General features: G+C 37.3%; 1 protein-coding gene across 4 annotated transcripts; it reads left to right on the top strand.

Moving 5' to 3' along the window:
• The first annotated feature begins 29819 nt into the window (after positions 1 to 29819).
• LOC129779786 (ELAV-like protein 3) lies at positions 29820 to 64668 on the top strand. Of its 4 annotated transcripts, none has more exons than XM_055787486.1 (8): positions 29820 to 30453; positions 49293 to 49888; positions 49951 to 50054; positions 50117 to 50270; positions 62174 to 62212; positions 62740 to 62968; positions 63143 to 63308; positions 63371 to 64668. In XM_055787486.1, the coding sequence occupies exons 2-8, from the start codon at positions 49714 to 49716 to the stop codon at positions 63530 to 63532; spliced, it is 1029 nt and encodes a 342-aa protein (XP_055643461.1). In that variant the 5' UTR covers positions 29820 to 30453; positions 49293 to 49713; the 3' UTR covers positions 63533 to 64668. The 4 variants fall into 4 exon arrangements, with proteins under 4 accessions (XP_055643461.1, XP_055643460.1, XP_055643463.1 ...); XM_055787485.1 differs by having other exon boundaries at positions 63125 to 63308; XM_055787488.1 differs by lacking the exon at positions 62174 to 62212.
• Positions 64669 to 72089: the final 7421 nt, after the last annotated feature.

Here is a 72089-nt window from a genome sequence, read left to right as displayed (position 1 = left end):
TCCTGCTAGCGTACATTAGTACGTGTTATTTTTGTCAGTAATTTTCTTTTTTATTGCTATACTATAACAAACTTTCTATACAATATGTTAAAGCTGAAATGTCTTGCAAAACAATAATGATTTTTTTTATATTACAGATTTGGATTGACATGAGGTGAAAGGTAAAGAAAACACTAGCACACAACAAGCGAAAATTTAGGGCCAAAGGTGGTGGCCCAATACAATAAAGCTATTGACGCCGCTACAACGAGAAATCGACGCTAAAAGAAAATTACATGCAAAAAAATTGTTTTGCTAAAAAAAAGTGGAATTCATGCGTGACTCCTTACGGAATTCATTTCATTTTCTAATAATTATATTTTTTGTAAAGCAAATTGTTCCATGAAGTCGTTTTTATTACACATCCATGCATGCATTACACCCATTAAGCTTCATTCATAGAGGGAATATCAGTTTTCTTCAAAACATAACCATATTAACCCGTTTTATGCCAAGCGTTCGAAAAATCGAACAGTAACTTCGATAATTGTTCATGGCTTTGGAAAGCAACTCTATGGTAAGGCTTTGGCATCAAATGATAGCTTAATATTAGCTACCACTTACTATCAATTTCATTCAAATTTGTATCACTTTATTGGGCATAAAAATCGATTCAAAGCAACTATGTGCGGAAAGTACATAACCTCACATAACCTAACAAAAAACAAAGCCTTACCAAATATGAAAATATGTAAACTTTTCTAGAATATTACTTTAATAAAAGATCACACATTGTGATGTAGGAATAAAAGCATTGGATTGAACCTCATACAGGAACAAAAACGTAGGTATTGGCCAATGTTTTTGTTTGGCGCTTTTTTGATTTTTTGTCATTTTCCGGGAAACGGAAGAACGGAAAAAAATAATTCTTGAAGATTAGGGTTTCTGTAACGTCAATAATCAAAATTACACCAATGGCTCTCGTTAAAAAAATAATGTTTACAGCTTGGTCGCTAATGGGTTAACACTTTTGGAAATATAGATATTTATAATTTTCATAGCCGATGTCTCAAAAAAAGATTTGGCATCCTTTCTATAGTGCTTTGTGAAACATTTCAAACTCGTTTCAAAATATTTCATTACTGCCACTGACATTCGAGCAGAGTAACGAATCGAGCTGTTTTCCTCGATTTCTATAATTCCAGATTTTACTCGGTGTGATAGTGATAGTGATTGTTTCGAATCCTCGATTCGATTTCTATAATAGGGCCCCATATTAACACTTTTGGAAATACATTTTCATAGCAGATGCCTCAAAAAAGATTTGGCATCCTTTCTATAGTGCTTCGTGAAACATTTCAAGCTCGTTTCAAAATATTTCATCACCACCGCTGACATTCAAGCTTGCTAACAAATCGAGCAGTTTTCCTCGATTTCTATAATTCCAGATTTTACTCGGTGTGATAGTGATAGTGATTGTATCGAATCCTCGATTCGATTTCTATAATAGGGCCCATTATTTCTCTAAAAGCATTATTCAAATTTACTCGTGTTCATGGAAGTGAAAATTCCAGTGAATCCTGGATCGGCCAGTCAAAGCCAAGCTACAATCAGAACATGTTGGAAAAGTTACATTTGATTTGGCCTTTGTATTTTTCTTTTATTGTACTCAAGAATGACACTAACTAGTAGAAAATATTATTAGGGGAAATGAGGTTAAAATGAACAGGGTTGGTAAAATGAACCGGTGCTCAAACTCCGATAATTCAACTAAAAACCAATTGATACTTCTTGATTATCCTATTCTTAGAACATATGAAGCTATTTAAGACACCTTTTTATGCATGAAACTGTCAAATGTAGAAAAGAAAAAAATTAAACAGAAATTTCTTTAACAGTAGCCATTCGGATGTAATTTTGAGCGCATCGTATTTAAGAAATTTCCCGTGAAATTTAAGTTATTCGACTGATATCTTCGACAAATTATCAGTTTGAATGACTGTTAATATATTCGATTAGAGGTAAAAAGATATTTTGTTTGATTTCAGCGAATAATTCGCATTCTAAATTACTTTGTTGTTTGGGGTGAAATGAGCCACCACCGGATAATGGCATACTATGTTATGTTGTCTGGAGCTGGTATATCTTTCCCATGTTGCCCTTCGAGGTGTTCCTTTTATGGCTTTGACCCTGGGAAAATATGCCACCCCAAACAAAACTAAACCTCAATATGCGAAGCGTTATGTGTTTCTTACTACGTTTTTGTACGTATGAGAAAATTCTAATTACTACTCTAGGTGAATAGGCCCAGATTATTTCATACATATACCTACATTCTCAATAATGATTCAAACAAATATGGGCATGAAACAACGTATAAATCTAACCCATTTAGCATAATATGTACAGGCAGAGTTGCCAACTATTATTTGAAAAATCAGGGAGAATGAAAATAAAAATCAGGAGAAATCAGGATAGCTCATATTGTGTTGCTCTGATGGAACACGACAGCTATCACATTGACTAATCTTGGAAGTTCCTTTAGTTTGTTGCGAGCAGTAGTAGTGGGAATTCATCGACTGTTTGATTAGTAGAAGCTCATAATGGGGCTTCGAGAATAATGAATAAGTTCAGCTTCGAGATCGATTTCGAAAGAGTATGCTAATGATGATGGGTTTTCATGGAATATAAGGAAATGTATAGACAAAGTTTTAAAGTAAGTATTGGGACTACGTGTTGTAAGTATTCAAAAAAACAACAAGTAATTATTTTCATTCAAAATATAACGATTTGAAACTGCCTTTGGGCGTGTAGGCTATTATGAAAATTCTCATCTTCAACCAGGAAAGCATCGTACATTGATTACGGATAATTTTCATTCTAATTAAATAAAAAGTACCTTCGATTTTCGATTTTCCACCTTAATAACCATACAGCTAAGAAAATTGTTTATATATAGAATTTAATAAAAAAAGGTAAAAAATACAAAATCAGGAAAAATCAGGATCATTTCAGAAAAATCTGGGAAAATTGAGTGTTTGTCAGGATATCAGGGAACGTGTTAAAAAGTCTGTCTGGGAAATCCTGCAGAATCAGGAAGGTTGGCATCTCTGTGTACAGGTGTTAATTTTACCACCACCAAGTGATCATTTTAACCGCACACAAAAAAAAAGTTTAATTTTACAACTATTTTTCTTTTGAAGAAATATGTACTTTTTTATTTAATATAATAAAAACCGTTTGATATCTTAAGCAACAATTAGTTAAGCTATAATATTCTTCGAAGAACGTAGTAGTGGTATGTGGACGTATTGTAGTGGTATGTGGACGCAGTGAATGAACATATTCCTTAGGGTGTTCATTTTAACCGCATTTCCCCTATATAGTCAGGACAAACCTTCCCTCTATTTACAACTGAAATGTATTCTAATAAAATTTCCAAGCCCAAGTCTTCCAAAATTCGTTCAAAATTTAATTTCAGCAGTCGTGTTTCAACGTGTTTGTATTTCGCCATCAGATAGTAAGGACCAAAGGAAGAAAACAATCGAATAAACAAGATGGAAGCGATATAGGAAAGCGCTGCCAAAACGGAGCACAACAAATGAATAGGTTTTATGTCGGATCGAGTGGCGTCAATGTTAACTATCTTGAAGCCAACAAAATATGTTGCCAATAGAAAAAGTATATCAAAACAAAGTCCCATATCCTGACGATCAGTCATTAGAAACGCAGAATCGAATTTAATGCTGTTATGATAATTCAATTGATGAGAAATTACGTAGTTCATGGTTAGAAATGGTTAGTTCATGGTTTAGAAATGAATATGTTTTCATTTCGAAAGGGAATAATTCAAATAAAAAAAAATCCAATTGAATAATCGAAGTGTAAAATATAAGCTAAGCCGAGAGATAGCTGTTTTACGTCTTGTTCGACATCATTATACAATCGAGGAATTCTTCCGTCTCGCAAATTTTCCCCCAGTTCGTTTCTTTCCCGATAGCATCTGCGAAGAATACCGAGAGGAAATCCTATGAGTTTATAATTCTTTCATATCCCAGTGGATTATAGTTTGTCTTGATTTCCTTTTTCACTGTTTTTCGGGAGTGCAGCGTAATTTTTTATTTTCATTAGATATAATCGTCCGTTTCTGTGATTCTATGAGCTTTTCCAGTTGAAGGTATGTTCAAATTCCCGTTCAGCAAAGTCATAAAAAGCCGCGCTGTAAAGTGGGGTTCCGGTATCGACATATTCCCTTCATCAACAATCCTCCTTTAGAACTTTTATCCCCCTGTCCAAAATTGATACACAGTAAGTATCAGATGCAAAGTTGGTCTTTTTGATTCTATTTACATCGGAGCTTTCGCTTCCGTATCTTCAGAAGTTTGCCCACTTTCGGATCGCCGCCCATGTTGATGCAGAATATAATTGATCTGTAAAGCTTTTCCTAATCTCTTTAAGCTGCAGGTTGTATTGGATATGTGAACAGGGGATCGAATGCACGAAAAACGACTTACTTATCTGGATAGTAATGTTTCAGTGGTTCCGGAGTCATCTCACATTGAAATTTCAACCTAATCAGAATGACACAAATGATTGTGAGATGTTTATGTAAAAAGATATTTTGTATATACGCGTTGATGCCATCGAGTTTCGTATTCCGTCATTGTGAAACAAAACCGATAATCCAAAACTTCCAGTACCGTTCTAGATACGAAGCAATGAACATCACTTTTTCTTCCTTATTTTGTGTCACCACATGTCTTTGTTTCGAATTGAGCTGTGGACGCTACCAACCTACGTACTCGTTGATGTCTCTGGCATTGCAATCATTATATTAAACTGACACCATTCCATTAATTCCATTAGGTTCTTGTTCCATTAAGGTTTGTGTGCGCACGTTAGTGCTTCATAACCCGTATGTACAAATAGCACATCTTCGCTACGCTGAAACCCAATTTGCATCTGCTCCCGTGTGCATTGGTCCTGTCGCGATGCAACAATCACCTAATATTTTGATGCTATGATGGACGATTGTTTGGTGGTGCAAATTATGCAGCCGCGATAATAAATATAAACAAAGAGAGAGGTAGCGGAAGGGAAACATTTGCGCTAGGGTATGAATAATGGTTCTCTGTTGAGGCAAATATTAAGACTTTTCTTTATTCATAAGAGCTTCATTGGTGCCTTTGACATTGCATCAATGCATCGAACTGGCGCTATGGCGAAGCAGATGGTAAGGTTGTGTGCCAAAATTTTTTTGAGAAATATCAAGCTAAACCATAGTGAATACCGTGCTGCGATATTGTGAATTATTTGGGCTCGAAAACTGCGAAACTGCCTGCAACAAGGATGACATTTGATCACAATGAAGCAAGGCAACTCTTTTCGAGGTATCGCCTGTAGCCAAGTATATGTCCATTGCGAAAAAGACCATCGGAATAGCGTTCGAGGTAAAGTTTCAATGCATTTACATGAATCATCAATTAATTATCGTCAACTAATTCTACAATAAAAAACCATTTCAAGGCATTTCTAAAACTTCGCAGCATCCTAAAATAATATCCGAAGTTATTAACAAGCGACTTGAACAAAACACCAGCGTAGTTCTACGTCAAAAATGTGTTCGTGTTTCATTTTTACTGCATTATTTCACATTAATTTATTCTTCCAGTTAACGCTATATTTAAAATTATATTGGAAATTAGATTTTTTCATGATTAGTGAAGCATTGATTATTTCTCTAAAGTGGATTGAAGAGAGAATTAAAGTGACCCCGGTGAGATTATGGAAAATCGACGATTTAATTTTATGTGCCTTTTCGGATCAGATGATATTACTCCGAGGATTGAAAGTTCAACTTTTTGATATTGGGAGTCATTATGTCGTCAATCAGAAAGTCGAATATTTTTATCACTCAGTCGCGTAGCCCGAAGAATACCGATTCTTCGAATCGTTGTTACCGCGCGCGAATAGAAAATTTATACATTTTTTCATTTGCAAGTTAGAAACCGAAATTGATTATTGAGATAATTAACCGTGCAATGAATAAGAGGTATTAAATTCAATTTAATTCGAAAAGCGTTTCATTCCTTTTATTATCAATTGCGAATGTAGGAGAAAAAAATTGGAGAGGAACCAGAAACAAAATATCAATTTTGCGCGGACGAAGTTCTCTGTGTCTGCTAGTCTTTATATATAAAAGAAGATTTTTCCCACGTATGTATAAAATATCATCATAGGAGAACGGTTGATCAGTTCTGCGTCGTCAGTATATCGTTGCGTTTGTCTCCACCCAAATTAGAAGGATAGTATACTTTGGAGGACATTTGAGATGATTAGAAAAATTCGAAAAAAATTACTATGCATATCTTATATATAAAACAGTGAGCTTCATCTTCTTCTTAAATGGCACTAATGCTCCTAGGTGAACTTTACCGTCTCAACGTAGTATTACTTGCGCCCTTTTTATTAGTAACCCGGCAAACTTCGTCCCGCCCAAAATTTATTTTTCGTTATCACATCTACGTTTTCTCACTAAGCGCACGTTCATGGGTCCAATCGCAGAGCTGTTCATTGAATGATCTTCTAATCTACCCTTTAAAATATTTTTTTACTATAAAATCTCAGTACTTCTACCAAAACTCGACATTTTTAATATCAGATTATTTTCAGAGATTTTTTCAGATATAAGATTTTTTCATGCAAGATTTTTCATTCACTTGCATATAACATGTTTCTCCATTAGGGGAGATGGGGGTAAGACGGACATGTTAAGGAAAACTTCAATTGTATGTTTGGAAACTCATGTTTTCAAAAATTTAAAAACAGTTTCTTACAGTTCAATATACTGGTTTTCGAAATAACTGGCCAAATGAATCATAAAAATGTGTTTTTCCATGTTTTTTACTGAAATTAAAACAAGCCGAAAAGTAGAGAATTTTTATATCGGTGCGGGTATAATGGATATGTAGAGGGGAGAATATGGACAGGTTCATAATATGCGAAGCGTAGAGGTTTATCGCTCGCGAGAGGAATAATTTCACTCTCACTCAGTGTTTTTGCGTCTAGTAACAGATAAGAGAAAGCAATATAAAGCAATATAAAAAAGAGTTCAATATTCTCCCCTTCACTTTCCATCGTGCATTGGATGTGACCGTCCATTTCAAACTCTTTTTTTTTAGTTCTCGAGTAATACAGAAATTTGTGTTTTATTTGTATGGCAGCAAAATTTTCTTTAGAAATAAATTATATGGCAGAACAGCGTTTGCCGGGTCAGCTAGTTGCCTATAAAAGAAGCCATTCGCGATTTCTATTACATAGAGGCGAATGAACTGAAAAGTTTAAAGCCTCTTTAATCCAGCATCATCATCATTCTATTACACCATTCTTTGTGTGGACACCGACTGGACAACATCGTTGCAGGACGAGCTGGACGGCGAGGGATCGAGTGCCTTTCTCAAGGCAAGAGGGCGGAGGTGGTAGCGCTGGAGTAGAGTAATAGAGTAGAGTAGAGTTTTCAAAGGGCCTTTCTCAAGGCTAGAGACGAATGAACTGCAAAAGTTTAAAGTCTCTATAATACAAGACCTTCCTTCCTTCTATTACACAGTCTCGCTTCAGTATTTTTTGAATCATATGCACAAATTGTTGTTTTGATTTAAGTGGTTGAGACATGTAGAATGATGGTGGCTAGGGATTGCATTACCGTACCAAAATTTCAAGAACCGGTTATTCGGTAATGAAAATTCCAATACCGATAAAACCGGTGAATTACCGGTGAAAAACATACTTTAAAATTAACCCATTTTCTTGAAAAAACGGCTTTTTGAAAACGATTAGTTTACAAAAAACCATTTTGCAAGTTTTTGCTGGTTAACGTAATACTTAAGGGCACAGAGAATGTTAGGAAGGAAGGGAAGGTATTGAATTAGAGAGACTTTAAACTCTGAGAGTTCATTCGTCTCTAGAGAATGTTAATTTTATCGTCTTCTATTCTAGATCAGATCTTATTAACAAAGTTTCCAGAAGAGAAAAACGCCCGTTCAGAGTCCAATTATGTTGGGCGTACAGTACGAGGAGTATCGAATACCATTGTCATGATGTGTCTCTGATGCCATCTGTACGAAAACTCTTGTCCGAGGGTTTTCATCAATCCGTTTATAGACGTTGAGCTTGGGCTGGACGTTGATACCTTTGATTGTTGCAATCTTCGTTCAAGTTTTTCCTTGATGCCCAATTTTTCTGCAGATTTCGCATCGTCCAGTGGATTTTTTTTCTCCTGTTGTCCAGCTACTGAATTAATATCAACATCGTCAAATTTGATCAAGTCAGGGACAGTTTAAATGTCTGCTTGACCAATGCAATGTGTGACGTGACATAATTGAACTCTGCAGGGCGTTTTCCTCTTCTGGAAACTTTGTTAATGAGATTCGATATAGATTAGAAGACGTCAAAGTCATCACTAATTGTGTCACGATAGCTATTCTAGCTTAAATTGAAATCTGACGTCAATTTCATAAAGGGTGCATTTCTTCCGCAATAGCAGTTGAATACCTCAATAGCAGTTGAATAACATGTTCGAGGGCATCAACCAATTCCTTTATCGCTGCCAATTCATCATCGCTGAAGCTCATCTTGTGTTTCGTTTTCTGATCGAGCAGCGATTTTTGAACTGAGGTTCGGAGGCCGTAGAATCGGCGCAACACTGCCAGTTGTGTTTTTTCGATCTTCTTTAATTTTCGAGCAATATTCCAAAACGGCATGAAGACAAATATTATTTATGGTGTAAAAACAAAAATTACGGTAACGGTAAAACCGGTTGACAATCCCTAATGGTGGCGATGAAACAAATATATAATAGCCTGTGACCGAGTGTGTTTAATACGGAAAAAACTGCTTCGATAGTTGCTTAGCCATTTAGCGTGTTTCGGCATAACGAAACAAATTGCGACATATGACCGGCTTGTGTATTGTTCTTGTGAGATTTATCGGAGCTTCTAAAGTGAAATCGCTTCAGTCAGAATGGCCGGGAATGAAAATGATGAGGATGCTTCTGAGATAAACTACTGAATGATTTAAATGTGTCTGTAGAAAATTTTGAAACATATTTAGAGAATTCGTCAGCTTTCAGAAAAATTCAAATTACACTGGCGCAGGCATTTATGGTTTGTGAAAAAATCATCGACAGCCTTTCGCACGTTCAACATGTCAGTACTGCCAACCGCATAATGATTAACCAAAATAGTCATGTTTTACGGTTCCACCGGTAACAATGGAACCAAAAATAGCTACCTCATAAATGTTCTGCCGGATCATGTCTTCATTTGATATCAATTTTGGAATTCAGCCAACAGCATCCGCCACCGGAAGCCATACGCCTGCAGAGTGGTGAAAGCGGTGGAAATGAATCAACGGCGGCGGGATGCTATTAGGGAGAAGGCAAAGGTGACAACAGCCACAATGAAAAAATAAATAATAAACTAGAAGCTCAAAACCGGGACAATCTGTTGATGGTGTGGCACCGAGTATATCGATGCTGCTCCAGGTTTCTCCGCTTCACAATCACAGACAGATATATGGGCCGAATCTCTATAATGCTGATTGATACCGGCGTGAAATTGTGAACAGGTGCATTTTGAATATCGATTCCAACGGAGGTTCGTTTGCGCTGTGTGTAAGAGGCCAGAAGTTCAATGAATTATGTACGAACTGAAAGTACACTTTCAGCAATATCGAGTTAATCGTATGCCACTGCATTCGAGATGCGATTAATGGAAGGTTCTACAGATTTGACGATTTTCTGCTTCAACATGTGTTCAATTTTTAATCCATCTTTGAATGCATTCCTCATAACACGGTAATATCCAGTTGATGGCTTCAATTTTGATGTGATCGAATTGGTTTAGAAATAGATTGAGTTCTGAGTTTCAACTTTATTACAATTTTATATAATTTTTTTTTCAATGGCGCTAATGTTCCTTGTATTGGGCTGGAAAACGCGTATGCTCGTTAAGTCGAAAGAAAATTATTCAACTAAAAATCAAATCGAATTGTACATCGAGTCCATATCCCACACATTTTCACAGTTCGATGGGTGATCGATTCAGCCCCGAAGGCTAGGGAAAATGCAATTTCTCAGTCAGGAAAATACATTAGTGGCATTAGCGACGTTATTGCCAATTCAATTCTGATAAAGTGGGAATACGGCGAGGAGACATTTCCTCGCAACTCACGTTCGACTTTATCGCTGGCAAAACAATTGCTATCGAAAAAGGGTTAATTTGAAATGGTAATCGTGGTGATGAGGTTTTCGTGTTCGGAAAAATAAAACAGAGGGAGACAAGACTAATATCGTGTGCGGTTTTTTGGGTGACTCTTGCCACAACTTTATGGATACAGTCGTTTGCTTGGAGAAGAACGGACGAGCCTCGCTGTGCCATGTTGAAATACCGAAAATATACGGCTCTTTGAAACAAGTTGATTTTGGATTTATTCCCCAATTTCCCACATAAGCACCCGCACCTTCTTTATTGGCTAGTTTTCCCTTCTCTAACCGAGTATGTATGTGGAGTATGCGAATGGGAAAAGCGACGGATTTAGGATAATTCCGATAGGCGAAATATAACCGTTGTACACCCAGGTCTTTTTACGCGGTTTTTTTGCGCGGGTTTTTTTACGAGGTTTTTTTTATTTTTTTATTGCGGATTTTCCAATTAACGCAGTTTTTTACGCGGTACCCGCGTAAAAAAAGACCAGTGCAATATCACATCTCCCCCTCAGCTAACATTTTTCTCTCATGTTCCCTCAGAGCAAATTACGGTAATTAGTGCTTGTAACGGAGTTTAGCGCTTAGTGCCGCACCTTATCACGATTCTTACGTGGATTTTAGGTGTTGATTAACGGGGAACTCACCGGGTGGTACAACGAGACAGGGTTTTTACGGGCAGCTATTCGTGAATGTCTTTCCCTGTCTACTTAGCTCTGGACGGTCCAACAGTGGTACTGCACGTGCATCGGCAGAAGAGTGTACAAATTGCTAGGGAATCTTCTAGCAACAGCAGATGACCTCATTCGTGAGGAAAACCGAACTATAGCTACCAGTAACCAACGAAATTCCAGGAAAAAACTACGGGTTTTCAGAAGCGAGCAACACTCAACTTTTTACTTCCGTCCTACGTAAAGATAGTCCCATTTGATATCTATCATTAGGTGACATGGTTTTTCAACGCGGATTTTCCAATTAACGCGTTTTTTGCGCGGATTTTCCAATTAACGCGGTTTTTTTCTACGAGATACGTATACCCCGCGTAAAAAAACCTGGGTGTATCATTATTTTATGAATCAAAAGGCATTTCAAATGATCCGAATCAATACTTTTATGTTCCATCAGCGTCTCAGAAAAGAACGAACGTAACGTTCGTATTAATTCTTACTTGTGTGTTTGTTTGTTAATGCATCGAGACTCGTTGAATAAAATGAATACTATATTGTTTGATATTTTGATATCATATGGCTACTTAATGTACTAAATCCGATATGTGGCTCCACAGATGCAAAAAATGCATCAAGTAATGAATGATTGACATTAGTTTCATATATTATTCGGATTCTAATATAATACAGTTAATAATATGTTTTTTCTTTGATTTCAGATGTAAGCATCAAATGGATACCAAACCAATTTCATTTCGATTACAGGAAATGTGGTCAAGGTATGTGTCCGTTTAACCCTTTATAGCGGCGTAGAAACTAGGCAAGGAATCGACTCTAACTTCAGAAAACATAATCCTTACTTGAGGAAGGACACATGTTAATCTTTGATAAAAAATAAAGTATTGAAACAGTTGACAAATGGAAGACAATATAGTTGCCGCTGCTCGTTAACCCCAAAATCACTGTTTGACGCTGCCTTGTAAGCTAACTTAATTGCGCCTTTGGTTATGCAAAACTTAACACAATATTTCTAGAAGAAAAAAAAAATTTCACTAAATTTATAAAGGGAAAATTTAAAACATGGATTTTTCATCAAAAATTAAAACAATAATTTCTAGCAGAAACAAAATATTTTTATATAGATTTACAAAGGGAAAATTGAAAACATGGATTTTTCATCAAACACACCATTTATTTTATTAATAAAACCGTATGATCTTACATAGTAGATCCTAAATAATACGATTGCAGTGAAAAGCTTATCAACTTGTTACATTTTCAACGAACTTCAACAGAATATTCCGCCGGCGCTCTAAAATATCGTTTTTTTCACATAAAAATTACTCCCAAATTAATATTATACATTTTAAGCAGCCCTAAGAAAATTGATTTTAGCCATATATCTTTAGAAGACTTCAACCCTCGCGTGCAAAATCATAACACGTATACTCGCGCACGGTGTCACAGACCGAAAATTGAACTTCTCTGTAATGTTGCCATTGTGTATTTTTCAGGCTCTATTGGCATTTCTTTAAAGAAGAGGATATGATTGTATGAAAAAACTCCGAAACATATGTTTTCTTCGTCTTTATTATGTTTTAATAGTCCTCAAAATAGAGTAACTTTTGATACTCCAACACAAATAACGAAATTCGAATTTTTCACTGTTATTAATTGAAAGTAAGCAACTGAATATAATTCATGGAAGTTTAAAGACCTATAAAATAACATAAAAACGTATTAATCGATTGTGGTTTCACTGGAGTAAGAATCAGAACACAGCATAACTGCATGCTCGAAACAAACATATTTTTTACATTTCATGCAGTTGTTGCGTGTTTTTCGGGTTTTTTTTTATCGAAAAGAAGAATGTATAACGACTTTCTAGATAATTACTCGATGATAAAGGTTCTGGGATATAAAGTTTGCATATTCCTAATATTGCTTGTCTCTGTTTTCTTGGTAAACTAAGAATTAATGCCTTTTTTTAGATGTGGCATAAAAAGATGATGTAAAAGGATTTCTAGGAACTTTCTTTTTTTTTTTTCTTGTTTTCTTGTCGATATTGTCCATTACAAAAAATATCCCCGAAACTGTAACTGTTAAAAATTACCAGAAGCTACCGATTAGGTTATAGTTTACTGTTCAAAATTCTTCCCCAAGTGAAATTCTTTCACAAGTGTGTATATGTATGACCATTATATTTAGCGAATAACTATACGAAAGTCAATCATTTATATTTTTCTTTTGAACGTATGAATCTAACGACGAATATATCGACGAATAGTTAATATATGGATCCGTTCAATCCAGTTACAAAAGGGACTGAAATCAAATAAGATTAGTTCGGTAATGATCTTATGCATTATATTTCATAAATATTCCACGCCACTAACATTAATTTATACATTTAATTCAACAATATTCTAGAATATAAAAAAGGCAATTGTCCAAAAAAGTTACTCCTATACTCGCGTCGGTGTGTCAGACCGAAAGTGTTAAAAAAGTGACACACGTCCCCTTTGTACCAACACATGCGATACGCTAAACGATGACGAACGACGAATAACGAAGCTAGAGAGAATCGCAAAGTCGTAGTGTTGATATTTTCTGAGAAATGAACGAATTATTGATTTCTCGGTCTGACAGACCAATGCGCGAGTATAGGAGTGTTGATTGAGCAAAATATTGAAATAATATTCCAAGTGCAGCGAAAAAAATTATTTTTGTGGGTGGCAATATAGTTGCCAAGGCCTTATAAAGGGTTAAGCGCGTTGACCTTGAATCCAAGAATCCAAGAATCCAAGAATCCAAGAATCCAAGAATCCAAGAATCCAAGAATCCAAGAATCCAAGAATCCAAGAATCCAAGAATCCAAAAATCCAAGAATCCAAGAATCCAAGAATCCAAGAATCCAAGAATCCAAGAATCCAAGAATCCAAGAATCCAAGAATCCAAGAATCCAAGAATTCAAGAATCCAAGAATCCAAGAATCCAAGAATCCATGAATCCAAGAATCCAAGAATTCAAGAATCGAAGAATCGAAGAATCCAAGAATCCAAGAATCCAAGAATCTAAGAATCTAAGAATCTAAGAATCTAAGAATCTAAGAATCTAAGAATCTAAGAATCTAAGAATCTAAGAATCTAAGAATCTAAGAATCTAAGAATCTAAGAATCTAAGAATCTAAGAATCTAAGAATCTAAGAATCTAAGAATCTAAGAATCTAAGAATCTAAGAATCTAAGAATCTAAGAATCTAAGAATCTAAGAATCTAAGAATCTAAGAATCTAAGAATCTAAGAATCTAAGAATCTAAGAATCTAAGAATCTAAGAATCTAAGAATCTAAGAATCTAAGAATCTAAGAATCTAAGAATCTAAGAATCTAAGAATCTAAGAATCTAAGAAGCTAAGAATCTAAGAATCTAAGAATCTAAGAATCTAAGAATCTAAGAATCTAAGAATCTAAGAATCTAAGAATCTAAGAATCTAAGAATCTAAGAATCTAAGAATCTAAGAATCTAAGAATCTAAGAATCTAAGAATCCAAGAAACCAATAAACCAAGAATCCAAGAATCCAACCATCCAAGCATCCAAGCATCCAATGATCTAACAACTCAAGAATCTAAAAATGCAAAAATCCATGAATACAAGAAGAATCAAAGAATTGAAGAGTTGAAGCGTTGAAAAGAAAGTGAAAATATAGAACTTTTTTTTGTTAAATGCAACACGAACATAACAGAAAGAAATTTGTTTCGCAATTATCCGAAGGATCTTTCATTCTGAGATCTGAACTGAGTGAACGAAAGTTCAACATCGGCAGCAATATTTGTGCGCCGTTGGACTGTGTCCAATTCTCAGGCCCTCGATTCGCAGGATATGGATTATTCGTCGTACGGATATCATATTGAGATGAAATTGAATCAACCGAGCTGACTGGTTGGCTGGCGACTCAGATATATAGCTAAGTGCATTGCCTAGCAATTCCTTTCGAATCTCGGCTCCGGAAGCTAAGGGATAGAGTTCACGTAGGTCGAAGAGCTCTGTCAGAGGAGAGGCCGGACCAGTATGAACGTTATAGTCCGAAAGCTGACGGCCATATATTGTGTACGGTGTGGTGAGCGCTACATAATTTTCCGATTGTCTCCACCCGTTACGCTCTGGATGTTGCTGGCTGGCTGGTTGTTCGTCCACACCGAAATCGAATTTGCCATATCAATGAGTGCTCAATTATTGGTTTAAGAATTTAATAAAAGGGAATACACGGAGCTTCGTGTTAACAATGCTTTCTACGTTTCTGATTTTCCAAATCGAGTTTGCTTCAAAATTTGTCGTTCCATGTTTGTGTCATTCGGTTAAATTCGCGTGCATGATACTAAGGACCGTATCGTTAATTATGGGTACGCTCAAAACACAGCTTTATTTCAAATATTGCATTTATTTTTCAGTTCTGATATCAAAATATTGTATCTTATGAATGAAAGAAAGGAGTAACAGTAAAAAATAATCAAGATTCTGATTTTCGCGCCAATGATCGCACCTGCTTCTTGATGTCCCTCATTAGGTTCTGGACAACCGTCTCATCGACTTGTTTGCTCACATTTATCCAATCCTTTTTGAACTGCTCAAGGTCATCGGCTGCCTTGTCCTTCTTCCGCAGTCGTCCCTTCATCAAAGCCCAAAATTTTTCAATAGGTCTTATTTGCGGACAATTTGGAGGATTCATCTCCTTTTCCACAAAATCGACATTATTCTCGCGATACCAATCCAAGGTCAAACGTGCATAGTGGCATGATGCCAAATCAGGCCAAAATAGTGTCGGACCAGTGTGCTTTCGGATGAGCGGTAACACACGCTTTTGGAGACATTCTTTCCGGTAAATTTCACCATTCATATTCCCGAGAGTGAAGAAAGGAGATGATTTCATGCCACATTGACAAACAGCTTGCCAAACCAGCACTTTCTTACCGAATTTTTCGCAAAAAATTGACTTCTCCGCGTTCGGGACATCTGTTCCTTGCTTTACAGTGTAAAACTGTGCCCCAGGAAGAGTTTTGTAGTCCAGTTTGACGTAGGTTTCATCATCCATGACGATGCACAGTTCGCGTTTGCTTAAAATCCCATCGTAAAGCTTACGGGCACGGGTTTTCACGGAACTTGCCTGAATTTGGCTGCGTTTGGGACATTTTTGCTTTCTATATGCCTTCAGTGAGTTACGTTCTTTGGCACGTTGAACCATACCGATTGATGTTCCACACTTTTTTGCGCAATCCCGTATCGATAATTCCTTTTTTCTTTAAAATTGCCTGCAAATCTTTTTATCCAAGTTTGGCTTGGATGGCCCAGGTTTTCTGCCGCGACCGGGTAGATCCTTCAATGTATTATACATACCAAATCGCTTGATAGCGTTTTGGACCGCATGGACGCTTACTCCTTCCGCCTTCGCCAATTTTCTCATTGATATTCCTGTTTCGGAGCAGTATCTGGTCACAATGGATTTTCGTTTTTCTTCTGTTAGCCCTCTCATGATTGCACTTTTAGGAAAAAACGATCTTTTAACAATGCTAACTGAACGCTAACTGTGTCAACAACAGGAGAAAAATAAACAGCTGTCAAAACAAGCTATAGTCTTTTTCAGACGGAGACTCTAAGGCGTACCCATAAATAACGATACGGTCCTTATGTCCGTTCCAGAAAATGCATCAACGTTTGCCCAGCGGTAGTAATCTATTCCTATTTCAAATGATTCTTTGGAATTGTATTCAAAATCATAATGATTCTAATATTGCTATGAGTAATTATATGATGATAAAAAAATGAAATGGCACACTTAACAAAGGGGCTGATTCTGATGTGCGAATGAGAAGTGACAGCTCGGAAAAATTACCTCACTCAATTCCCGAAGGCGACTGTGGTGAGATTTTTACCTTAAATGAACTTTCATGAACACTCACTCAATTCTTGTTGGCGATTGCAGTGGAAAAACATGCCATTTTGTGACTTTTGAAGTCGTATCCTCATTTATTTAGTGTTGACTATTGTTGACTAATACCAGCAATGGTAGCCAACTATAGGATTAGCCATTTCCAAAGGATTTGAACGATTTCTAATAATTCGCCGTTCCAAACGGGCAATTGCTACTCCAGATTCAAAGATGAATTCATCATCTACTTCATGAACATTTTCGGATAAAATAGGCAATTTCGAATGCAATCCAGTTAAACTGTGAATTTTGAAATAATTTATATTTATTATCAACATGTAGTCAGTTCAAGTATTTGGTATGCTATTACTAATGACAAGAATATACATCTTCTGCAGTCGCTATAACGAGGTACAAAATTAAAATGTAAGTTTACAATAGTTGACCCTAACTGATACGAGAAACTTAATTCAGCATATCGTTTCCTTTCTCCAAAAACACAAATCAGACTTTCAAAAATTACGAAAAGCTACTTAAGTAGTTAAAAACCGTATATGTTTGATCAACTTCTTTCATGTGTGAGGCATCCTCGGTGTCATCCACTAGTGGAGGAGCATTTTCTTTAGTAGTTGTGGTGGGAGTATCATCTGTGCTCATAGCTTCGTCCTTATCGATTCCAAGGTCCAGCTTGACCATAAGGTAGATGCGAGATGCGTGCACACCGGGCTCATCCAGACGATAACAGCGCATTTTCGGACAGTTGAATTACAAGATCCTTGACAGCTCTATCATTTTTATCGGCTCATTGTCTATGGATAAAATTTAGCTTTTAAATTTATTTATAAAATTTATAAATAAAAATTTATGCCAGTGCGCGTAGAACGGGAATTCCTTCTTAGGATTCATTGCACCTCTAATAAATTGCTAAGAAAGACGTGGTCTTACATTGATCGCACTTGATTGAAAGATCACAAAACCAAATGTATTTGGTCGCAGTATTATATGGATAGAAAACATAATAAACTTTTTCGCTTAAATGTAATTTTCAATTCCAAGGGAATGAATGAATGCGTTTCAGGTCAAGTCAGGCCAGGTAATGATTCCCTCGATCCCTCGCCGTTCAGCTCGTCCAGCTCGTTCAGTAACGATGTTGTCTTGTCGATGTCCTCACGAAAAATGAATGCGTTTCACCACCAGAATATCGCTTAAGTATCCTTTTTTACGTCATTGAATCGAGAGAAGGTGTGGTTTACGATGGCAATTTGGAAGGCAAACTAGAGGGGAATGAACTCTCTGAATTTGAAACTTTCAGCGACTGAGCAATCGATTGAAAATTATATAATTTTCGCGATACGAAACATTTTCCGTTGCGCGCGCATACAATATTGGATACGGAAATTTTCTACTGATGGGGAAGAATAATTTTCAGAAGCTTTCCTGTTAATTCAGATTGATTGAAAAATCACAAAACCAAATGTATTTGGTTGCAGTGTTATATGGATAGAAAACATTAAAATAAACTCTTTCGCATCAATGTATTTTTCAATTCCCAGGGAACTGACAGATAATTTTCAGCAACGATTAGTTCTTTCCCGATTTTCCTCGATACTCGAAGCCCACCAGTGGTTAATACTAACTCGATAACCATCTGTTAATAGCACTTGATTGAAAAATATTTGGTCACAGTGTTACATGGATAGAAAACATTAAAATAAACTCTTTCACATGAATGTATTTTTCAATTCCCAGGGGAACTGGCAGATTATTTTTCAGCAACGATTAGTTCCTTCCAGATTTTCCTCGATACTCGAAGCCCACCAGTGGTTAATGCTATCTCGATAACCACCTGTTAATAGCACATGATTGAAAAATATTTGGTCCCTTACCACCGAAAGACTAACGAGCTGTCTGCTTGGTCCCTCAACAAACAAGTCCTCACGGTGCGAGAGTAGAGTAAGAAATGAACGAAAGCGTGATATTATAAACCATAAAAGTATGAAATGTGAACCCCATCGTATCCGAGGAGAGCGTATAACCAACGGCCCTTTTCAGGGCTTCACATTTGATGGATTAGAGATCAGAAAAGTTTTTTGCACGCCGAACTGAAATGAGCATTTAGCGAAAATCGTGATGTCGATGATAATTCGATACCGATAGGGTCCATATGGATATGGATATGATAGTGAAGAGTATGAAATACATGACATGGTGTAGTGAATATTTCCCCATATCGAAAGAATCACTTTGATGAAACTGCATTAAAAAATTATTTGTTTACGAATGCCGCAATCGATAGTCGACTCTAATTTGCGCTGGGCAATTTCCTCGGAGGACTCGATTCCTCCTTTGAGCATTAATAATCTCTTTCTGACAAAACGAAGTGGTATGAATCACATTAGTCGAAAGATAAAATGAAGATGTTTTCTGTCAATTTCCTTCAACCTCCAAACATCTCTTTCTCCCGTTTGTCGTTATTGCGTTCGCTAATCCTTTCTCACAACACACATTTCTCTTTTGAGAAATTGTTGAGTAAACATCGTTTGCCAGTGCGCGTAGAGCGGAAATTCCTTAAGATTCATTGCACCTCCAATAAATTGCCGAAAAACGTGGTCTTACTTTGATCGCACTTGATTGAAAAATCCAAAACGAAATGTATTTGGTCGCAGCATTATATGAGTAGGAAGTAAATAATCGCTCGAAAATTACATGATTTTCGCGATGTGAAAATTTTTCCGTTTTTCATGTTATGCATCCAATATTGGATACGAAAATTATCTACTGATGGGGAAAAATAATATTCAGAAGCTTTCCTGTCAATTTCGATTGATTGAAAAATCACAAAACCAAATGTATTTGGTTGCAGTGTTGTATGGATAGAAAACATTAAAATAAACTCTTTCGCATGAATGTATTTTTCAATTCCCAGGGGAACTGGTAGATTATTTTTCAGCAACGATGATAACAACGAGGGTTCCGCGCGTGTATGTTTGTGTGGCGGCTGCTCCGATGTTTCAAGCGGAACCGTGGCATCACTCTCCTCCTGATGGATTCTCTTCTGGCCTAAGATAAACAAACAGGCTCTTGGTGACACCGTTCATCAGCGCTTTCGTGATAAACGAAGTTAGCTTCACCACAACAGCGACAACATGCTCCAGTCGCTGTTCAATTATAACTGAGTGGGTTTACGAGCGGCGCTCGCTTATATACCGATTGGTGATTTCAATAGCCTGTTTTGAAAGCAATTTTAAAGCTATTGAAACAAGTTTTTGGATGAAAAAGTAACAAGTATATAACGCGTAGACATTTTATTTTTCGAATGAAGTGTTTATCATACCATTTCGTTCAGTTGTTTAGGAGCTATTAACGCTCAAAATCTCGGTCTCCGGCGTAACGCTTTCGTTTTCGAAGCTTTGATTTTACACCCCGGTATAGAAATGAAAGACGTAGTCCTACGTCAAAACACATGGTTTGAAATATATTTCAATGGACACTGCACCAATTGTCATTCATTGGGTATTTTACTACAAAATGAACCTTCGACGATACGGTGACCTGGGTCATGTGACTTTGAGGAGTTCATTTCTGTCACATTCCATTCGCGCAGGAGAATCAGGCCCAAAATGAATGGGTTGCGAATTAACTACTGAAAATACGAGTACCTACATTATGTAGAGGGGTTTGTAACGTACACAATTTCGAGCAGGAACGAGGTCCACAGATTGGTGCATTATGAACGGAAACAATTACGTCAGATTTAAAAAAAAAAATTTCCTTGGATCTATATTTTTCATGAACAATTCCTGGCCATTCTAGTGAAAGCTATAATTTTCAACTAGTGATTTCAACCTTGGGGATTGTAGATAAGTTTCATACACAATTCAGTTAGAAAAGGATATACCTGTGAAAGAATTTTTTAAATGAAAGATTTTAAAAAAATTTCGACCGCTTTTAAAATGTTTTAAATTGAATTGATCTTATTTTATATTCGGAATAATTTCATCATGAAATGCTTTGACTAAATTTCCGTCTGAGATTATTTTACGGCTGAGATAATATAACTCAACATTAAGTATGTCTTCCATAATTCTCCATTACTGCCACGACTCGTTGGGCATACTATCGACCAAATTATGCAACATTTGATGAGGAATCGCATCACACGCTGTTCGCATACCCGTTATTCACGAGCATCGCTTTTTGTATTGTTTACTTTTTTATTTTCAAAGTTGAATCATTGATATGAGAAACAAAAATAAATTGGAATAATATAAGTTTGAAAATAAATACAAACAATTGCTTGTTCACGTTCTTCCCATTGCAGTGAATATTAAAAAAGACTTAGAACATGAAAAAGTATTTTGCGTAATACTGTTCACACTGTATACTGGTAAACGCTCGAAAATTAATTTGGTTTGTCGGAAAACCAGTAACGAAAATCATAAACAAGCGGAAATACGAAGGAACCATGGAAAATCTTCCGGTAGAGAACGTAAACGGATCCTATCTTCTGATAATGAACGGGTAATTGTTCGAACATTGCGAAAGAACCGTAAACCGAACATTCGTAGATTGACTACCGAAGTAGCCGGCATCATTGGGAGACCTGTCTGCGTAGACACTGTCCGGAGAGCAGCATACAGGAACAATCTGAGAGGTCGTGTTGGTCATGAAAAGTATTTCATCTCAAAAGTGAATATGAAAAAACCACTACAGTTTGCTAAGGCATATGTAAACAGACCTAAGGCGTTCTGGAACAAGGTCTTTTATACGGATGAGCCAAAAACCAATATCTTTGAATCGAATGGAAGACAGATGGTGTGGAGGAAACCAGGATCGGTGCTTCAGATTCAGCATTTGGTTATCACAGTAAAATACGTCGGCGGTAGTCAGTTGATGTATGGTACATTGGCGGCCTTTGAAACTGGAACCATGGAGTTTATCGATGCGGCGATGGACAAGATGGCTTAATTGATCTTCCTGAAACGTAACCTGCAGTCTCCCGTTCGAAAATTCGGTCTCCCTCGTGATTATTACTTTCAACAGAATAATGACCCGAAGCAAACTGACTTCGTAGTGCGGGGATGCCTGCTCTATAATGACCCAATCAACTCAAAACACCTCCGAAATCACCGAACTTGAACGCTATTGAGTATCTATGGTAGGAAATCAAGAACCATCCATGCGTCAAAATCCAGTGAACGATGCGGAACTCAAAACGACGATTACGGAGATCTGGGAGGTACGTCCATCTACAGTACAGTCATCTCGAATTTCAAAAAGTTACCCCATAAAAATGTTTACCACCACGAAATCACTCAAGGTAGTAAAGTAAAAATCGGGGTTTTCGAAAAAAAAATGTTGATGCCAAATATCTTAAAAATGCATGAAACGTCGAGATCTAGTGTCATCTCGAAATTTTTATTTGTGTCAAAAATCGGCATTCTAGGACTTTTTCGGAATGCGAAACGAAAAGTATGGTTTTGGGTGCCAATAAAAATACTTATCTCGATTTTTCATTCGGAACTTGCTACGAAATGTTGATTTGTACGATAATACACCCTATGCAAAATATTAGCTCATTCAGACCTTATTTACTGGTGTCACAAACGTTCAAATTTGAGTTTTTTTTTGAAAAACGAAAAATCATCGAAAATCGAGGTTTTTTTAAAAAAAGTTTGATGCACCTCAATTTTTAATAATAATCGATCGGGAAAATCAGATAAACATTTGACGTTATTTATGGCGAAACTTAACAGTTGCGCGTTGAGTCAGTTTGGAATAAGTTCGTGTAAAATAAGTTTGAACTGAACTCTAACTTAACTCGTCACCCATTAAATTTTCATTTACCGACTTGCATTGAATTAATGTCGCATCAAAAATTAGTTCGTCAACGGTAGTCGCGATCACTTGAAAACAAGGCGTCCTAATAGCTGTAAATTATATAAGTGACACAGCTGTACCATTAAAAATATATGCATTATCCAACTTTGAAATACTTCCCAATTTTACTTCTTTAATCTCTGTTGAATGGTTCAAAGAATTCAATAGTAAGAATTCTTTGAACCATTCAACTTTGATAAGGATTTTTTGTAACTTTTTTTTAAGTTTGCTGATTGGCATTATGTTCAAAGTAACTCGTTCCCATTATAGATGTCTGTGATTCATAGATAGATCTGTGAATGAATTACTACATTAAAATTTCAATCAATTAATTGATTAATGTTCTTGGCAAACACCACAGCAAACAGAAACACAAATTGACCATGTTTTGATCGACGGTCGGCACTTCTCGGATATCATCGACGTCAGAACCTATCGTGGCGCTAACATCGATTCAGACCACTACCTGGTGATGGTCAAACTGTGTTCTAAACTGTCAGTCGTCAATAACATAAGACACCAGCGCTCACCACGGTACCACCTACGACGACTACAGGAGCCGAACGTTGCTGCAACATATTCGCAGCGTCTTGAAGCTGCGTTACCGTTACCCTCGATGAATGCTGGAACTCCTTAAAATCAGCAATTAGCAGCACAGCAGAGACCGTCATCGGGTATGAACAACGAGGACAACGGAACGAATGGTTTGACGACGAGTGCCGAGCGCTCCTGAACGAGAAGGATGCAGCACGCGCAGCCATGCTGCAACGGGCGACTCGACAAAACGTGGAACGATACAGACTGAAACGAAGGCAGCAAACATATCTCTTTCGGGAAAAAAGCGCCGCCTGGCAGAGAAAGAGTGTGAGGATGATGGAGCTGCTTTATCGTTCTCGAGAATCGCGGAAGTTCTTCAAGAAACTAAACGCCTCGCACAAAGGCTTTGTGCCGCGGGCCGAAATGTGCAGAAACAAGGAAGGAGGCATCTTGACGAACGAACGCGAGGTGATCGAAAGGTGGAGGCAGCACTACGATGAACACCTGAACAGCGCGCAGACAGGAGACCTAGACGGCGTTGAGGAGGACTACACCGGTGCAATGAACAACGACGACGTACCACCCCCGACGATGGGTGAAGTTAAGGTTAATTAATTAATCAGCTCAAGAACCACAAAGCAGCTGGTAAGGATGGCCTCGTAGCGGAGCTCTTCAAGGGAGGTCCGAGAAAACTTGTAGAGTGTATGCACCGGTTGATAGTCAGGATCTGGGACACAGAACAGCTACCGGAGGAGGGGAAGGACGGGGTAATCTGCCCCATCTATAAAAAAGGCGACAAGTTGGATTGTGGGAACTATCGTGCCATCACAATCCTGAATGGTGCCTACAAAATTTTGTCTCAGATCCTTTTCCGCCGCCTATCGCCAATAGTAAGTAGATTTGTGGGAAGTTATCAGGCCGGATTCATGCCCGGTTGCTCGACGACGGACCAGATTTTTACACTGCGGCAGATCCTCCAAAAGTGCCGCGAGTATCAGGTCCCTACACACCACATCTTCGTCGACTTCAAGGCCGCATATGATACAATCGACCGACGACAGCTATGGAGGATCATGGACGAACACGGCTTTCCCCGAAAGCTGACAAGACTGATTCAGGCAACGATGAACGGTGTGCGGTGCAGTGTGCGGATCTCAGGTGAGCTGTCGGAATCATTTGAGACTCACAGGGGACTTCGACAAGGCGATGGAATCTCCTGTCTGCTCTTCAACGTGGCGCTGGAAGGTGTTATGCGGAGAGCGGGCTTCAACAGGTGGGGCACGATTTTCAACAAGTCTAGTCAGTTTATCTGCTTCGCCGACGACGTGGACATAATCGGAAGAACACATGCGACGGTAGCCGACTTGTATACCCGACTGAAACACGAAGCAGGGCTGATTGGGCTTGGGATCAATGCGTCTAAGTCTAAATACATGCTAGCTGGAGGGACTGATCGCAACAGAGTTCTTCTTGGTAGTAGTGTTGTGATCGACGGCGACGAGCTCGAGGTGGTAGAGGAATTTGTCTACCTTGGCTCGTTGATAACAACTGACAACAACAACAGCCGTGAAATTCGAAGACGCATTGTCAATGGAAGTCGTGCCTACTATGGGCTCCGCAAATCCTTGAGGTCCAACAAACTCCGACCCCGTACGAAGTGTACCATGTACAAATCCCTAATTCGACCGGTTGTTCTCTATGGGCACGGAGCATGGACGATGCTTGAAGAGGACTCACAAGCGCTTGGAGTTTTCGAACGCCGAGTGCTCAGAACAATATACGGTGGTGTACAGGAAAGCGGAGTATGGAGAAGGAGAATGAACCACGAACTGGCGCAACTCTACGGCGAACCCAGCATTCAGAAAGTCGCCAAGGCTGGACGAGTGCGATGGGCAGGGCATGTTGCAAGATTGCCGGACAGCAGCCCTGCAAAGATGGTGTTCGCATCGAATCCGGTAGGAGAGGAGAGGAGCCCAGCGAGCGAGGTGGTTGGACCAGGTGGAGCAGGACTTGGGAAGAATCGGTGCAGCCGGGAGTTGGAGAACTGCAGCCATGGATCGGGACTATTGGCGAAAAATTGTGAAGAAGATCTAATCTCTCAATGGGATGTAGTATCATTATAAATAAATAAATAAAAAATGTTCTTGGAATGTTTAAAGCACACTTACTAAATTGTCATTAAATGATACCTAAAATAAATAATGTTTATAATTTTTTTATCAGACACTTTCTTCGTTCAAGATTATTATTTTTTTTTTAATTTCACTCATATATACAACCATTCCATGCCAAACTGATATAGTGATTCTCAGATTTTCGTGAAAAGTGGTAGTTTTGTTCTTTATCGCAATACATTAGACCCGTATTTTTTTTATTTTTTCAGTATGGTGACCGTTTCCATTTTATGGTTGTCCGAAAAATCAATTTTTTACTCTTTTTTCCAAAAATGACTTTTGTCAAAAATTCATAACTACTAGACCCGTTCAGATGATCGAAATATCAAATTAAAGCTAGTCTTTTTTGAAAATATACTACACCCGCAGAAAATTTGAATTTTGTTCTCGTTGTTATTGATTGTATTCGTTTTTTGTTGTATTCATAGTCTCGGGAAAAAGGCGTTATATTATTTTTATACTTTTTTTCTGAAAAGCTGAGGATTTTTCACATCACATATGTCGAAAGCAGAGAGGTTTTTTTTTCTTTTTTGAGTTATGATTTTTCAAAGTTAACCGATGGTCCCAAAAAATAATATTTTTTTTTTCCAAAAATGACTGTTCAAAATTGTATTACTTTTGAACTACTAGACTGATTCAGATGATCGATATATCAAATTAATTGCCAATTGATTGAATTCTAATCGCACAAATCCAGTCTAGTCGCATATTGAACGCAGACTGAAAACATGTTAACTTTGAAAAATCATAACTTATAAACGAAAAATAACACATCTCTGATTTGGAAATTTTATGTAAAAACCTCTGCTTTCAAAAAAAATATTAAAAAAAATATTGCATCCTTGGTCCCAAAACCATGTAAACTATAAAAAACTAATACAATAAATTATTACGAAACCGAAATTCATTTTTTTCGCAAGTCTAATATTTTTCAAAAAAGACTATCTAATTGGCTTTCATTTTATGTGTCGATCATCCGAATCGGTCAAGTAGATCAAAAGGCATGAATTTTTGTGTTGGAAAAAAGAGGAAAAAATGGATTTTTCGAACCATCGGTTAACTTTGAAAAATCATAACTCAAAAACGAAAAAAACGCCTCTCTGGTTTCGACATATGTTATGTGAAAAATCCTCAGCTTTCCAGAAAAAATATAAAAAAAATATCGCGCCCTTGGTCCCTAGACTACGAAAACAATAAAAAACGAATACGATCAATAATAACGAGAGCAGAATTCGAATTCTCTGCAGGTATGGTATTTTTTCAAAAAAGGCCAGGTAAGGTTGGCTTTAGTTTGATATATCGATCATCTGAATCGGTTCAGTAATTCAAAAGTTATGATTTTTTGAAAAAAGTTATTTCTGGAAAAAAGAGGAAATTGATTTGATTTTTGGGACAACCCTAAAATGGAAATGGTCACCCTAATGATAAAATAAAAAAATACGGGTCAAATGTTTTGCGATAAAGAACAAAACAACCAATTTTCACGAAAATTTAAGAACCTCTATGTCGGTATGGCATGGAATGGCTGCATACCTATTCGAAAGGTTAACCTTGTTCACCTGAGAGTATGGTGTGATACGAGCCGATCATAAAATCAGTCGAACCATGTTTGTTGATCTACCTCCCATGAGCCTGTATCCTAGATAAACAATGATGATTTCTTAAAGAACAACTCTCATACTACAGTCTGATGTTTACTTTCATACGCGTCGACTCCCTGTACGTAACCTTTTATAGTTTATTTTAATACTTACTTTTCTATAGTTTTATATAGTTTTAAGTCCTACGGAGTGCCTCAATTGTTTATCAATCTAATTTTTACACAAATTGTCAGCGATAAATTATCTTTGCTGGTAGAACTAATGCATCATATTGTCTCATTTCCGTTGACATTGAAAAAATGTCATGTATAAAAAAGAGGACTCTATTGCTTCTGTGGGACTTTGTGTTTGGTCGTTGGTCATTGTTTAAAAACTAGTGATGAACGGATAGTAGCACAATACCGGATATCCGGCAAACTTCGAGGCCGGATAGCCGGATATTCGGCTTTTTATTTGCGAATACGAAACTGGGAGAAACTGCATGTGCGTATGAAGCAAATAAAGGTTTACATTTTAAGGAGTAATGAACGCATTTTTACATAAAAATAATGAACTATGATTAAATTTTCTATATAGAATAAATATTCCCTAAGGAATATTGAACAGATTTTTTTTCTGTTAAGGATTTTCTAAAACATTGATGAAATTTTTGTGGATATATTGAAATAATGTTAATATTAGTCGATAAACAGTATGTACTGCGAATTCAAATAAACAAACAACATAAATCAATTATTTTCATTCAAGATTAAGAAACTTGGAATTGTCTTCAGGGATGCTGATCTGAGAGGTACACTTACTGAAATGCAAATCAAATTAAACGAAGCAAAAAAGACGAAACTGTATTAAATCCTACTGAAAGACTGTTCTCAGAAGCTGGTCTTGTGTAATGAATCAATGTTATGAGTTAATACTAATTTAATTTTAAAATAAAAAAATGTAAGGGAGAAAAATTTTTGAAATGAAAAAAAATTGTAAGGAACGATTGCACATTCTACGTAGAACTACTGGATTATATTATTTATTTGGCATTGAGATTTTTTTTTGAAAAAACCTCGATTTCCGGCGATTTTTCGGTTTTCAAAAAAACTTGAATTTTAACGTATGTGACACTAGTAAATAAAGTCCGATTGAGCTAATATTTTGAATTAGGTATTCTATCGTGTAGATCAACATTTCGCACGAAGTTCCATATGGAAAATCGAAATAATTTTCATTGGCGTCCTGAATCATACGTTTTACCTCGTATTTCGAAAAAATGACTAGGTTCCGGAGGGTCTTTTTTAGAAAATTTTAAGATATTTGTCATCAAAACCAAATTCTTAAACACCATTTTCATGTAGCGACCGTTTTTCGATTTTCAAAAAACCCAGACTTTGACCGCTTTGCACCACTCTGCCCTAAGCCCCATTGAGCTGAAATTTTGCGTAGGGTGACAATTTTTGATGGAGTAACATTTTGAAATTCGAGATGACCGTTTTCATTGGCCCCCTCATCTACATATTAGATATAGAATATATTAGATATATAACATATCAGATTTTAGATATAGAAAAATTATTTTTATTTTCTTATTTTCATCTCGAAAGTGTGTTCATTCCCTGGAAATCAATTAAACCATTGTCGTTTCCCAAACTCGTGATAGAAAGCTCGATATCGTCCACGCGAATCAATAACTTCTCGAGGGTGTGTAGTGAATGTAAGCGAAAATGCGCTGCTGTTTCGCAATATTTTCCACTCTTGTATCGAGCTGGATGTGTGTATGTTTGTGAAATCAACATTAGGCATAAATGATGTCCGCTCGTTGTGTTGTGCTTGTCAGCTCGTTTGCAACTGTGATTCATTCCATTCCATACATATTTGGTTTTGAACTTCTTCAGATCACTCGCCTCTAGCCCTGAGAAGGCCCTTATAGAAAGAAACTCTACTCCATATTCCTGCTTATGTTAGCAATGCAATTATTGGCATTATCCTTAAAGTATTGTTCAAAATTGTGTTATATTTGTTGTGAATTCTAGAAATCGATTTATCTCTGGTTGCCACTATCAACAACATCGCCAGATTTCTATAATCGGATTCTCTGAAAACGGGGTTCAATATACCAATGCATCAAACCAAGCGAAACGCGTGTGTCACTACCATAAACGACTCAGTCTGTCATAGTTCGGAAATCAATGAGATATCTAACATTTTACGGCATCCCTCTACCGCACGCACGTAGACACGATATAGTGTATACATTGTCGGCTATATTTACATCCAACCCATCCAAGTGCAGAGTATCATTCGCCCAAGCCACGACCTGCAGTGTGTTTTCCCTCCAAAAATGGACACCTTCGCCAGGTGTGTAGCAGACACCCACACAATCTTTTTCGATTACATACTACATATTCCTTATTGTACACAAAAAACTTGCATAAACTTACAACAGTCGGTGGTGCTTGGATGGAAAAACACACGAAGAGAGACGCCTCATGAAATCCCCCGTATGCGTGTCTGGGCAACGTGTTTTTCCGAAAGGGATCAACGGCTGAAGTATGTTTTGCACAATTCGGAATTTGTTTAAAAAGTAGACGATGTTAGTGCGGGGTGGAGGGAGGTACGCACGAGGATTTACCTACGCTGGGTGGTGGTTACTATTCACCCTATGGTATCATAGTGGAAACCGGTCCAATTATACCACACATACGGCCGCTATGTGTTCTATCTCTTTTCCTTGCGCGGCTAGCCAACCGCCTCAAATCGCCTCGGCCTGTTTGACTGTTCATGCCATGGGGTGGGGAAAATTATACTTTTCGACTCAATATCATTCTGTTCTCCGCCAAGTGAACAAGTCGCGTCTGACGGTCTCACGGTTGTTTTTCCTTTCAGTTTCGTTTTTTATTTCGGTTTTTTGGGTTTTTCCTTTGAGTTTTGGTTTTTCGCTATTTTTTCGTGTGCTTGTTTGGAAAACTCCTCCCGAATTGCAGCGGCCACATTGCGGAAGGTGTCCGAATTGAGTGCTATGAGAATTTGGTGACATCGACGGAGATTCCGGGCCAATCCACGAGATCCACGCTTAGATCAAATTTTCATCGATCCGTGAGCTGAAACTGGATTCGGGAATAAAACAAGTGGAAGCTTTACTAGTGTTGCCGCTGATTCTATTTAGGTTTCAATAATTTCGCCTACGCGAGTGAACGCGAGAAAGTAGTTTAAAAATAACGAATAAAAATTTCAAGGCGTGATCCGTGCTTTGAGTTTTCCACTTAAATCGTATTCTTTTCCAATCGCTGCCGCGCTGGGTCTGCTGGCCAAACAATGATACTTAACAGGAGCTGAAGTGGAGTCGCGGTGCAAAGTGCATATATAATCTACTGGTGGATTACTGTATCCGGCTAAAAATAGCATTACTTATTACTTTTGTTTGCAACTTGTTTATTGTTGTAGGTGAGTTTTATTTTTAATCGTGTGTATATGTTCGCGCTCACACCAAAGAATTTTGGGCGGAAAATCGTTGGGAACCGTTACGGTGCAAGTTTTGGTTATTATTTATAAATATGTGAGGACGCGCTGCTACGTAGTGGTTGACGAAGTAACAGCTGTTTTCTGAAATCAACCTGTAAATCTCCTATGTTCATTCGGCGTTTCATATTAGCTGCAGTGGTTAGCTTCTTCAGAAATGGTTTTTTAGAAGTTTTGCTGTAATCGTAAGTTAAATTTTCTTTTGTAGATCGTGGAGTAAACAAATATGATCATCTTATTTTTTTAAAATTTGCTTTATATTTAATATTCTATAAATAATTTCTAAATTCCTTGATCCTACTCCTATAGAAGATCATTTACTCTTCCTTTCGAATAAGTCGCCGATTCAATCTTGTCTATGCGAGCTTGGGTCTGTTGATCGAATTCGTTTTGCTGCTGTTTAGGTTACTCGATCACATGTGATCTCTTTAAGCGATTCGGTTGCCCTTTTTGAATGGCAAATTGTGGTGGTTTGGGTTAAATATAATGATGTCGATGTTTTTTTCTCATGTTAAAATGTTAATCTATATATACAAATGGATTTCTGTCTGTCTGTCTGATTCTTATGAACTCGAAATCTACTGAACCGATTGACATGAAAATTGGTGTGTAGGGGTTTTTGGGGTCAGAGAAGGTCTAGGGCTTGTCTAAGGGGGAGGCTGCCATACCAATGAAACACAAATTTCTGCATTACTCGAGAATTAACCAAGCAAATGAATCCAAATTTGGCATGTGGAGGTTTTAGGATGCAATAAATGCTTTATGGTGGTTAGACACTCCACCCCTTCTCTAAGGGGGGGCTGCCATACAAATGAAGTACAAATTTCTACATTACTTGAGAATTTATCGAGCAAATGAAACGAAATTTGGCATGTGGAGGTTTGAGAGTGCAATAAATTATTCTATGGTGGTTAGACACTCCACCCCTTCTCTAAGGGGGGGCTGCCATACAAATGAAATATAAATTTCTACATTACTTGAGAATTAATCAAGCAAATGAAACGAAATTTGGCATGGGGAGGTTCTAGGAGACACGAAACGTTTCTATGGTGAATAGACACTTCTCCCCTTTTTCTGAGGGGGAGGGGGGAGTACCATACAAATGAAGCACACATTTCTGCATCATTCAAGAACTAATCAAGCAAACGGAACCAAATTTGGCATGTGGAGGTATTAGAGAGCAATAAATGTTTTTATGGTGGTTTGACACTCCTTTTCACTCTCTAAAGAGGGGCGGGGGGAGGTTGCTGAACAATTCGAGAACTAATCAAACAAATGGAATCAAACTTAGCATATAGAGGTTTTAGGGATCGATAAACGTTTCTATGGTAGTTCGACACGCCTTCTCTGAGGGGAGGCTCCCTTACAAATGAAACACAAATATCTGCATAACTCGAGAACTAATCAAGCAAATTGAGCCATATTTGGGATTTTTAAGGGAGCCCCCCTTTAGAGAAGGGGAGGAGTGTCGAACTACCATAGAAACGTTTATCGATCCCTAAAACCTCTATATGCTATTAGTTCTCGAATTGTTCAGCATATTTGGGATGAGATGTACGAGAGATGTTTCTATGATGGTATGACACCTCTTCCTCCTCTGGAAAGGAGAGGGGGTCCCATAAAAATAATGTACATATATCAACCAAACATATTCCAACCAAACATGACAATTGAAAATTTTCGGAAAACTTTGGAAAATTCAAAACAAGCGTTGTTAGTCCATTTGATGTTTGCGGTAACGAAATTGATCTTCTTTCGAAAGTGGAAATGGATTTTAATGTGATAAAACAGCACTCCTATATTGTCTTCTATCTATATAAATAAAAATGAATCGCCGAATGTGTTGATAATAGTAAAACTCGAGGAAGAAATTGTCCGATTCAGAGTTGTCTTCATTCTATCATATTTTCTGTATCAAACATTTATTCCATGTAACGGAGAAACATGTTATTCGCAAGTTGATGAAAAATCTTGTGTCTGAAAATAATCTGATATTATAACATCGAGTTTTGGTAGAAGTATTGAAATTTTATAGTAAAAAATAATTTTAAAGGGTAGATTAGAAGATTGGTCAATGAACAGTTCTGCTATTGGACCCATGAACTTGCACTTAGTAAGAAAACGTGGATGTGATAACCAAACATAAATTTTGGGCGGGACGAAGTTTGCCGGGTCAGCTAGTGATATAATAAAAGTCGTGTTGTAAAATTATGTCTGACGAAAATGTTGATTGAACACGGTGCGTTAGCTTCATAAGGATCATCCATTAGCGTGTGAACGAACTCTTGAAATATTTTAATGATCTGTCAATGTTGAAACGGTCATCAAAATCAACATTTTCATACTCGAACGAGCAACGCATATAATTATTAAAACAAAAAATCTGAAAATCGGAATCGGTGGTTGCAACTTTAAGAGCGCTTACTTCAGTTTTCGGCCGAAATAATCGCCCCAGCTTAATTCAATGCCCAAATTCGAGTCTACATCTTTGCTGTTGGAAGTTCCCATGTGAAAATATTGCAGCCGCAAGTGAATCCATCCGAAATGACCCAAATCAGTCAATTGCACGGCGTTCTCAACAATTGGGCATCTCCCAAACCCCATTGTGGCGTATTTTGCGAAAAGTTCTTGGAATCTTCTTTCCATGAGGCTATGTCAAATCAATGGTCTATGCCAACAAGCCAGTAACTTTAGAAGAGCTAAGAGACAACATCCACCGCGAAACTCGCAACATTCCGGTTGAAATGTGTGGCCGAGTGGTGAAGAATTGGATCCAACGGATCGATCGCTGTAAACGGTCTTGTGGTGGTCATATGATCGAAATTGAATTTCATTCTAAAAATGTAAGAGTTTAACTACAACCAGAATAAATTTTAGCCCTATATCTCAATATACCTCTGTTTTGTTAAAAAAAATCCTTAATGAAAGCCTCTTTACTTACGGATTACCGATTTTGGTAACAGATACATACATACGCGTTGTTATTTGACATACAGTGACTCAAACTAGAACCCCATGAAGATCTGTTTTCACTAGTTTTGAAAGTCGAAAACAAGTTTTTGAAACATTCTATTTAGATAATGATATACACTGGAGTCGCTTTCTACGCGGGGGATACGTGCCGCATGAAAAAACCGCGTCAATTTCAAAATCAGAGTAAAAATCTGAAAAAAACAGTGAATAATTAGTTTAAAATTCAAACTATATTCTATCAATCGATTAACTGATTTTTTTGCATGCTACAATCATGATCATATGTGCCCCCGTGACCGAGTGGTTAGCGTCTCACATTATCATGCCAGGTGTTCGGGTTCAATTCCCGTTCTGGTCGGGGGGATTTTCCGTCAGAGAAATTTCCTTCGACTTGCACTGTGGTTACGCGTATTCTAGAGCTTGCCCCTCGGAATACATTCAAGGCGTGTTATTTGGCTTAAGAAATCTCAAATAAGTGTTAATAAATGACGCTGTGGAGGCGATCTGGCGTAGTGGTAACATTCATACCTCTCACGCTAAAGGTCACGAGTTCAATTCTCACTCCCGACATTCTTCCAAAAATGGAAGCAAAGTGACGAACCAGCCAAATGTGTTGAAAGTCACTAAAATACAGATAAAAAAAAATAAATAAATGACGCTAGTTAATGCATAGGTTGAGACAGCAAAAATTCCACATGGAACGTAAACGCCATTCAAGAAGAATCATGATTGTTTCTCCTTTCATTTCTCAGTTACCAATCATTGATACCAATCTAACCAATTTTCTATGCACCATTCCTTCCACTATAGAATGGATTGGCGGAGAATTTCACGAATACAGTGAATAAAGCAATGTCTACAGTACCATCATCGGGAGACGATGCCAAATTCTTGTCGGGTATGCGGTCATAAAAGAACTTTCATCGTTTATTTCTGGAGAAGAGGGAGAATTTGAGATGTACACAGGGTTTAACATTATCGGTATCCTTCCCCCTTACATAGTTTCCATACGATAATTTTTTCTACATCCCCTTAAAGTCAGAAAACATCTTTCTCACATAAACAAATTACATTTATCTGGAATCTTTCAGAATGTGATAGAGGATCATATTTGTTGAAAAAAATCCTTCTACGCATATTTTGGAATCTCAACAATGATTGAGTTATTGAACTTATTTTTCGTTACGAGCTCTGTTGGCTTAAATTGACTCTACTTCAAAAAGTGCGCTACGTAGGAGGACTTTGTTACTTTCACTTGAAAGATGAGAAAATTAAGTATAGGATATAGTCGTGAAACAATAATAATTGGAAGATATTGGAAGTGAAAAACTTAGAGGTTAGTGATGTGATTAAAGTGTTATTACTAATTCTACCCCAAAAATGCGTAATAAAGATGATAGATTCTATCAACCAAATTGAAGCTCTCTAATTGCTCTACACAGGTGATCCCGTGGCAAAGTGGTTAGCGTCAAACCTAACATGCCGGGGATTCGAGGAATAGTTTCCCAAACCTTGAGAAGAGCCAACTCCGGCAGCTGTTTGCACAATTTTACCAAAGTTTGTTTACTTGTTTAGTTTTTTTCATGTTTTAAAGATTGATCAGAAAAAATCGAACCGGAAAATTTGATTAGAGTAAAATTAGGCGTTTCATTCTTTATTTTTAAAATTGATATTTTTAATATTGTAAGGGGTCTATTTTAGCCCTGCTTCTTATCCTAGTCCATTGCTTCAGCTTTTCGCCGGAAATGGTATTTTATCTTGTACTGGGTGATTAGACACGTTTAATTTTCACTTACACTTCTTCTCTTCACTTGCAGTTCCAGCCTTCTTCTTCAGTTTGTCTTTCCTCTATTGGTCTCATTCTATTGGTCTTGGCCCTAGGAAATTCCACTCCTTGGGAACCACAAAACAACATTGGAAATTATTGTTGTACCACTGTTTGGTCGAATTTTTAATTGTAGTAGCCATGCAGGGCAGGGCCTTACAATTTCACTTCAATCGACACATCGTCATTCAATTTTGAGCCTATCGCCTTTCAATTTTATGAAATTTCTGCGGATTGAAAATAGCGCTACTCTCTCTTCACGCTCAATAAAGAGAATATCACTTAACCATTGTAGACTCTCGTTTCATTTCACGTTCATTTATTTCATTCTTCACACTGAAGCGAAGTTATCAAATCGTCAATCCTGTATGAAATCGCTTCGAATGAAAGTGTCTTAATTCGAATGAAAATTTCGTTCGAGCTCGAACCGTATTCACTGATGAAAATGACGATGTGAAAGAATGTGCAGTATACCAGCAGGCGTAATCAGTTGTCGGCGCTGGTTGAAAGACTAATATGCAGTGTTGAAAAAAATCTTCTTCGCTAAGTTTAAATGCATAGATTTTCGGGCTAGGTTGAATCGAAAACCTATATATTCCAAACGAAAATCAAAATGACAGATCTAGATAACCAGTGACTATGAGCAAATGAACTTTTGTTCTTCAATATGTTTCGAAGTTTATTTCCCACCCAGTGTCATTTTCGTCTTGATTATTGAAGACGTCGGAATTGAATTTCATTTTAACCAAATGAATATCAGCTGTTCGATGTTGCCGATGTTGCAAATCACTTGACGGTAGCTACAACCACTCGTTGCATCTGTTCTGCATATGCCGTTATTACCGTCTCACCAAATAAAATCCTGCGCGATTTCTTGCAAAGTTCGTTTCATCGAACTCTGGTGTTTTTGTTCACTGAATGGTCCAACCTGACTAATTTTTTGATTTTTGAATTTTGACTCAAATTCGCTGCCAGAACGAATACCGTTTCGAATGTGATGAATATCAGTTTGTTGCTTTTGATATTCATAGTATAAATAACAGCGACGTTATTAAATTAAAATTGGCTGTGGAGAGAGGAAGAAGTAGAATAGTCACTTCTTCTAGCTACTAGCAACTTGCCAAGGCGAGCAAGAAAAGACAATGAGTTTCCTCTTTTGAGGGTTCTGTTTTTGATAAATTTTCTGGTGCAGAAAACTTAGAAAAGTTTGTCTGACAAACACACAACAAAGGGAGGATATGAAATATATTCTAAACGATTGCATACAAGATTTTATTGTGATGTCATAGTGTAACAAATGCGCAGCTAAACAATTTGATCCGGGAGAGGTCACTCGAAGATTTCTTCTGCATTCTCACTCGACATATTTGTTAACCGTAAACGAAATATTGCGGAATCTAATACAAACTTCATCACGTGGTGATTTATATCAATGCTTTTCTCGCTCATATATTTGCAGTAGCAAAGTACACAGTGCATCCATTCGTTATGTGTCGCCCGACAGAACGGTTATTCCCCGGTCGATTCATTAGCTAACATAAACAAAAACTGAATTCCTCTTTCCCGATAAACTGTACGTTTGTGGCCAAAAAACGACTCTGTGGATAGCGAGCAAACTAGAACTTTCCCTTGTTCTGTGGAGAGAAGTTGGAGGACAATATGCACAAATACCAGTAGTGGGGTTTGATGTTCTTTCTGTGTGCATTTTTGTATGGATGACGGAATGAACCTCATCTTTTGGATGCTGCATTTTATATTGATGCTTATGTTTTTTTCTTGAACAAACATTTGTCACTAATTGTTCATGTTGTGCTGCTGATTTGCTTATGTTCAGAGTTGGTTTTTAGCCAACTATGCAGAATCCATGCATGTTGCATGGCAGCATTTTTTTTATTTTGATTCCTAAAAGCTTGAGTTGGAGATGAATATTGAGGCTAGAGAAGGTGCACAAAGAGTACATATTACACACGACAAAAAAAATGAGAGAAACAGAGTGCGAAGTCGGAAATTTTAAGTGATTTTTGACATCCTGTAATTTTGTGAAAAATCAACGCATATTGATGGGATGATGATGCACATTTTGATGCTACAACTTTCAGGTATTAGAATATTTTACGTACATATTCTTAACTTGAGGTATGTAGTTGTAGTGGGCAACAATATCGGAAAGAAATGAAAAATCGATTTTTCTTTTTTTTTTCAAGAATATTCTGGACTAACACAATTTTTTGATAACCAACTCAACAGCAAATCCAATAAACCTTATCATCCTTTTTAAGCTTTAATTTGGTTCCAAGAATGTTCCTGTAGGACCTTCCCACACAGAGATATTTCAGTTTGAATGAAAAACTACCCCTTTGTCTTTGATGATGAATTCATTCAAATTGAAATATCTCTGTGTGGGAAGGTCCTACAGGAACGTTTTTGGAACCAAATAAAAGCTGGTTGATATGGTTTATTGCATTTACTGTTGAGTTGATTAGCAAAAAATTGTGTTAGTCCAGAATATTTTTCAAAAAACAAAGAAAAATCGATTTTTCATTTCTACCCGATATTGTTGCCTACTAAATCTACACACATCAAGATAAAAATATCTACGTAAAATATTCTAATACCTGAAAGTTGTAGCTTAAAAAAATTTGCACACCCCATCAATATTCGTTGATTTTTCACGAAGTTACAGCATGTCAAAAATTACTTAAAATTTCCGACTTCGCACTCTGTTCCTCTAATTTTTTTGTTGAGTGTATATTCGACAGTCGATGGCAGTAAATTTATTTTTCAGATTATCCAATTCCATGTCGTCTCAATTTATCTTTGAATTGATAGGGAATTGATACGAAATATCGATACAATTTTTTAGATTAGAGTGTATAAAGTCATCTGACAAAGTAATAACCATTATAACCTTTCTTGAAACTTGAAATTTAGTCAACTAGAATAGTTACTGAAATAGTTTACGACAATTATGTTTGTGTTTTGTGTAATACATTTCATACCAAATTACTGTTTCTTTCCGGGGGACTTTAAATGTGCTTGCCCTCGAATACATTTCACCGAAGCGGAGGATTGCAAGACGACGGTCGCAAAAAATAACGCTCGGTGATCAACCATCTCTAATGGGACTCTAATACTCATAATCAATGGTCATATTATAATCCATTTATGAATAACGATTCGGGACCTATGACGAGTCAAGAAGAACATAGACAAACATATTCACATCGCTATCAGGATCCACAGTAGCTCTTCTGGCCGTGACGAGGTCAAATCGTTCAAAACCCCGTTCACAAGGACCTGATTGAAACCGATGTCGGCGCCAGCAATGATCTCCCCTATAATAATAGGTCGGCAATAATAATAAATTACGGACGTGGCGATGGCGAAAGTCCTTGCGTTCCGTCGGTTTCTGGACGTTAGCTTTTCTGTTGAGAAATTTTCTGCAGCTTAGACACGAATCTAGGTATGACGCGCTTTTCGATGACGATAGAGTTGGCCAATAAAGTTTTTCCTTGGGTGGTCATTTGGCTGTACGGAGAATGTCACAAAGTTAAGAGACCAAAGAAAAATGAAACAAAATAATAGGATTAAAATTTATTGGTCGGCGAAGGAGAGAACTACAGCGGTAAGTAACGGGCTCAATTTGTTTCGATGGAGAAATATTGCTCAATATGTTGCTAATTTATACACTGTTGTCGGCTATACTCAATAAACAGAAACCGTAAGGTGCGTGGGTGGAAAAAATATTGATCGTGTACCAAGTGAATTGACTCGATTAGAACAAAACTGCAGGTCATAACATCTCGATTAGTAAAAAGACAACGTCGATCTTGAATGGCTGAAATTGTCTTCTTGAATGTGAATGCTATTATTAAAATAGAGAGGCTGAGGTTGAGATTGATTCTCTTCTTGTAGATGAACAGTATCGATAATTTTAATTGAGAATAGATAAAAGTTGTTTTAAAATATAAAATCTGTGTCCACAACAATCTGGACACCCAAAGACTTTTAGGCTTTTAGGGTTTTTTAACTTTTATATTTCAAATTCTTCATGCAAACTGTCTTCGGCAGACTTCTACAGCTTGCTAATACAAACATTTTTTCATTTTCTTGATTAATTCTCGAGTAATGCAAAACTTTGTCTTTCATGTGTATGGCAGCCCCCCTAAGGGAGGGGAGAGGAGTATCTAACCACCGTAAAAACATTTATTGCATCCTAAAACATTCACATGCCAAATTTGGTTTCATTTGCTTGAATAATTCTCGAGTAATGTAGAAATTTGTGTTTAATTTGTATGGAAATATCAATAACTTTGAGTAGAGTTGAGATATTGACAAGTTCTGTATCGCAAAATATTTGTATTAGCAAACTCTAAAATCTTCCGAAAATAGTTGGCATGTAGAAATTGAAATATAAAAGTTATAGCAAAAAAACAGTTTCTTTCATGGTGACCCTAACGTAATATAAAACAAAGCGCTATAGACGGATTTCGCGCCAAATCGTCTATGGGATTGGCATGACCCTCTCAGAACTTAATGAAACTTTCTGGGCGTGAAGACCTTACTCAATTAAGCAACTTGGCATACTTAGTTTTTCCGAAAATTTATCTAGACTAACATATGGAAAGGGCTAAATATTTTTGGTAAATTTTTTATTTTCTTTTCACTCGAAAATGGTGAGTCCTACAAAAAAGTGATCTATGGAAGAGTTCGTGGAAAATAGTAGAATATTCAGAAAAAAGTACTGAAAAAATATTTTTTGAAATGCTACACTGAAATAAAAACGATTTCAAAAACTAAAAGTCGATTTTCTCAAAATTGTCATCTCAGATTTTGATGAAATGGTAGATAAATATGTGTCCTACAACTCTTTCATACATCGGTACTTGTGCATATTCAAGGCAAAAAAGTTTTCCTAACAAATATTTTTTCAAGATTTTTTCTAGAAAATTTTCCATTTTTTTTTGCACAGCTATACAAAAAATCAATAAAAAGTACAAATTGATTTATGGTGACCCTTGGATGCTATAATACAGTTTTCAGCTTGTTTTTGTAGTCAACTGCAATATGTTTCAATTCAGAGAGCAACGACAGCTCTCAAACAATAGCCATCTGCCAAAAATCTCTTGATCGGTCGGTCAGGTATCGAATAGTTGTTGTAGATTTAGGTATCTATTAAGAGTCACTGTAAGTCACTGTAGATATGATAATAATAAATGGATTGTAGAGATACCTAAAGGATGAATAAAATGGCTCTGCAGTTGTTTGAAAATTACCAGTCGTGACCGGCAGCAAATATAAAGTGACAGAAAATAAATAGCATTATTTTGTTTCTGTGTAATCATCAGAATTCAACAAAGAAAAGTGTGACATTGTTTAGCAACATGAGTCAAGCCGTGATCTCCAGGATTTGCAAGGATCTATAGACGACATCAGGGTGATACTGCACATCGATCACACCAGGGCGATATGCATACTTTTCGGTGCAATTCAGCGGTAGCATTCCGACGGAGCACACTGCCGTTGAAAAAGGGTTAAACATCAACACTAAGGTTAAGGTTAAGCAACAAACACTAACGTTCCTAGAGGAACTTCTCCGTCTCAATGTAGTATTACTTATTATTAGCGTCATTTTTTATTAGTAATTAGTTGAGATCTCTATGCCAAATAACCGCCCCGAATGAATTGGCAAGCTCTAGAATACGCGTGACCACAGTGCAAGATGGAGAAAATATCTAGGCGAAAAATTCCCCGACCAGAACGGGAATCGAATCCGAACCCCCGGCATGTTAGGTTTGACGCTAACCACTCGGCAACGAGAGCACTTTTCTCGGAATCGGCTGAACCGAATTGGACGCGATGTTTCATTTGAAACCCCATTTTGTTTCATTTGAGAACCCTTGGAAGTTCTCAAATCGGTTAACGGGTTCCGCCAACATTTGGAAGTTTGGCTAGTTCTGTAACGACCTCAAAAATGTCCCTAAATCGATCCTCTGTTTTTCCCTCGTAGTTGTTTAATACTGTCACTCAGTTGCTTACCATTAATGGTTCGCACAAGTCTGGCCCATCGGGCGGAGCTCACTACTGGAGGAACGCGTTTGATTATGCTATTGGATGCCTTCAATTACATCCCGTGCGCGAGCCTGTGCGTGGGCGTTTTTGTCTGCATGTTGACCGTTGAACGTTAGCGTAGCATTCGTTTCCGTTTCCGTTACCATTTTTAAAAGTGTCAAAAAGGGACCTCCGATTTCCTCCGATTTCCCTTTTTTATACTCATGAATCACACCGATCACAGTAGAAAACATAGTTAAACAGTTATACAATATACTTCTTTGTCGAGGTCGCCAAAAAACAAGAATTTTATGTGATGAATGAATGTTGCAATTTAGAGGATCGGGTTAGATCGGGATCCATCTTTTATGTCTTAGGAAAAATAATTGCTGGGGATATTTTCTTTTAATTTGTGTATTTGGAAGTTAAATAAATCTATAAATTCAAGAGATATTAACGTTTGAAATCTCTACACTCATTTTTAGACACTGTGCTAACGTAAGAACTGCTGTACACACACAACACGCGGAACGTGACAGGACACAACATTTATGGTTCTTACAAACATAAATAGGATGGTAAATTTATCTTTTTAGTCGATCGGTTTCGGGCTCGATGCTGCCCATCTACGAGACGATGTCCGACTGATTACAGAAAGCTTCGTACTGGTGTAGTACACGTCGAAGAGAAGTAAAATCATTTGACGATTTGCTTTGTCAAGTTGAATAGTTGCGATGTAATTGGGGCTTCAAACTCATTCACAAGCGGTGGCTCAGCGGTGTGAATAAACATGGATTCCCGTGCGTTTAGATGGGAGGCCTTCCTAACACACTTTTTGAGCTTCGCGTTGTCCCAGTCGATTTTATGTTTGAGCCCTGTAGAGTGAGCTGCCACACTGGATTCGTTAGGTCTCTGATTGTCCACAGCGTTCTTGTGTTCCCTCAAACGTACTTTAAACTTTCGACGGGTTTGGCCAATGTACACCGCCCGGCAGGATTTACACGGAATCTCGTAAATACCGGGTATATATATATATATATATATTATTTAAGGGTATTGTCATCTTTCCTTGTGATCATTAGATCCAAGAAAGGAAGTTTTCCATCCGACTCTTTCTCAACCGTGAAAGTGAATTGAGTTATGTCGAGAGTTCAACAAATTCAGAGTCTGCGGCAGATAACGCTCTTTCACAGCAGCAAAAATGTCATCTACGTAGCGCCACCAAACACGAGGGAAAAGCTTTTCTTTTTGAAGGTCTACTTCAAAGTCGCTCAGAAAACTTCAGCTAGAAGTGGAGAAAGTTTATGCTGAGTCCAAATGTTTGTTGGTAAAACTTTCCTCTAAACATGAAGAAGTTTTGTTTCATACACACATCAGCTACTGTAAGATACGCTTCGATGTGGTTTGATGGTGCTCGGCAGCGTTCCAGATGTCTACGTAAACTACGGAGGGCTTCTCTACACTTTTTCCAAACGAAACTTTGAAATGGGCCTCTATATTGAAAGAATAGACGTAGTCTCAGGCCAATAAAACAAAAATTCACAAAATTGGTTTGTGCACTGAAAAGTTTAAAGGTAACTATGAAACTGTGAGTTAAGCTTGAAATGAGAACTATTTCAATCTAAAAATCATTTCAATTTAGAAAGTACATACAGTGTGTCACCCGTGGCCGAGTGGTTAGCGTCTCACATTATCATGCCGGGTGTTCGGGTTCGATTCCCGTTCTGGCCGGGGGATTTTTCGTCAAAGAAATTTCCTTCGACTTGCACTGTGGTCATGCGTATTCAAGAGCTTGCCCCTCGGAATACATTCAAGGCGTGTTATTTGGCTTAAGAAATCTCGACCAAGTATTAATAAATGACGCTAGTTAATGCATACGTTGAGACGGCAAAAGTTCCACAAGGGAACGTTAACGCCATTCAAGAAGAAGATACAGTGTGTCAAATAAGTTTCGGTACACAAACTATATAAAAGCATTATATATATTGAGTTTGTTGTTTATTTTTGACGGTAATAACCCGATCCAGTTTAGATTGTTGGACTGCCACGTTATTTACACGGCACTATTATAAGTCATTGGATTAGATTATACCCTCTGTTCTGGTCAGCGAATGATGGTGATGACACGAGTATTCCCGAAGGCGAATAATGGGAACATAGTTACTTTGTTATTTCTCATCATTGGTGTTGTAATATAAGGGGAAATTCATACTAAACTCGTGTAAAAAATTAATCAAGATTTATTTTTGTTGGAAGTAAATTTTCATTCAATTGTTTTCTTGTAAAGCGTGGTGCACAAATTACTTTACTTAATGCTAAAAGTGCGGTTTTGCGTTACTTAATTCATGTACGACGCCTAATTTGTCTGTTCGTTCTTATCCTATGTGTGAATCGTCCGGCCGTTTATCAGGTAGTTATTCTATCTCCCTTTTTTCAAATGACGTACAACATTTCTTTGTGTTTGAATTTGTTATGAAATGTCTTGAAGTATTGTGATAGCAGTGTATTTTACTAATATTGTTGTCATCTGTAACGATGTTATTTTCTTACTAAGATAACGATTATGTATAAATCTTAGTAATGCGAAGCTCATTACAAACAGATGCACGTAATGGTCGTAATCACGAGAAGCCCATTTCACCTAATTATGCTTCCATGTAGATCTATTCAGCGGGGCTTGTAAACACACACCGAACACCGAATTCAAAATCAGCTGTCGTTTTGTGAAAGAAGCAGCTGTGCGTGCATCAGGGTGCGTTTGTTGTTGATATCCACGTTGTGATCTGAATCGATTTTATTTGCGAAAGAAAGATTAAGAAAAAAAGACGACACAGTGAGGAGGGGGTGCCTCAAACACGTGTACATCCAACGCAAGACTCAGAAGCAGTAATGAGCGAATGAATATTTCTCTGCCGCCGAAAAGTCATGAGAATATCATCGAGCGTTCTTCAAACGGTTCAAAAATAGACACATTCATCTTTGGCCGTCAGCGTTTGCGTGGTCTATTTTCGGAAACTTTGTTCTTCCCGCGTGCTAAATCAAAATGCATTGCGCGTCCGCTTCGGATCGCTCAAAATCACGGATGATTTGGCCTGTTATCGGGCGAATGACGATGATGGTGAGGTGAGGGGGAGATGTTTGTTTTGACAACTATGGGAAAAGTTACGAAATTCGTATCCAGTAGGGAATTTCGAGGAAGTGGATTTCAGTTCAAGAACTCAGCGGGTGTTGTTAACCAGATTTTGTCTTTCCACGAAAGTTCACCCTTACTTTTCCTCTCCCGTATCCTGTTAACTGCTATTATGAAATCATAGTTTGTACCTTCGTTGCGAAATCTTATTGGCGTACGAAGTTTTCGCTAGGCGGACTTCATCTCTAAGTTGTGAACAAGTTCACCGTGGTTGTGGCGGGAAAAAAAGATGTTGAGTTCTGGAAAAGCGGATGTTTGGAAGGGACTGTGTTGTTGCATAATTTGAGCGCAGTCTATGCGTAAACTGTACGTTTGATGGTTTTTTCGTCACAGTGACCAGGTTTTTTATGTTCACATATTTAATTTTCCATTGATTTTTCATCATCATTATTAACGTTTTACTACGGAAACGTACATTACATAGCGTTTCCAGTTCTGAAAATTTTGATCCACTATGTTTGGGTTTGTAGAAGTGATTAGTATTTTCCATTAGTTAAATGATAATATTGACTAGAGAATACTTTTGACGTAGAACTATGTCTAACATTAAGAAACGAGGATAAAATAAAAATCTAAAAACTGAACATGTAAAATCGCAAAGATGTTTGTATTGAAAATATTTCTATGAATCTACTATAATAAAAAAATCTACCATAATAAAGAAATACAATTTGAATCAATACCACTGCAAAAAAAAAACAAACGTTGCAAACCACCGTGTATATCTTTGTATCGAAGGGAAATAAAAAAAATGAAACAACAAAGTCAAAATATTAATACTGGACAAATTGGTCTCGTTACTTATTGGTCAACATCGAGTCAACCTCAGTCTCGCACCAACAAGTCTAGCGAAAGACAACAGTCCTGCCTGATGTTGATGTCACATAGAACGATTTTGCATGATACAATGGAATTATCGCACACTGTTTAGTTCCTGAAGAGAAGCGAAACATTACGTCGCCCTTGTGTGATTCTCCTCTCAGCCAGTATGCATAAATTGCCATGCAACAAAGGAATTTTTGCAACAAAGCAACATGCAGCAAAAGGATAGGGCTGAATCCAATCCATGCAAGCCTTACTGTTTCGGTTGTAAGGCTTGTCATCTGTTGCGATTTTAACCCTTCTTCGCATAATGGTGGAAATTTCCATCATGAAATTGAATGCACAAAATTATATAAAAGAACAAGTTCACTTCTTGATATACCTTGAATTATTTCACCAATAAAGAAAAAATCTTACAAAGAAGGCTTAAGGGCAAATAAAAGCCACCTTATTTGCCCTTAAACCATAGTGTAAATTGGTCTCAACAATTGAACACAGAAAGAGTTTGAAAAACAAAAAAATAAAAATGAAAGAATTTATTAGATCAAACACAGATTTTATTATGAATTTATGGTATCGCCAGTGACTTGATTTTGTAGTCCATGTTAGGGAAATACCTACAATCCACATAAATATAAGCGAAGTTATATTTTTTCGCTTGGGTACAAGAGCTCCCATTTTTTTTTTCAAAATACGACGTCCTAAGTGAAAATCTATAGAGAAATTCAAACAATATATAGATAATAGGTTTTTTTTTGTAAATTGTTCTAATTTATTAAATTTACGTTTGAAATATTTTGAAAACGGATAACGTTACGAAGTTTGTTCTTATGAGTCTTATGAGTCTTATGAGTCTTATGATTCTTCGTTATTGAGAATAGTGAAATAAAAAGAATTAACTAAAGTTGACTTTGAAGAAATTTGTTTTTTGAAATTTCTCAATCATAGTTTCGACTATATTCACGCTCGAAATATGACGGAACAAAACAAGAATGATTTTGAGTTATTTGAAAAAAACTGTTATTTTTTTTTCTAATCGTATATAATATTTTTTTAAGGCATCGCCCTGCAACTCGGCCGATAGTTTTCCGGTACAACAAATAGCAACCATTCGATGAATTCGTTTGCGCCATCTTTTGATGCCAACATCTCGTGCACCAGAACAGCTGAGATGTAGGAAAATTATCCTACCGGAGCAATTCCAAATGAAATCGACAAATGACAGAACATGAGTATGTTTAATTCGAATCAAAGTTTGTATTCCGTTTATGGTAAAACTAAAACCGACTATGGTAAAACTAAAACAATAGTTTTACAACAATCATATAATCTTATGTTTTCCGTGTTTCAACCTTTATTCTCGACTGTAAATAGGATAAATGATCTTGGTTTGTCCGATTTGGGTGTTTTTACGCAACTAGTAAATGCAAATCGTTTTCTTCATGAAAATCACATATAATCGATACGAGTTCGGGTTTGTTGAAACGCCCCAAGTCTCTAGTTGCTAATACTATCATAAGACGTTGAAATTATTCAAATTTTTATGTTTTTAACGATTTTCCTCAAAGAGGAATTATGATCATGGTTCGACCACCTCTGATCATGGTTTGTCCGGCTTTAGAAATCACCATTTTTGAATGAAAACATTCTAATGTTCAAGTAGATGTTGCATTTATCATTGCTTGAGTTTACTGTCATCATATTGATCTATTCATAATTTAGGCTTTCTTCAGAATATCGCATTTTCTTGAGCATTTTAAAAGTGTTCACCTCAAGACACTCAACATAGAGAAACTTTATTTCTGCTATGCGCGAAGAACACAATAAACAAACTTCAGCGCGCCAAGCGGTTGCCATAGAAATCATGTGGGCAAAACAACATTATTGAATTGGACAACTCATAATCAGAATTGAGTTCATCAAAATGCGTTAATTTAATCGTTTAGTTATGTAAATCTGATAAAAGTGGTGTGCAAGAATGATGTTTACAATATTTGTAAGTGTTATAATCCAGAAAAGGTCTGAATACGTGCGAAATAATCATCTGGTGTCCGATTCAAAGTTAGCACAAAAGAGGGGCGCATTAACATCAATAGAAGGTGTATTTTATAATCCTTTAAAACATGTAATTCCGTAAAAATATACTACAAAACTACTGTAAATCATGAAAAAAGCAATTTTGTGCAATGTTTTGAAACATTCGAATACCTGAGTTGACAAAGATGTGCTGAATTAGAGCATTCAAAAAAGTGGACAAATCATGATCATATTTTCGACTGAACAAACCAAAATCATTTACCCTATAGATTATGCCAAGCTTTTTTTCCTGCGTAAAGCAACGCTCCCGAAATAAATGAGATACCAGCAGAGTAATTCCGTTCTATATGTATAATCGCGGAAAACGGAAAAGCGTACAAAACTTCTTCCTCCCGGTTTATTTATTTTCGCAATTTATAAAGGAGATTCGTGCTACGTACTTTGTCCTTCTCGCGACAAATTGCAATCATTTTTGAGCGGAAATCTTCCGCTAAAGTTGGCAAATAAAATTGCACTGTAAATATGCCGCCTTATACATATTTCAACAACTGTTCATTGTTCCCAGCTGTAATCCAACCATTTTGGGTATTCTTTACAGAGGCACCACATGCTGTTTTGCCAGTGATTGTTACAATTTCGTGTAGGGGGTGAACGCTGTTTGGGCGGGAAAATCAATTCCTATTGACGAGAAGATACTTTTTTTTTGCTCGGAACGTACGAGGCTTATCTAATCGGGGGAAACCTGTCCGCCAGTATCGGCATACGGTCTATTTGTACAATGATTGATAACGACTCCTCGATGGGTGGGTATTTGGTGTTGATTGCATTGCGATAGGTGAGCATATGTGTTTGGTTTGGTTGGATTAGATGAAACCAATCGTATCCCATTTAGCGACCCTATTGACTTTGGTTTTTGGTATTGTAATTGTCGTTTTTGAATCGATAACGAATAGTGATTCGTTGGTTCGTAATGTGAACTTCTGTAATTAGTTTGGGGCATTCCATAGGATATAAGCTGTTATATATCTGGCCTCTGGAAATATAATCTCCGAAATAGATTGAAACGGAATTCATAGAAAGCCTGATGTTATGATTACGTTTAGCTATGTTTTGCTTCCCTCATGAGAAGCTACAGTCTGTTTTAACAGGAAAGAGAAAAAAACAAAACTGCTTCTCGCGCAACAAATAGTTTCCTTCCATAAAGTCATCATCCTACAACAATCCTACTATCAGCAATGTACCGCAGCATCCTTTCGGCAAATATTGTTTTACCCGAACATGGCTAAATATAGCAGGTGACATCGCAACATCGCGAGCTCAACACGGATGCTCTGACCTACTTTTGCCAGACCATTTGAGTGTATTATGTAGGATGAGGATATTTCTATTTATATTATCGCTGCTGATAAACGGAGTTATCAATAAATAACTGACAGGAGGCTCGAAAGCTCACAGTTGAAGAGAAACAGGAATTTTACAGTGGAATTCATGCCGATTACTGGTGTCGGAATTATATCCTCGTTTCAGCTACAAACGGAAAACGATTCGGTTGTGATTAATGATTCACTGTTGGGTAGACATTTTTTCAATTGATCCCGCTCTGTTCGACTCGTGTGTGACTACACGATATCATTTTAAGAAATATTAATCAAATCCATTATAACATTAAAATCCCCCAAGAAAAGCTATTTAAATTTGGAACAAGTACAAGTCTTCCCGAAACAATTGTGTAATAAACGCAAACCACCGCTCCTCCCAACACAATTCCCGCTCAACGCGTCGAACAAAAACTTGACAGATCCTTGGACATTACTGCCTTAACGAGACTAATTTATTTTCCATTTCTCTTCTCCTCCCCCGATGCAGATAAGATTTGAATCACAGAGGGAGGCTGAGAAAAAGTGTGCGGCGAAGGCAATAAAGTCGACGGAGAATCTATCGTTGGAACTTTGTCAGCTTTTTTCCACCACCGGAACCAGAAAGTAGGAATATCATCAGTATTATTAAAATATAAGTCAACTAAGAAAAAAAGAGAGAAGCGTGAGATTGTGCTGGAAGATATATCCCATAAGTTTTGAGCAACTGCGAAAGGAGGATAATAGGATATTGAATCACGTTTTTTTATAAAACTGAAAGCCAAATCGAAACGGATAAGAGACTACTTTAGTGCTTATACACACACCCACACCCACACACTTTTTACAAGTGCTAAGAGAAGAATATATCTATTAATACTACTAAGCAAGCAAACTAAAAGCACGCGAAGAAGTGAGAAAGGGGGACTGTCATGATGACGAATGGAATCGCAGACAACCAACAGAATGGTGGAAGCCAGGAGGACTCCAAGACCAATCTCATCGTCAATTATCTGCCCCAGCAAATGACGCAGGAAGAGATCCGCTCGCTCTTCTCCAGCATCGGGGAGGTCGAAAGCTGTAAGCTTATTAGGGATAAAGTTACTGGTAAGTTATTAAAGGTAAGAGCGAAGGTGGCGCGGGCGTGTTAAGCTTTCATTTTTTCACAGGCCAAAGTCTGGGCTATGGCTTCGTTAACTATCAACGGGCGGAGGACGCGAGCAAAGCGATCAATACACTGAACGGCCTAAGACTGCAAAATAAGCAGATTAAGGTAAACACTATTATTGATGAATTTTAAACTTCAAATAAAATACTGGTATTTGCAACAACTAGGTGTCATTCGCACGACCAAGTTCCGAAGCAATAAAGGGAGCGAATTTGTATGTTTCCGGGCTGCCGAAGAATATGCTGCAAGCGGATTTGGAGGCGCTGTTTAACCCGTACGGACGTATCATAACCTCCCGCATACTGTGTGACAATATTACAGGCAAGTTAGATAAATGATGGAATATTCTCAAAATTATTTGAAATTATATAAACACATGGTAACATGAAATTAAATTGTTCACCCAATTCACGAGCGAATAAAGGGTGTCTCACATCAAATTGTATCACGGAAAGAACGCTGTAGAAAATTACCTATTGAATATTTTATTTAATTGGGGCGCTCATAAACTTGTAACCACACCCAAACGTTGGCAGAAAACATTTCATCTTTGGCATAAATGATACCATTTCGTGTGCTGGAGAGTCAAATGCGCAAATAATGAGCTGTTTTAAAAGCTTAAAAATGGTTTGTATCTATGCGAGCAGATATCTCTTTCTGTTTTCTTTTCTCATTTCATTTGGGATTGTGCCAAAGAAAAGACCATACGACGTCGTCAATGGGGATCGAACCAAGGCCGGCTGGAATGCAAAGCTATTTCATACGACCACGCTATCCATATAGCTGCCAGCGCTGTTATATTGAAGCGTGATAATATTACACCTCATCATAAAATGAAGTTGGAAAGTGTTTTCTAAGAGGATAAAAAAGAACATGAACGAGAATATCTCTTTCTCTGTCTGGGTCGTGTATTCGGCAAACTATACGAAAAGCTGTATATGCTTTCATTCAAATGTGTCTCCTGTTTCGCTCGCTCATATTGGCTCTAGCATATTTATTATACAAATGATATGCATGTATTGGGGAGTAGAAAATTTTCTGTTATTTTTCAGCTCATTTAATATAATAAATCGGGATGCCATAACTTGTGCTAAAAATTAACTTTGGGTGCATATATATTACTATTTAGAATCGTGATTAAGAGCGAATATTTTTAATTCACATTATTTGGATTACATGAGAGGTGTTCAAAGAATAAAAAACAGTGTTCGACAAAAGCAAAGTTAGTGGAAACCAATCTTAAGGTGAAGGTGGAAGCTAGCCATTGTAGTAGTATAGGTAAGCCCACGAGTAAAAATGGGGTAATAGTGTTTGTGAGAGAAGAGCAAAGCACACGTAAATAGACCAATTCACTTATCAGACTGTGTGGCGCTTCATTGACACTTCTTTGAATACATTTGAAAAAAAAAAACATTTCAATACTAAAGTAAAATGTATGAACGATGTGTTCCGATGAACAATTGCAAATATAAATATATACAGAAGGTGCATTTGCATATGAAGTAAAATTCTGATTATACGCGAGCGTAACATGAGCCAATTTATAACACATGCGAATTGGGGCTTTTTTGGTATTAACCAGTTCTTCCGCATAAATAGTAACTTCATGTTGATAATTCTTTAATATTTTCCTTCGTTGATCGTATTGTTTTCACATATTCACGTTGGAGAGCCTTAACCCTTCTCTACGATGACCGAGGCATTTTGATTGAATGTAATACTTTTCCGTTTACTGTTTTTGAAAGCATAGGCAGCCGTGGCAGTGTTCCGAGCTCTGCAATACAATTTTCTTACCCAATGTTAAAGTTGCTAATAATAAAAATAATAATTGTATTGATATCAACACTATTTTATTCTATTGATTTTCATGACATGAAACGCTATGACTCAGGGATAACATTTTATTGAGTGGTTTTTATAGCTGTTTCGATGATGTTGTCTGGCATCAGTATCGAAAAAATTACTATGCTTTCACCAATACAATCAAAACCATTGTCGAAGATTGATGAAAATTTATCTTTCAGAGCACTTGCTCGAGTTTTTCGACGTTTTTCACTATACAGTGCGAGAGCAGATGAAAAATTAATATCTTGTGAGTAATCGATTAGAGTTTGGTTGATATTACTTGATTGGAAGTGTGCGAAAACGATCATTTTCTTCACAATGTCTCGCAAAATTATTGATTCTCGGGCGAGGGGTGAGGGAGGGAGATGAAAGAAATGAGCGCCATTGTGGCAGCCATTTGTGGCTAGCTTCCACCTTCACCTTAAAGTAACCTCTATTAGATTTGAATTTTCGCCATGGTGGGTGGTTGGGTGAAAATAACCAATAGGTGGCTACTATGGATAGAGCGGGGTGACCGGTTGGAAGGAAGGAATTTTGAGAAGGAAACTTAGGAAGAGTTGTGGTTTCGATCGCGGAAGCGTACAGAGTGATCAAAGTGGATAATTTTTTTCTCCCAAGGGAATCTGTACTGAAATTACCGCGTGGTCGAACCGATTCACAGATCGGTAAAATGCCATGGTGGCCAGCCATAGACGTGCTCAGCTGAACATCAAGAACCAGCAATGATAAGTGTCGGATGCAGGGCTAGTTATTTTCGAAGCTAATAAATGTGATTGAATTTTATTCATACAACTCTCACTTCCACTACAGTCATTTTCGGTGGATTAATTTCAGTGTATCGGGGTGTAGTGGAAACGAAATATTCTCTACGCATACAGTAGCATTGATTCTTTTGTTTCGTTCCTTTCCCCTTTCGTTCTCTTACAAGTATAAAAGCAGAAGCTTTCACTGACGATTAAAACTGCTTGAACGGGTTATATTTATTTTCATTTCGCATGTTAGAGGATGCTTCAAACGTAAGTTTTATTTTACCAAAATGGATCGTCGCGGACCGTGTTCAAAATTCTTCAATCACTTGTAAATAACATGTTTCTCTGTTATTTGGGATACATGTTTGTTACAGAAAATGTAATAAAATGAAAGACGGCACAGATCGGACTATTCCTTTCTCGAGTTTTTCACCCTCTCTAAGAGTGAAAAGAATAGTCCGATTTGAGCTGTCTTCATTTTATTATATTTCCTGTATCAAACATGTATTCCATGTTACGAAGAAGCATGTTATTTGCAAGTACGCTGGATTCTTTTTTATGCGTTTTTTGCGTGATATTTTTTACGCTATTCGCTCAAAATTACGCGATTTTTTTATGCGATTTGCTTGAAATTACGCGATTTTTTTTACACGGTTTGCTCGAAATTACGCGATTTTCGACTAGGTCTGCGCTTTCAGCGTGCCCACGCAGAATTGCGAGCGCATACACAACGCCGGAAGCACGCGCACGCACATACCATTGGGTGCACAAACACGCACACACACGCGCAAACATGCACAAACATGTGCACAAAAACGCGAGCGCACACAAACATACAAATGGACGCACAGGTGCGCACAAACGCGCACACACAAGCACATACACGCGCACACGCACAGACGCACGCACGGAAAGAATCGAGCACGCACGTGCACACACGCACACAAATACGTGCACACGTGCGCACACACACCCACACATGCCCATGCGCAAAAAAACGCGCACACCTGCATACAAGCAAGAAAAAAACACGCGCAAACACACGCGCACAAATGCGCGCAAACACGCCTACACATGCCCGCGCATAAAAAAAGCGCACACCTGCATGCAAGCAAAAAAAAAACACGCGCACACACGCACACAAACACCCAAAAAACGCGCGAACATACACAAACACCTACACAAATACACGTACACGCACACAAACAAGCACAAACACAAACATCGGGCTGTCGAATACTCGGCTATCCGGACTCGAAGCTGATCGGTATCCAGTATACGACCAAACCACTATCCGTTTCATCACTAATTTCACACTGACAATTAGCGCCGGTAAATAATTACTCCTGCAGGCATACTACACAACCCTCACTGCACCGTTTTCATTAGTTTCAGTGAATAAGTTTCGAATGCAACAAGGAAACATTCCTTTCTATACAAACTGCCAGAATACATGGATGCTTCAAATTAATTTCCATGTGACGATTTCTAACGTCGCTTTGGTTTGCAGAATGAAAGGAATCAACGTGAAATGAAAGGAATATGTACGAAAGAGACGAGATATTTTTCTTATTGTGCGTGAAAAGAGAATAGATATATTTTTAGCCTGCATGGTTCTGGTTCTGTTCTAAGAAGCGATAGACACATTATTGAGTGACGATGTGCTAATTGAAGTGAAATTGTCAGGCCCTGGTCGGATGATGGTACCGACCTCATTTCGTTCGGATGCTGTCGGTTCTCTTCTCACTAACCAAAGCTCATTTTCAAAAGCTCTGGATGATGAGAGAGAGAGAGAGAGAGCAACGAGATTACCGATTAACAGATCAATGATCATCGGAGGTCAATCGGTCCCAAGTCCTTCTCATCATTGAACGCCGACATAGCACACTCGCTTCTCCGTTACTTGTTTATTTTGACGTGTTATTATAGTGTATCAAATATAGTTGTTCAATGTTACGTGTATTGACGTACAGTGGTGGGAAAAATAATACGTGCGAAGGAAACTTTTCAGTACATTTGATAATTAATGGTTATTTTATTATTTCAACATAATTTAACAATTAGTTACAAAATTATTGGATTAATAAAGAAAGACGCTAAAATATTCCGCAATATCCACATTTTTCGGTGGAACATGAAATAGGTGCGAATCAATAATTTGAAAGAATACACATTCATTGTTCCAAATGTATAGTATTTTTTTTTTTATCCAAAATATATATTTTTATTAAGGCTCATATGGCGTCAACCTGACGGGGCCGGGAGTTCAATATTTCGACAATGTTTGCCTTCAAATGAATAGTAGATATGTTCTATTGAGTGAACTTTTGGTATTCAGTCGGAAATACATTACTTTTCAATGCAGCTTCGCAACGTCTTAGCAGAGAATTGACAAGCTTCTTGTATGTTTCTACCGGAATAGCATACCAAGCTTTTTAAATCGCGTTCCACAACTCGTCCCGGTTTTTGTGTTTTATATTCGCGATATTGCTCTTGACCTCGTTTCAAAGATTTTCTATTGGGCTGAGTCCAAAACGTCAATCTCTTTTTCAACGAGGTGTGTTTAGGATCGTTATTCTGTGGGAATCTCCACTTTAATGGTATTTCTTTCTCTGCATTAGGTAGCATTACTTAATTCAAGATGCCAAGGTATTCATTCTGTGTCATAATAAACTTTATCCCAAAAAGAGGTTCGATGTAATGAAAAGCATCCTCATATCATAATGCAACCCCCGCTATGCTTGATAGTGTTCTTCGTGTATTGTGGAGAGAACTCGCTATTTCTGGGACGTCTAACATAATGTTGGCTATCTGCACCGAATCAATTTACTTCTGTTTCATCACTCCACAGCACATTTCTGAAACAGCTGGCTCCACTAAACTGGCTCTGGAGAATCTCAAACTCCAGATTATGTTTAGCGAATACTAGTCTTTATGATTTCTTTCCGATACGAAAGGATTTTTTCTGGCAGCACGAGCACGGTATTTACAATCAATCATGCGGTTCCGGATTGTTCTAGTTGTCACTTCCAGTCCAAGTTCCTTTTTGATGGCTGTAGATTAGGGTGCCAATGAATGTATGGGAAAAATCGACCCTAAAATTCCAAAAAGTTACCCTATACAAAATGTTCACTACCTCGAAAAAACACCCTAGGCCAAATTTCAGCTCAATCGGACTTAAGGGAGAGTGGCGCAAAGCGGTCAAAGTTTGAGTTTTTTTGAAAATCTAAAGATCACCCAAGGGGGGAGTAAAGGAAATCGGGGTTTTCGAAAAAAAATGTTGATGCCAAATGTCTTAAAATTGCATGAAACGTCGAGATCTAGTGTCATCTCGAAATATTTTTTTTGTGAAAAATCGGCATTCTGGTACATAGTTTTTTTTCGAAGTACGAAACGAAAAGAATGGTTTTTTTTATCCCATTTATTTATTTATCAGGCTCATTAGCATTTTATCTGTAACAGAGCCGGGTTTTTATCGTATACATATACATATGTTTATGTTTCTATAAATTGTAAATTACACAGTAGTAGTAGTAACCATTTAGGCGTTAGGTTTTTCTGTTACATTACATTATGGTAAATTACACTGTAGTAGCCATTTAGGCGTAAGGGTATTCTATCTGTTCTTCCATTGTTCAGCAGACCGGACAGCGGAGACAGTTGATATTGATCATTGTTGGGTTATTTATAGAACAGCAGCCCGATGTTTCTTGCAGAGCAGAGCAGTTTGTATGGATGAATCGATCTTTGTTCCACTGTGGATCGATCTCCATAGCTGATGATGCTTGCGTGGACGTAGTTATTCTATAACAACACAAAGAAAGTCAATTGAGGGCCCTGAGTTTGAACTCACGATCGATCGCTTAGTAAGCGAACGCGTATCCAAGTGGCTACGAAGACTCCCTAAAAGAATGGTTTTGGTGCCAATAAAAATAGGTATCTCGATTTTTGTTTCGGAACTTGCTACGAAATGTTGATTTGCACGATAATATACCCTATGCAAAATATTAGCTCATTCGGGCTTCATTTACTGGTGTCACAAACGTTAAAATTTGAGTTTTTTGAAACCCGAAAAAATCAGCGTAAATCAATGTTAAAAAAAAGTCTTTAAATTGCATGACATGTCGAGATTTACAGTTATATCAAAAAAATTTTTTTTGTCAAAAATCGACTTTTCAGGCGTATAAACGATCAAATGTCTCTTGACGTGAACTACCCATTTAAAAAAAAAATCGAGATAACTGTAAATCTCGACGAGTAATGCAATTTTAAGACATTTGGCATCAATTTTTTTTTGAAAACCTCGATTTTTGGTGATTTTTCGTTTTTCAAAAAAACTCAAATTTTAACGTTTATGACACCAATAAATGAAGCCCGAATGAGCTAATATTTTGCATAGGGTATATTATTGTGCAAATCAACATAGCAAATCCGAATGAAAAATCGAGATAACTATTTTTATTGGCACCCAAAACCATACTTTTCGTTTCGTGCTCCGAAAAAAAAGTAAGTCCAAGAATGCCGATTTTTGACAAAAATTTTTTTTCGAGATGACACTAGATCTCGACGTTTCATGCAATTTTAAGACATTTGGCATATTTTTTTTTTCGAAAACCTCGATTTCCTTTACTCCCCCCTTGGGTGATTTTTCGATTTTCAAAAAACTCAAACTTTGACCGCTTTGTGCCACTCTCCCTTAAGTCCGATTGAGCTGAAATTCGGCATAGGGTGTTTTTTCGAGGTGGTGAACATTTTTTATGAGGTAACTTTTTGAAATTAGAGATGACCATTTTCATTGGCACCCTACTGTAGATGTAAGGAAATGATCTTTTTTCACCAATTTCAGAATTCGGCGGTCATTCCTAGAACCATTTTTTTTTGCTTTCCGTCCTCGTGTTTTTGATTTCTTCCAGTATTTCAGGGCATTTATAACCATATTCTGTGAGCAGCTGGATGGATTCTACTATTTCTTCAAAAGTTCTGCTTTCAAATCTCAGGTTTTTAATCAGCCGTCTCTCATCGGGACTGCAATGTTTACCACGACCCATTGTCTTTAAAAAAAAATCCAAAATTTTAAAGCCAACTTATGAAATATGAGTATATCAGTACAGACTTACTATTTTCATTCACAGAAAACCGTAAATCAATAACCAATTTGTATTAAAACGAAAACGTATAGGAAACGCCTATTGTTGTTTCCACTCAAATACTGGTCAATGAAAGTTTACGTTCGCTCACGGCCAAAATAATGTGAATTTTGACAGATAGCATTGTTCTATTAATTGTTCATAATACATGGCGGACTCGATTATATATATTATATATTATAGTCACGGATTTCTTTTCACTGTATATAATCGAATCCTGTATATCATCTTAAAATCATAAAATACCTTTCTTACATGAAAAAAAAATATTCCAGAACCTCTCAGTAGGTGATAGACGATCATATTTTATGAAAACATATCCTCCTACGCATATGTTCGAATCTCAACAATGACAGAGCTATAGAACTTTTTTTTTTGTTTCGGACTATGTTGCCTCAAACTGGCTTTACATCAAAAAGTACGCTACGTCAGACGATTCGTATTGCTTCCATTTGGAAGATTAGAAAACTTAGTACAGGATATAGAAGTGGATCATCTAAATGAATGAATTGAAATAACATTTGGGAAATGATAAACTTAAAAGTTAGTCATTTTTAATGTGTTATTATTAACTTTTTCTCAAAAAAGCTACTACTTAAATTTTACCCTAACGTTGAAGGGGTACATTTTTATTCATATTTGAAATATGAAATATGAAATATGAAGCTAGCTACTTAAATTTTACCTTAACGTTAAAGAGTCACATTTTTATTCATATTTGAAATATAAAAAAAAAACTATATTATCGAGTCGGTATATAATTGAGTACGACCTGTATAAGCAATCTCACACAGAGATGGCGTTTTAAAATGCAATATATATGATACATGGTTATAATTCAGATGACTCTATAAAGAATGCTTACACCTATTATTTTTTCCACCACTGTAGAACTACGTCTTTTATTTCTATAAAGGGGAAATTCAAAATGTGGCATGTAACAATTTATTAAGGGATTTGAAATGCATATTACACAAAATCGTTATTGCGATATATGTTATGTTGTATACCATAAGACAGGAATTTTTTTTTAAACGTGAACAGAACCTCCATTTGATGTATCAAGAGAGTAAAAATTACAGATTTCTGAACAATTAAAAACCCCAGTTCAAATGCAATTACTATCACACAATCACAGTCCAACGTCAAACTCCCGTCTGTGTCCCTAGGCCCAGACCCATCTACTTTTTTGAAAATTAAAGTAGATACTTTCAAATTTTCAACTGAGCTAAGTCTGTTTCGCACTCATCTGCCCCTTTTTAGCCGCTGGTTCTAATTTCAATGCCTCTCCTCAACTGCACGAAGCCAAGAAGGGAAAATTAGGAAAATAACTTTCCATAATAAAGGGTGTGTCACATCAAATTGCATCACGGAAAAAACGCTGTAGAAATTCGCCAGTAGACCGATCCTTTTGAAAATTTTAGACAGTAAAATAAAAACTATTAAACAACTTTTGGCATTTTCTTTTTATTCATACTTCGAGCCCAAGCCCGTATGCTCGCACCTTCCTCTTTACCCCGTCCATAAGGTTCTGTACAACGTCAGGTTGTAGTTTTTTTTGAACAGAAATCCATTTTCTCTTGAAGTCCGCCTCCGATTTGACAACTTTTGGGTTCTTCCGGAGGGCCTGCTTCATAATCGCCCAATATTTCTCTATTGGGCGAAGTTCCGGCGCGTTGGGCGGGTTAATTTCCTTTGGCACGAAGGTGACCCCGTTGGCTTCGTACCACTCCAACACGTCCTTTGAATAGTGGCACGAAGCGAGATCCGGCCAGAAGATGGTCGGGCCCTCGTGCTGCTTCAATAGTGGTAGTAAGCGCTTCTGTAGGCACTCCTTAAGGTAAACCTGCCCGTTTACCGTGCCGGTCATCACGAAGGGGGCGCTCCGCTTTCCGCAAGAGCAGATCGCTTGCCACACCATGTACTTTATGGCAAACTTGGATAGTTTCTGCTTGCGAATCTCCTCCGGAACGCTGAATTTGTCCCCTGCGGAGAAGAACAACAGGCCCGGCAGCTGACGAAAGTCCGCTTTGACGTAGGTTTCGTCGTCCATTACCAGGCAATGCGGCTTCGTCAGCATTTCGGTGTACAGCTTCCGGGCTCGCGTCTTCCCCACCATGTTTTGCCTTTCGTTGTGGTTAGGAGCCTTCTGAACCTTGTATGTACGCAGGCCCTCCCGCTGCTTGGTCCGCTGGACGAATGAACTTGACAAATTCAGCTTATTGGCGACATCGCGGACCGAACTTCTCGGATCACGTCTAAACTGCTTAACTACGCGCTTGTGATCTTTTTCACTGACGGAGCATCCATTTTTGCCGTTCTTCACCTTCCGGTCGATGGTTAGGTTCTCGAAGTATCGTTTTAGTACTCTGCTGACCGTGGATTGGACGATTCCCAGCATCTTACCGATGTCCCGATGTGACAACTCCGGATTCTCGAAATGAGTGCACAGGATTAATTCACGACGCTCTTTTTCGTTCGACGACATTTTTCCAAATTTACGAAAAATTGACAGTGAAGCATGGCCAACGTGATCTATACACCCTTATCTGATTATAAGCGAAAGCTGAAGATATAATTCCTAAAAATTAAATTTCTACAGCGTTTTTTCCGTGATGCAATTTGATGTGACACACCCTTCTTCTTCTTCTTCTTCTTCTTTTTGGCTTTAAGAGGGTTTAAACTTTTCAGTTCATTCGCCTCTAACACACCCTTTACTTTTTGAATACAACTATTTTCAGGAGATTACAATGGTAACGATAGTTGTCCATTATAAACAGTTTTATATTGATAAAAGAACACACATTGTGATGTTGGAATAAACCTATTGGATTAAACTTCATACAGAAACAAAAATTTAGGTTTTTGCTAGGGGTTCCATTCGTTCAGGACATGTCCTGATTTTGAGATCCTTTTAGGGCGTCCTGATTTATTTTTATATTTTAATTTTTCATATTCTAGTATTAGTCCTGATAAATTCAATTTTGTGAATGAATCATAATTTATTTTAAATGTATTTTATTTTCGAGTGAAGACTTCATTATTGGAGACTAAAACTTTGCAAATGATAAAGAATGACCGTTGCTTTCTTCATCTATTCTCAATCAGAGATTTAATTTCACCGGCCACGGTGTTGTTTTTGTGTTTTATCTCGACATTACAAGGGGTTTTTCTAAATGTCTAATCGGAAGTGTTATTTTACCGACGAATGATAATGAGACTAATGTGCATTGCATAATGTGCGTATGTGCATTTTGTCATTTAGTTGAAAATAGAAAAATATATGTTTAGAAGTTACGTTGAAAAACATTTGAAGACATGTGGGTTAAAACTCCTAAATATATCGTGGGTAACTCCTAAACGTATATTTTTATCATAATGATGTATTTGGAAAAGTTGTTGAAAATTATAAGCAAATTCATAAAATTTCATGAACATGACGGTATAACTAGACAAACATATTAAAAGACATATAGACATATAAACATATATTTACCATCGAGTAAAAAAAATTTTTTTATTTGTTTTTTTTTGAATGTATTTTTTGTTTTATGACAATAAAAGAGGAATTTGATATTTGATTCATCCCCTTAAAGTCAGAAAACACCTTTCTCACATGCAAAAATTAATTCATCCAGATTCTCTCAGGAGGTGATAGACGATCATATTTGATGGAAAAAAATCCTCCTACGCATATGTTCGAATTTCAACAATGACAGAGTTATAGTTATTTTTGAGATATAAATTATCGAAGATTTCTCTTACTAAAATCGATAGGCCATTTTCAAAAGTTACACTTGAGTCGAAAAATTTCCAATAGCTGTGGAAAACTCATCTTTCCTCCAACCCAAAAGGAATACAAACTTTCATTCGAATCAAAAATACTCATGTTTTGTCATTTGTCGATTTAATTCGGAATCGCTCAATAATATGCCATTGGCATCTATTTTCAATTCCATGCTGAACTATGTGGTGCAAAAATCAAGTTCAGCCGCGCAGATGATTTGGGCAGCAGCTCTCTCTTCTCATACCGTGCTTGATGATGTTTCATAACAGCATGCCGTTTGATGACTCGGCAACCGCCAAACAATCATCTCGTCTGTTCAAAGACAGAAGCGAAAAAAAAATTCTTGAAGATTGGGGTAACGTCAATAATCAACATTACACCAATTCGTTCAAAAAATAATTTTTACAGTTTGGCCGCTAATGGATTACGTCGAGCTATGGACGTACAGAACGAATCATCAATAAAAAATACTCTGTACTATATAATCTTAGCTTCCAACAATATATGTCTATATTGGGATGGCGGAGATATCCTGAAACTTTGTTATGATGTTTATTAGCCACATACTTTCATTCTGTATGAGTTTGTAAGTCAATTTAGTTTACTTTATTTTGAAGTTTCGATCATTATTCTCCTATTATTTCGATTTTGTTAATTTTTCTTACGTTCGGTTTTCTTTCTTTCTCTCATTTCTAGCACGTCAATATGCCTCAGCTTCGGGAGAAACCTCACCCGGTAGGTACACACACGTTCCCAGCAACAAGTTTCCGCGGTAGAAAGATCTGCTTTCGGATAGTTTTGCTTTAGTTTCAAATTTTGTCTACCATTATAAGACAAACAAGCCGCAGAGGAACAGGCTGATGAAAATGTGTTGAGCGATTCATGTATCCACATTTCCGCAGCGCGCTCTTCAAACATTTACCTAAATCAAATCAAATCGCCACCGATTGCTGTCAATATCTGTGGATGGCATCGGTTGGTTGTTGGCACCCATCCCACATTGTTCATTGGGTGATGTTTAGTGGTTTATGTTTTGCGAACGTGCTTCAGACAGTTTGGCAACATTTAGGCATTCGATAATGAAGTCGTCACAGTTCGTCTGTTGAAAAAAAAAACAATGATTCGGAGGGATATTATTGGTTCTGAATTTTTGTCTTTGTTGATTCAATTTTATATCATTAAATCTGTTGATTCGTGATCAAAATAATGTCCGATAAAACGTTTTCATTATTAAGGTATGTACATTAAAATCTTCCTTTTAGGTCTTTCCAAAGGAGTCGGGTTCATTCGCTTCGATCAACGCATGGAGGCCGAGAAAGCCATCAAAGAATTGAACGGCACGATACCGAAGGGATCCACCGAACCGATAACGGTTAAGTTCGCCAACAATCCGAGCAATACCAAAACTGTTCCACCGCTGGCAGCCTACCTAGGACCCCAGGCGGCCCGACGTTTCCCCGGACCGATCCACCATCAGACGGGCCGTTTCAGGTGATCTTTTAACTAGTTTCCAAACCCTTCTCTAGAACAAACCTTGCTTTTTGATGCATTATCACATTAAAAAAAATCACTTGCAAAGTGAACCGTAGTTTACGCTTTCCCTGGAAAAACCGTAGCGAACGCTCTAACGCTTTTCATATGGGGTAGTGCTATTCCGAATTACAGATATTCGCCTCTGGCCGGAGATCTGCTGGCTAATACGATGATCCCAACAAATGCCATTGCCAATGGTTCGGGGTGGTGCATTTTCGTGTACAATCTAGCCCCTGAGACGGAGGAGAATGTATTATGGCAGCTGTTTGGTCCGTTCGGAGCGGTGCAATCGGTGAAGGTAACACAACATCTACTCTCTTTGATCACTTCTTTTTTTTTAACGCTTTATTTCAATTTTAGGTCATCAAAGATTTGCAAACGAATAAATGCAAAGGCTTTGGATTCGTTACGATGACCAACTACGACGAAGCAGTTGTAGCGATTCAATCACTCAATGGTTACACCCTCGGTAATCGTGTCCTACAGGTCAGCTTCAAGACCAATAAGTCGAAGAACGCGTAAAACTTCCTCGCTATCGGCAGTTTAATGTAATAGTTTATCGTTCGGTTGCCAGCCAGTGGCAGAAGACACCAGTTTTTTTTCTTACTATGTTTTTGTTACAAATCTTTTCGTCGATTTGAGCTCTAAAATCCCGATACTATGTAAGCAGCATGAAATCAGTATTTGACGTTGACTTGGGCCCAAATGAGCGCTCCAAGGGCGTCTAATCGAGCAAGCAGGAAAGTAGCACGTAAAAGGAATCCTTCAAATCAGAGTAAAGGTGTTTGACAAAGAAACGAATGCTAGAAAAAAGGCCAACGAGTATAATCGTACCTAAATAATTCCAAGATTTTAGAGATAAACAGGCAAATGAGTTGTGGGCAACCTTCCCCGGTGGTTCCATTTTTCAACCTTATTAGGAACACGTTTTGATAGGGAAGTAACTGTTTTAGAAAAACTAACGAAGCAGATATATATGCATGAACTTCTAGGACAATTTTTATAGGATGTATACAGTACTGATGGGAGTCGTAGGAGCATTTTCAAAGGATAGTGCTAGTTTTCTTGAGTTTCTTTCACTGGATATCGTTTCGTTTCCGTTGGATTTTGTTGGTTACAGTGTTTGGTGAATTATTTCTATTTGTGTTGTTGCTTTTGATTATTCAAGGGAGTTCTCTTTTTTGACAGTTTCTTTTCGTTATCTTTTTTTCTTGTGAAACACGCGTTCGTTGATTTTATCATAAATTTATGTTCGATTTGTTTTAATAAACTATGTAAAAACGAAAGTGGAGTGAATTCCACCACGACGCATGTATGAGTCAATCTAAGTCAGAGCCCCAAACCGAACCAGATCGGTACGCGTGCTTGCGCGGTATGTCGAATCCGATTCTAGTCCTTTTGATTATAATTATAGTGTATAAATTTGTAACGAATTTTATTTATAACCATATGTGTTTTATATTGACTGCAGAGTGTGTACTCTTTGCATAGTAGTTTGTAGTTTTTGTCAGTTACTTTGTGTAACCATAGTTATTTTGTTCAGTGCAAATTATTTATTCATGTTATTTTTCGTTGGCTTTTTCTTTCATGCACTATATTCATGAAAACGACCGAAGATGAAAAAGTAAAATGTGTTGTGCAAACAATCCAAGACGTAAGACGTTCTATTTTTGTTAAATCTTATTTCTTTCTATCACAGCAATGGTTCATCTTTATGTTTGAATTTCAGTTTGTCATTACATCATTTATTTTGTTTCGGAACACTTTACGAACGTATCGGCGTTTGAAAGAAATCGCAATTCATGATCGTTGCTTATGTGCGGGCTTAGAATTCATCGATATATGAGGGGCTCAGAATGTAAGTGGTGTAAGTGACTTGATCGATTTCTCTTCATCAACTTTTTATTTAGTTAATAACTTAACTGCAAAAACTTTCCAATTTAAGTTTGCTATAGAATCCGATAGATGAGGTTCCGACCTATTTTCCACATTGGTAAATACAGCTGGGAATGTAGTTGCAGCTGAGTTAAGACCCAAAGAGAGAGTCGATGTAGAGAAATCGATCAAATCACTTACACCTCTTTCATTCTAAGCCCATCATATGAGAATAATAATCAATGCGCTTTCGTCGTTTTTTCCACTCAGTTACAAAGTGATTCGACAGTGTATTACTTTCATCTGGTCAACTCTATTAAAAAAAACCAGATCTCATATCTTATCTACTCATAGAAACCTGACATCTCGCGTGGTTCGACATCTCTGTTGTTCATACTTGATCCAAGAAAAAAGCAGAGAAAAACACACCATTTATCTCATCCTTCTGTTCCGAGGAAAACCAAGAAGCTGTCTAGAAGTGATAGAGTTAAAGTGGTCAAAATCCACATGGGTGACATCCAAATTAAACCTCCATTAACATATCGTGTTCCCCGCGGATACTATCCGCTTGTTTTCCACTGAATTGAGTTCCCCACTGACAGTTATGCTTGAGATTTACCTAACGATCTTAGCATTAATTATAGCACCCGGGTAGTAAAATTGAAGGAGACGTATGGTTGTTAGTAGTTCGCAATGGAAGCGACAGTATATTACCTGTTCGCTGGAAATTTTGACTCTAAACTCTAAATTTTGTAGCGACGGAATGCATTAAATATTCTGTATCACGAACGTCTTGTAACTTTGAAAACACATGTAGTAGTAAAGAAATACGTGGCAGCGAGATCATCTTTCGATGGATCATAGAAATCGATATCCGCTCCATACGATTTGTCATAGCAGGCGATGCTTTGGTGGAAGTGGAAAACCTTCTGGGCGAAACGCACAAGTGCCAATGAAAGTTAAACTAGAATATTAAGTGAAGTTTGGCTAACAGCCTGATTCAATAGTCAAATTATATCCATTATGTTTTCGCAAGAGCAAACTTGAATCAAGTAGTGTACATATTTCAATCTAAAGTCGATAACTTTCAACGAAGATTCATGCTTGGAAACGCAGTTTCGTGATATAAGAATAGCAACAGGTAGGTGAAAGGTGGTTAAGACGGACACCTTAAGTAAACATTGATTTTTTTCGTGAATTCTACAAAAAACTAAATAGATATCTCACCACGAATCGATAATCTAGGTTTTTTCTTATAATAAAAATTGTTTTTTTCAACACTCCTCCCACCTCTCTAAGGGGGGCTGCCATACGAATGAAACACGAAATTCTGCATAACTCAAGAACTAATGAAGCCAATGGAGTCAAATTTGGCATGTGAGAGTTTTAGGGGGCGCAAAACGTTTCTATAGTGAACAGACACTCCTTCCCCTGAGATGTATAACGCCATGAAATGAAAATGAAACAACTGATTCGTTCAAACAAAAGACTGTTCATAACTGGCTGTATATTTTGTCAACCTTTCGCTTACTAGTTTACATTACTTCGCTTAACTCTACACAAAATAACTAATGTTTATTACTGGGCGGAGCATCGCAACAATGAAATGGTGAATATTGATAATGAAAGAGATAGAATGAGGACGGAGAAATGTTGTTGTGTTTGAAATTGGGTTTCTGCCTTGCTCGCACAAACATGACTCAAGTGGGTCGTTAAAATAAAATATCTGGCGCTTGCGTCGTGTGACGAATTGTTCACATGACGGTGCAAGTGTCGTGTTTATTTCTTGTGTGGGAAAAAGTTGTTTCTTCGGTCATAAATTGTTTAGTGGGTGACTAATAATTTATGACCTGTCGTTGGCGTAGGTTTGGGATAATTGCATTTCACTAAGTGTGAAATGAGGGGAAACATTTTTGGTTAAGGGTGTTAAGAAACGACTGTGTGAAAGGACATGTTCGGAGGGCGTAATGCCACACCCCTCTCTAAGGGAGGGCTGCCTTATAAATGAAGCATAAATTTCTGCATAACTCATGAACTAATCTAGCAAATGGAACTAAATTTGGCATATGGAGGTTTTAGGGAGAAATATGTGTTTCTATGGTGGTTTGAAGTTCATCCTCCTTTCTAAGGGAGGGCGGCGCTACAAATGAAACACAAATTGCTGCAAAACATAAGAACTAATCAAACAAATCGAGCCAAATTTGGCATGTAACCTCCACATGGTTCGATTTGCTTCGGGGGCACGAAACTTTTCTATGGTGAATCGAAACTCCTCCCCGTCTCTAAGGGGAGGCTGCCATACAAATGAAACACAAATTTTAGCATAACTCGAGAACTAATCAAGCAAATGGAACCAAATTTGGCATGTGGAGGTTTTAGAGGAGAAAAATTGTTTCTGTGGTGGTCGAGAACTAATTAAGAAAATTGAATCAAATTTGCATATGGAGATTTTAGGGAGCAATAAATGTTTCTATGGTGGTTTGACACAACTACCCCCACTCTAAGGGGAAGGGGGCTGCCATACAAATGAATGCAGGTGGTTGAAAAATCTTGAACGAGAATTGTGTTTGGCAGAAGTACTAGGAATTTTATAGTAAAATGTAATTGTAAATGGTCTATTAGAAGATTAATCAATGAATAGTTCTGCGTTTTTGGCGGGACGAAGTTTGCCGGGTCAGCTAGTCTCCGATAAATATAGGACAACTGAACGATGATAATCATTCCCATTTTTCTTTTAAGAGGCTTTAATTATGTCGCCTTTTACTATCTTATAGTTGCGCTATGAGATATCTTCGGGAAGTAACGGGTTTTGTGAAAATGTTTTTGAATAATCAATGCAAATTGGTATGAATTTATGTACCACGAATTTCGGATTGTTAGATTGTGGCTTTTTATTCGCGCCTGAAATTTTAGGTAGGAAAACCACGGGTAATACAGACAGTTGGGGTAATATGGACAGATGGTTGATTTGTATGGTTACATGTTTAATTTCAGATTTCTGTTAATGAGAACACCTTCTACATGTCATTCTATAATATTTAAGCCACCCTATGCTAATGAATAATGATCAAAAGTGGAAAAGGGAAACCAAAACCGAAAATCATACATGATTCCGTGTGTGGATGTAATTTTAGTGTTTCGATATTAAGCATTTTGAGTGGTTTAATATAAAAAATTCAGTTCGCTGATGGTTATATTTCGATTTGTGGGTTAACAGAGAAGCGATATTAGGTATGTACGGTAAAGTAAAATGATTATTGAGTGGAAAATTTAAATTATTGAAATAATTGTACTGGTGGGGGTAAAACGGACAGTTGCCAGTAGCAGTGAGATGGACTGTGGAAAGTTTTTTAATCTATTCCTAAGGAATGACCAGCGTTTATATATGGATTTGTCCGTTTATACTGCTGAGAAGCACGAGATCACTTATAGGTGGATTAATTCGATTTTTTCATCATTTAACCGACATTCGTTGTGAGTTCAGACCTTGGTTGAATGAAATTATTCCTCTCGCGATTGATAAACCTCTACGCTTCATATATTAAAAACCTGTCCATATTATCACCCCCCCCCCCCTATATGTCCATATTACCCGCATCGAAAAAAATGTTGTATTTTGGGTCTGTTTAAATTTCAGTAAAAACACTGAAAACACTTTTTCGTAAAAAATTTGGGCAATTAGATAAAAAAACAGTATATTGAATTGCAAGAAACTGCATTAAAGTTTTGGGAAACATGAGTTTCCAAAGATATAATTGAAATTTGGCCAATTAGATAAAAAAACAGTATATCGAATTGCAAGAAAACTGCATTAAAGTTTTGGGAAACATGAGTTTCCAAAGATATAATTGAAGTTCTTCTTAAAATGTCCGTTTTACCCCAACCTCCCCTACAAGATATAGTTGATCAACCGAAATGTTTCTGATAACAATTGATTGCTAACGGGTGGGTCATAAGTAGCGGGACAATCTGAAAACACGTTTGTTTTTTTTCAATTCAATTCTTTATTGCATTTTCAAAAGTCCATACAATCTTCCTCAAAATTCATCATGGTTTAGACCACCACTTGAGGTTCACTTTATTGGCGCATCTGATGATACGGAATTTGAGTTGGGTGATTGGCTATTTTAACGTGCAATGGGTGGTCAACCAATCCAAAGTGGCCTTTGCGTAATGACACGAAGCTAGATCCGGCCAGAACACAATATTTTCATCCTAATGGTGCTTTTTTTTACAAAAGTAACCATTTTTGGATTGAGATCTGGACTGGATGGGGACCACCAGTCTTTTGACCAAAACAACAAATGTTCCTCCAACCATCTCTGTGAACGAATTAACGTGTGGTATGGAACACTGCTGAAAGATCACATTCGGCTTAGATCTATATTCCTTAGTGATCAATGGAAGTACACATTTACTGAAAATATCGATATACACCTCTGTGGTCATTTTATCGCCTTCTGCGATAAATACCGGGTCCATTTTTTACCGTCTAATGCTAGAAGTCCAAACACCATGACGCTGAGCGGATGTTGTGCCAAACTAACGTTTTCGTACTCGTCGGCTATCTCCTTTACTGACAGAGAGCTGATGCATCGGTCGGTTCTAGAATTTGATACGGAATCACCAGTAAACATGCTATCGTCTGTGTATCCTTGGGTTTTGCGCTTAAGAAAATTGTAAATCTTGCAGCGCTCGACACGTAACTCCCAGATGCATTATCATCTGAGTCTTCTTCCGTGCTTTCGTGCACGGAAGGCTTCCTTTAGTATTCTCCACATAATACAGTCACTCATTCCAGGCTCTTTAGCTACTTTTCTCATGGAACGCACGGGACTGGACGAAACTCTCTTGTTGACACAACAGCTAGCGACTCGAGGAGATTCTTGGAGATAGTTGCCCTTCATTTTACAGGTCCAAAACTTTTTTTACAGTGCACCGGGACACTCCAATATCAGCCTATCTCACTTCTGACACCAATTTTATCGAATATATGGATGATTTACTGAATTGTAGTAATCACGATATGGATGAGGTGGAGGTTAATCGTTTATTAAATAAAATACATTACAAATTTACGACTATTGATCAGGCGATTAAAATTTTAGACATGTGGTTTCCTTCTTTTTTTATTCAACTAACTGTTATTATGTACCAAAACAACTATAAAACTGCTATCTTACCAGAAATGCCAGAAGTGATTCAATATTCCCAGGTGATGTTCTCACGTAGGTGATGTTATTGAGCCGGATAAGACCTCCACATTAACGGTCATTCAATATATGTTGATGAAAACTCAATGTTGTTGTTTGCAATTAGCAACGGTGTGTTTGCGTTTGACACACACTATGAGTCTCAAAGTCTTGGCAGGATTCTCTATGCTTGCACTTCGGTTCACAGGTTTATATATCGATAAACATTAACATAAGTAGTCTTTCCCAAGATGTGCATCTTTGGTCATGCTTCCTCAATCAAATCTTAATGTCTCAATAAATTTTGAATTTTTTGCCTGAAATGTTTGCAATAACACAACTTTCTGATCATGATCGTAACGATTGTTCATAAGCATTTTGAGCTGGAACCTGTACGAAAAGAGAATATAAGAAAATATCGACAATGTTGGATGTTCATCCGTAGAACATTAACAGGGATTTGCTGAGAATTCACCAGAGCCTATAATACATCATTTCAATCATCATTCCAAGAGTTATTCAGCTTTTGATTTGTTCCCTTCTCATCATTCTACAATTTTTTTTGTATTAAAACAAAGAATATATATATGGTTGCGTTTGCTTGGGATGTTTATACAATGGATTTACTAGAATGGATTGTATTCAAAACGGTGACTTGTATAGAAATTTCATTTCAGTGAATTTAAAAACAGAGTATTCGTGTTATCCAGTTAAATTATGTTAAGAATTTGTTTTGAATTATATCTTCTGTTCTAATAATGTAAAGGTGGACACAAACCATCACCCCTTCTTCTCATTGCGTTACAATCTGCAAACACCAAGAAAATTTTTAGAACAGCAGCAACAGTAACAATTCGCGAAATAAGAAAACAAAACGCAATTCATGACTAATAGATAAAAAAATAAACAAACATAGGTTGTGCTAGTTTACGAATGCTCCGCTGCATTGGTAATTGTCGGTGTCGGTAGAACGAAAACATCAGCAGCAGCAGAACAAATCTGAAAATATCAATAACACTTTACACGACACGAAAGCGCAAAACAAACCATACAAGCGAATTAGAGGAAACGGATGTTCTTCTTGACGATTCGACCTGAGAAGCCATAATAGTAGAGTACACTAGAGTCGACATTTCTTCCACCCAATCCCAAATTCAACTTCCATGCACGTATCTGCTAACCAGTCAATATCCGAGGTTCACCAAACTATAGCATATTCAAACAAAAGATACTTTTATAAGTCTACATATAGGTCTATATAGCGAATTCAATATTATATTTATGATTGGTTAACGATTGAAAAATTATAACAAAGTCAGATATTTACATGCAGATAGCGCCACAAAAGTTTATAAAATAATACAAGCAAAAATTATAAAGGAAATACTATTACTTGTCCTTCTTCGAATATTTAGTATTAATTTGATGTTGTTCCGAGCAAGTTAAATTAAGGTTTATAAACGTCTATCAAGGAAAGCAAACCAAACATGTGTATATCTTATCTGTATTTGAACAACAACAAAAAAAAACGCAACATACATTCGCTTCTAAGTGAATTTAGAGTCAAATCAAGTCGAGTACACATTAACTTTATTCCTGCCGAAATTTGGTTAGGTATATCGCACACCCCATCAACCCACACACACCCACACACATACACACACGGATTTCGATAGCCCACGTATCTCCACTTCCGTGCCCGTGGAAGAATAGTCCATCTGTTTAGACAGCGCCAAAGTTATTACGCATTTACAGCCAGATTCAGACCTAATAGCGATCATAGAGTGAAGAACAGTTAAAACTAAAGTAGTTACAACCGTAAATCCAACAAAGGTCCCCATGGTTAGTGCAATGGGGACGATAAAATAAATCACAAACCAAGTGAATCAAATTGATATAAAAAAAACCGAAGAATGTAAATTGTGATCCCACCAATTTAAGATAAAACTACATAACAGGAGAGTGCGAGGATGCGTAAGGAAAACATACAATTTATTAGGTAAAGAACAAAT

The sequence above is a fragment of the Toxorhynchites rutilus genome, chromosome 3, assembly GCF_029784135.1.
Source record: "Toxorhynchites rutilus septentrionalis strain SRP chromosome 3, ASM2978413v1, whole genome shotgun sequence".
NCBI classification, from domain to species: Eukaryota; Metazoa; Arthropoda; class Insecta; order Diptera; family Culicidae; genus Toxorhynchites; species Toxorhynchites rutilus.
The sequence above is the reverse complement of the archived record's forward strand: the minus strand, read 5'-3'. Positions and strand labels throughout refer to the sequence as shown.

What these genes read in the sequence shown, in the direction of transcription:
- LOC129779786 (XM_055787485.1), top strand. Translation starts at nt 49,714, where the DNA reads ATGATGACGAATGGAATCGCAGACAACCAACAGAATGGTGGAAGCCAG. An exon ending in ACTGTGTGACAATATTACAG is followed by an intron (nt 50,271 to 62,173) that starts GCAAGTTAGATA and finishes TCTCATTTCTAG; the next exon opens with CACGTCAATATGCCTCAGCT. An exon ending in TTCGGGAGAAACCTCACCCG is followed by an intron (nt 62,213 to 62,739) that starts GTAGGTACACAC and finishes TCTTCCTTTTAG; the next exon opens with GTCTTTCCAAAGGAGTCGGG.